Source organism: Kryptolebias marmoratus, linkage group LG24 (assembly GCF_001649575.2).
Source record: "Kryptolebias marmoratus isolate JLee-2015 linkage group LG24, ASM164957v2, whole genome shotgun sequence".
In the NCBI taxonomy this organism is placed as follows: Eukaryota; Metazoa; Chordata; class Actinopteri; order Cyprinodontiformes; family Rivulidae; genus Kryptolebias; species Kryptolebias marmoratus.
The window spans coordinates 6,013,421-6,080,523 of record NC_051453.1 but is presented as its reverse complement, the minus strand read 5'-3'; the positions used below and the strand labels follow the sequence as shown (position 1 = coordinate 6,080,523).

At 41.4% G+C, this 67,103-nt stretch overlaps 7 protein-coding genes across 12 annotated transcripts in view; 4 read left to right on the top strand and 3 right to left on the bottom strand.

The window, feature by feature from the left end:
- rab3ab (RAB3A, member RAS oncogene family, b) overlaps window positions 1-9,546 on the top strand; it is a 22,291-nt gene extending 12,745 nt beyond the window's left edge. The window contains exons 1-5 of one of the 3 annotated variants that reach the window (XM_037974244.1): window positions 1,056-1,207; window positions 1,777-2,001; window positions 5,361-5,479; window positions 5,885-6,009; window positions 6,415-9,546. In XM_037974244.1, the coding sequence (XP_037830172.1) occupies window positions 1,777-2,001; window positions 5,361-5,479; window positions 5,885-6,009; window positions 6,415-6,605 (660 nt within the window). In that variant the 5' untranslated portion in view covers window positions 1,056-1,207 and the 3' untranslated portion in view covers window positions 6,606-9,546. Of the gene's footprint in view, window positions 1-1,055; window positions 1,208-1,331; window positions 1,463-1,776; window positions 2,002-5,360; window positions 5,480-5,884; window positions 6,010-6,414 lie in introns of those variants that run through there. The other 2 variants (XM_017413536.3, XM_017413537.3) reach the window with 2 other exon arrangements.
- A 1,816-nt stretch (window positions 9,547-11,362) lies between these two features.
- Window positions 11,363-13,333, bottom strand: jund (JunD proto-oncogene, AP-1 transcription factor subunit). The gene has a single exon (XM_017413318.3). The coding sequence runs from the start codon at window positions 13,146-13,148 to the stop codon at window positions 12,333-12,335; it is 816 nt and encodes a 271-aa protein (XP_017268807.1). The 5' UTR covers window positions 13,149-13,333; the 3' UTR covers window positions 11,363-12,332.
- A 10,990-nt stretch (window positions 13,334-24,323) lies between these two features.
- Window positions 24,324-26,527, bottom strand: lsm4 (LSM4 homolog, U6 small nuclear RNA and mRNA degradation associated). The gene is made up of 5 exons (XM_017413344.3): window positions 26,421-26,527; window positions 25,951-25,992; window positions 25,724-25,822; window positions 25,066-25,246; window positions 24,324-24,964 (listed from the first exon to the last, which is right to left on the bottom strand). Exons 1-5 carry the CDS (start codon window positions 26,421-26,423, stop codon window positions 24,855-24,857), a joined length of 435 nt encoding a protein of 144 aa, XP_017268833.1. The 5' UTR covers window positions 26,424-26,527; the 3' UTR covers window positions 24,324-24,854.
- Window positions 26,528-28,688: 2,161 nt separating this feature from the next.
- Window positions 28,689-35,169, top strand: pgpep1 (pyroglutamyl-peptidase I). The gene is made up of 5 exons (XM_017413295.3): window positions 28,689-28,861; window positions 30,458-30,510; window positions 31,938-32,054; window positions 32,183-32,415; window positions 33,714-35,169. The coding sequence occupies exons 1-5, from the start codon at window positions 28,828-28,830 to the stop codon at window positions 33,907-33,909; spliced, it is 633 nt and encodes a 210-aa protein (XP_017268784.1). The 5' UTR covers window positions 28,689-28,827; the 3' UTR covers window positions 33,910-35,169.
- Window positions 35,170-37,310: 2,141 nt separating this feature from the next.
- Window positions 37,311-48,765, top strand: upf1 (UPF1 RNA helicase and ATPase). 2 transcript variants are annotated; one of them, XM_017413487.3, is made up of 24 exons: window positions 37,311-37,685; window positions 38,038-38,180; window positions 38,801-38,890; window positions 39,043-39,210; window positions 39,364-39,544; window positions 39,694-39,855; window positions 40,170-40,254; window positions 40,495-40,593; window positions 40,706-40,814; window positions 41,013-41,172; window positions 41,467-41,585; window positions 41,701-41,865; window positions 42,040-42,154; window positions 42,941-43,084; window positions 43,302-43,515; window positions 43,637-43,754; window positions 43,933-44,089; window positions 44,310-44,452; window positions 44,542-44,716; window positions 44,839-44,920; window positions 45,023-45,187; window positions 45,483-45,703; window positions 45,906-46,028; window positions 46,116-48,765. In XM_017413487.3, the coding sequence occupies exons 1-23, from the start codon at window positions 37,515-37,517 to the stop codon at window positions 46,023-46,025; spliced, it is 3,306 nt and encodes a 1,101-aa protein (XP_017268976.1). In that variant the 5' UTR covers window positions 37,311-37,514; the 3' UTR covers window positions 46,026-46,028; window positions 46,116-48,765. The 2 variants fall into 2 exon arrangements, with proteins under 2 accessions (XP_017268976.1, XP_017268975.1); XM_017413486.3 differs by having other exon boundaries at window positions 40,170-40,257.
- A 66-nt stretch (window positions 48,766-48,831) lies between these two features.
- Window positions 48,832-53,020, bottom strand: ddx49 (DEAD (Asp-Glu-Ala-Asp) box polypeptide 49). Its single transcript, XM_017413488.3, has 13 exons — window positions 52,697-53,020; window positions 52,031-52,154; window positions 51,708-51,793; window positions 51,405-51,526; window positions 51,102-51,289; window positions 50,841-50,981; window positions 50,612-50,687; window positions 50,354-50,430; window positions 50,130-50,227; window positions 49,544-49,618; window positions 49,341-49,429; window positions 49,159-49,230; window positions 48,832-49,033 (listed from the first exon to the last, which is right to left on the bottom strand). Exons 1-13 carry the CDS (start codon window positions 52,809-52,811, stop codon window positions 48,857-48,859), a joined length of 1,440 nt encoding a protein of 479 aa, XP_017268977.1. The 5' UTR covers window positions 52,812-53,020; the 3' UTR covers window positions 48,832-48,856.
- A 5,288-nt stretch (window positions 53,021-58,308) lies between these two features.
- The window catches only part of LOC108234352 (homer scaffold protein 3), a 42,815-nt gene continuing 34,020 nt past the window's right edge, over window positions 58,309-67,103 (top strand). The window contains exons 1-2 of one of the 3 annotated variants that reach the window (XM_037974108.1): window positions 58,309-58,726; window positions 61,807-61,852. In XM_037974108.1, coding sequence (XP_037830036.1) covers window positions 61,830-61,852 — 23 coding nt within the window. In that variant the 5' untranslated portion in view covers window positions 58,309-58,726; window positions 61,807-61,829. The remainder of the gene's footprint in view (window positions 58,727-61,806; window positions 61,853-67,103) is intronic. The other 2 variants (XM_017413490.3, XM_017413489.3) reach the window with 2 other exon arrangements.

The following is a 67,103-nucleotide window of genomic DNA, read 5'->3' as shown; positions in this document are numbered from 1 at the left end:
GAAGAGTACTGGGAGCTGTGGGTATTTATGGGGACCAGAACAGGTGAAACAGATGACTGTGATTACTTGGGCATGGTAATATGGGCGTGGCTTGAACTGTGGATGAGTGGAAAATTACTTGGCTGTGGCATGACTGGAAGCAAGAGGCGTGGCAGGAACAGATGGAGCTGTGACAGTTTTTATAAAAAAACAGCTACATTTTTTTGAGTTCAGGGATTAAATCAATCTAAAAATGTGGTACTCCTTAGGCACTTTTACAAATATCATTCAAGCGGGCTTTCTGGCCACTTTTAGTACGCTGAGCGCCTTTGAGCCGCTAAGCGAGGTAGTCACAGAGCTGTAACAGTCAACATGTGAGTAGGTAAGCCCGCTCTGCAGCTCAGTGATGTGTGTAGTGATGACATATGGTCTGTGCCACGGGATTTAAAAGCCTAAACAGCAATAAACAGATCTTTACAAGAAGACGTTTGACGATGATGACGAGGAGCAACTTTAGATTTTGTTTAACCACAAGAGTTAATTTGTCATGTGTTGAAAATGATATAAGAAAGAGAAATTTTGTAATTTATTTGTAAGTGGTGTCCATGGGGCAAGCCCTGACTTACAGTATTTGTCAGACTTTTATTGTGACCAGTTTATGATTTCACACATTCATGCCTCAGTTTGAGCCAGATGAGAAGCTTCTCTGCAGGTACAATGAAAAGAAATGATAAAAAATAAATCAGCTCTGAAACTCTGGATAAACTAAAACAGTCCAAACATAACTCATGGAAGTCAGAACATCAAGAAAACAAAACAAAACCCAGAGATCATGCTCTGTATTTAAAACAGATACACTAGATTGAGTTTCCATCTGAGGAAACTGTTGTTTGCAAGTGTGTCGGACAGATCTAAAGTTACAGCCGTCGTGGGTGGTTGTCGGTGGTGCCACTGTGGGTGTGGCTATCAGGTTGCATCTTTAATGAACTGCAACTTAAGCTGTCAGCATAAGATTCCCATCAGGAAGGATGCATCTTCAGTTTTTAGGAGACTCAGCTCCAAACATGTGTCTGCATTTAAGTGTTTGTCTGGTAAATGTTGGCACCACCTTGTTGCTTCTCATCCATGTTGTATTCATATACTGTTCATGCGTCGCTAAAATGAGTTCCTGAGGGCTGCAAAAGCACAAGTTTCAGCTTGTGAATAACCTGCTCCAAACAAACTTACAGTAAGTGATGCTGAATTATTCTTCAGACATTATTCTTCAGACGTTGTGACTGATTGCCTCTAGAATTTTACCGGGGAGTAAAAACTCACATTTGTTTTCAGATTTTCTGCTGACTCTGCAACGTGCTGCTTTGATTAATATCAAGGAGGCAAATGAAACAACTTTTCAGACCAACTAGTTCATCACTGTCGACTGTTATGCTGAGTCGAACAGAAGCTGCAGGAATCTCATAGTTTCTCTGAACCCTCATTAATGGTGGGAACTTTTCTGTGCGACAGCTCTACAGTCTATACTCTATGTGAAAAACAAATCAATAACACTGTTTTTGTTGTTTTTGCTCAAAAAAATGATTAATCAGTCATCAGTCCTGATCATAAATCACTACAGCTCTAGTCTGCATCCACAGTGTATTTTACTATTTTTTGTGTTAATAATTGCTTTCCTGCACATGACTTGTCTTTCTATATTGTCAATATGAGCGAGATCTTTCAAAGACAAAAAGGTTGCACAAGCTGTGATCACCAAAAGGATTTAATACAAAGACTTTTTCTTTTCTCCGTTTCCACCAGATGGCCTCGGCAACAGCAACCTACGGGCAGAAGGAGGCTTCTGACCAGAACTTTGACTATATGTTCAAGATCCTGATCATCGGAAACAGCAGCGTGGGGAAAACCTCCTTCTTGTTCCGCTACGCCGACGACTCTTTCACGCCGGCTTTCGTCAGCACGGTGGGGATCGACTTCAAGGTGAAGACCATCTACAGGAACGACAAGAGGATCAAGCTTCAGATCTGGGTAAGACGAGCGCGAACAAGAGGAGAAATGTGCAATTTTAGGAGTTTTGGTCTAAGCTCTCTTTTCTCTGATTCCACGTCGTTTAATCTTAACAAACGTGTGTAACATCATGAAGGATTTCTTGCAGGTATGAACCACATACAGGAAACCTGTTGTATCCCGTCTGTCATTGTCAGGTTTCGTGCTCTGCCCTCCAGTGTGTTTGTTCACAAAAGCTGGATTAGAGTACAAGTCAAGACAGGTGTCTGGTTATGGTTAGCTGTGTATTCTCGTGTATTTTAATGGGTTTTAATAATGCAGCAAACAAAATTTCAGGAGACATTTCCCGTCAGAGTCATCTGCTGCTCTGTGAAACGTCGCCCCGTGCTGCAGTTCTGTTATGCAAACTGTCCTCAGATTGCACTGAGCGCGCACAACGTCGCCTCCTCTGCAGCGTTTTCATTCGCACCAACCTTGGACGGGTAAAAAAAAAAGAATAAGAACAGAAGTGATGAGAGGACATAGCAAGCCGTGGCGATGTGTCCTCAGGAGTGAGCAGAATGATGTTTCCTCTGATGCTCTGTTGCATCAGGCGGTGGTTATAGAAGCTCAAGAGAAAACACTGAAAACAATAAAGAGCAGCTTGCAGAAGAAACAGGCTCCCTGGTGTCTGGTGAGATTCGGAAAACTGGTGTTTCGGTATCACATTGTAAAACAAGACATCGTTTCTGCCTTTACAACACACTCTGCAGCAGCCTGGGTGTGTGTATGTGTGTGTGTGTGTGTGTGTGTGTGTGTGTGCAGGACTGCCTCTGTTGTCAGCATTTGCCAGGTCTTGCCTCTGGTAAGAAAAATGTGATTAGCCAATCAGAGCACAGGAAAACGATGACTGGGTGCTTCTCCCTTCCCCCAATTACTACACATCTCCCTCAGTCGCTAACACACACACGCGCGCACACACACTTTCGGTCACCATCCCCCATCTTTCAGCTGAGATTCAAGAAGAAAATGAAAATTATTTGATCTCAAATGCAGTATGCATATTTCTTTTTCAGTGTGCAGCAAATGGAATCTAAGTAAACCTGATTTGTCATCTTAATTTACACACTCATGCATGATATCTCTCTAGAAACAGCAGTGTGTGTTTGTGTGTGTTTACCATTTCTGTGCATGCTGATTTCCTACACTAAAGCCAAATAATTATTGCTTTTTTTAATTAACTTGCTTGGGAATTTTTACACTTCTTTCATACTGTTAGTGTTCATAACACACAGTATGTATTAAGATAAGAAGTAGCTGATTTTTGTTTTTGTCTTGAGTTTGTTTTGATTTGGTTCTGATTTAGATCCTGTTCACACTTGACATATTAATCAGATTACATCCTGACAGCGCTAAATACAGATGTGAATGGAACTGAAAACATATTCACTCTAGATATACTGATAGACTAAGAGTCCCTGTCTTCTCACATTGTTGGGAGTTGCAGTCAGCAGGAACCATCTTACAGAAGTTGCATGTTGTCGTTTTGTGACCAGAGTCTGTGCACTAGCGACGTGGTTCTTTAAGTCCTCCCTAAACCCCTGCAGACAATTGTGGTCTCACATGTGCTTTTTTTTGTGCATGAAATAACCAATTACCGCTTGAACGTATTAGAGAATTTTTTATTTGAACATACATCAGCAAAGTAGGAACTACATAAACCAACAAGAATCAAGACCTGAAAAAAATTATATGAGGTGTATTTTTATTTTTAAATAAGGCAATGTCCTGCTCGTTTATGTGACTTGGGAAGCTGTTCCCGTTCTGCCTGTATTTAAGTTTTGGTTTTCACTCGAACCACCTTCGGAGGTGGTCTGGACCCCTTTTATCCGCATACGTTTGGCAGTCTGAACGCAGCTCACCATCAGCGTACTGTGCTTCGCTGCAGTGGATTTTTTACAGGGTGAAATCTACAGTTTTCCCTTTGACACGGACTCTTATATTGCATCTGTTAGATAATTAAGCTCCCCAATAATACGGCTCAAACGGCTCTGAACCGTAGTTCAGATGTCTGAACTGTTTGTAGTTCTTACAGAAACTTGCATGTTTAACTCCCAGGTGTGAATGCTCTCAGACAGAGCTGACCGCTTGCGATCAAATCACCCAAGAGAATTTTAATGCCAGATCTGAAAGACCTGCTGCAGATGATTTAGAAGAAGTCCGTCACTGAGTATCCTTCACAGCCATTATCACAAATCCATTTCCCCGGGTCAGAACGTCCACAGTTGTTACAGTTTTTGTCTTGCGTTAAAGATTTTCGGTCTCTTTTTGATTTCTTCTTGGCAAAGCTAGCACAAGTCAGATGACATACATCTCAAATCTCCACCAAGCTTTTCTCCCATCTTGCGGGTTACCATGGTGACACGTCTCACATTTGTGACATTGTTTGTCGAGGACATTTGGCTGAAGTGTGTTTGGTTTTACTTCAGATGTTTGGGACTGAACGACTGCCGTTTGTGTCAAAAACTAGCATCACGAAGTTCTGATCAGTTGTGTTGCTTTGTTTCATAAATATTCTCATTTATTTGTATTTTTTTGGGGTTACATCTTTAGTTCACACTGAGACCTTTTCACCAAGTCCCTGCTCCAATTACTCTGCAGCATGACTCAATTTTATTGAGATTTGACACACATAATTCCATTTATTTGCAGTCTGGGTGCAGTAAATTATGCTAAATAGAACTTAAATAAATTTCCAGTTTATTATTATTTATGTAATAAGACTTTATATATTGTCTGATGAAAAACCAACATTTTTTTTACTGTCTGCTTTCCTGAAATGTTCTGCTTTAGGCCTCGTGGTGAGCACAAAGCTGAGTGTTCATTATATAACACCACTCTGTCTACCTACACGGAAAATTTAGGTATGAAACTAATGCTCTTATCCCGCTCAGCCTGCAGCATGAGGGGATGAGTGCAGAAGGGTCTAAACTGCAGTTACAGAACAATAAACCCTACAGTGTATGTAGATCGTAAAGGTCGGATACAGGTCTCTAAAATAGATGTCATGCAGGTTGCTTTTATCTCGAGACTGATCGTGTGTGACTGAGTGCAGACATTCAAAGCAAATTTACCTCCATGCTATAATTTATATACATACTGTGCTGTCTGGATGGTATGATTTCCTGGAGCGTGTAATTGTGTTGACTTAGTTCAGTGTTAAGACTTTAAGTAGGTGAAAACAGCTGCGCTTTCTCCATAAACCCACCGTTAATCACCCATAAGGTTTACATATTAACACATTTTATCTTGTTTAAAATGTTGAACAAGAACAGCGACTGTCTGTGAGTTATATAAACTTCCAACAGAATTGTGTTTTGTTTTGTTTTTTTGTCTTCCAGGACACGGCAGGGCAGGAGCGTTACCGCACCATCACCACAGCTTACTACCGAGGAGCCATGGGCTTCATCCTCATGTATGACATCACGAACGAGGACTCCTTCAACGCCGTCCAGGACTGGTAGGTTCTTGTCTGACGGACAGTTTGTAAGCTGACACCCACCTGCGAGAGGGAGTGATGGATAAAATGGGATCGAGAAAGTCAGTTTAGTCTGGAAATAGACACAGAGATATAGATAAAGTAGCTGACAGAAAATCAAGGCGGATGGTGCAGGTCAGGTTTCAGGATGTTTTTAAGAGTCTTAAATATCTGCTTCCTTTTTCAGAATCAGATGCTGCAGGATAATGGCTGAAACACCAAGTTTATTTTCTTTCTTTCACTCTGTTTGCTCCATCTCTTCTCCTAAGCTCTAATTTGCGTGTTCTCCTCGTGTTTGAATGATATCCCCTCGTTGTGGCTTAAAACAGTGATTCCAGCTCTGCAGCCTTTTGAGTTTCCGCTCTCGTTGGATGTGCTTGTTTCCAGGTCGACTCAGATTAAGACGTACTCTTGGGACAACGCCCAGGTGCTGCTCGTAGGAAACAAATGTGACATGGAGGACGAGCGGGTGGTGGGCGCAGACAGGGGCCGGCAGCTCTCCGAACATCTCGGTGAGCTCGAACTCTTAACCTCTGTGTCCAGCTATTAATTTAAGAATTTTACAAGTTGCATTACAGTGTTAATAATTTAGTTAGAAAAAAGAAACCTTCACATCTAAGATAGCTTTCGGATGCAAGTCCTCTGAGGGACATGTAGTTAGTATTTGTTTACATTTTTAACTTCACCTTCTTTTCATTGTTACTAAAGTGCAATTCATGATAAAATGTTTCATTCAAAGGAGCTGCTTCATGAATAGTATGAATTAGAAACGCCTACAAGGTCCTGTTTGGACCCATGTTGCATCTAAAGTCAGGGAAAATTTCCTGGAAGATGTCCTCTGTGGAGCAGTAATAACTTTCCAGCAGAAATGGTTCTTGACCTCTCTGACCCTCTCCCTCGTCCTGTTTCTCCTACAGGTTTTGAGTTCTTTGAGGCCAGCGCGAAGGACAACATCAATGTGAAGCAGACCTTTGAGCGCCTTGTCGACATCATCTGTGAAAAGATGTCCGAGAGCCTGGATGCTGGTGATCCCGCCATTACTGGGGCCAAACAGGGGCCCCAGCTGACAGAGCAGCCCGCCCCTCCTCACCAGGACTGTGCATGTTAAAGCTGACTCTTTTCCTTAACCCTTTCCCTGCTGTCTTTTTTTCCTCCTTCAGCTGGACTCCGGGTCCTTGGATCCTTCCTTCGTCGCCTTTCTCCACTTCTTCTCCTGCTTCTTTTTGCTTCATTGGTTGTTAATCTCAAGAGCCAGGCTGCAAAGTGTCTGAAAGGCTACAAGCTGCAGGTGGTCACACATTTTACAGGCGTTTGCATCTGGTTTATTTGCATAAAGGGGTTATTTTTATCGGCGAAGGTAACCAAATCAGTAAAAACCAGAGCGTTTCAGACTCTTTGCAGCTTGAGTTCTTGATGACGGTTTCCCCGATCCTCAGTGTGGTTTTACAAGAAGGATTTGACGGCGTGCATCCTCAGAGTGCCATTTAAATCCTTCCAAAGTTTACAGTACTTTGTTTCATGTCAGTCAGATGTCTTGAAAAGATGAAAAACATGAATTTGGTGACCAAGAAGGCTGATAATCCTGCTGAGATATACATATATTAGTCAATTATGTCATTTCTTTGAGTTATTTCCCCCTGTTTAAACTTGAAATCTTCAGGAGTTAACATTTTAATTGCTCAGCAGAGCATTTTTAGTCTGCCTTTCTGTTTTATTTATTTTTTAAATTTCTTCAGCAAACGTTTATTTTGTATTCTTTGGTTGATTTCTTTTCTAAAACAGTGAGGGAGTAAAGAAAATAAAACAAGCTATAGCAAGGAGACAAAGAGCAAAAAAAAAAAATTAATGAAGAGTCATTTTATTTAATTATATTTATTTCAAATGTACATATAGATGTTGTGCAATATATACATATATGTAATATCTACAGGTATGCACATCTGGAAATACATTTTAAGAAGTATGATATTCTGTGAGGAAAGTATTAAATTTAAAAAAGTTCTGTGTTGTAGAGTTTGTTTGGATGTGTGCAAGCAGCTCCTCCTCAGAGAGGAACTATATTTCCCCATCTGTTACTCCTTTTAGTGTTGCAATTTTGAAAATTTGACTTTGGGTTTAGAAAAATCCCAAGAAGGGGTCTGAACTGTGTTCTCAGTTTTATGTTTATCATCTGAATCAGTGCTGTGGGGTTGACAGAGGTCGTAAAACGCCTCTTATTTCAGAATAAGGTGTTTGTTCTGGACCGTAACCGTTGGTTTGAGCCAGAAATGATCTCAAAATAAAAACGGCATAAGGATCTTTTTCGATGCGGTTTCTGAAAAGTCAAACGCTTACTTTCTCGTTGACAGCGCGGTCTAAACGTGTCATGGTTCTTGCTATCAATTTTCTAACTTAAAGTGAAAATATGAAGGAATTAAACAACATTGAGATATTTCAGGGTCTCTAAATCACATGGATTAGGGTTGGAGAATGGAAATAATGTTATTTTGTTGCAGGTTTAGGGTATCCTGTCTTTATCCCACACACTAAAAGCTGCTGGGTTAAAAAACATTCTTAGGTTAAATTACCTCTTCATGTTCTGCAGAGGCCATCGATTCAAATCAGGTGCATTGGAGTAAAACATGCAGGATGGTGGCCCTCCAGGACCAGGCTTGGACACCCCTGGTCTACGGGGTAATTAATCATCGACTGGTGGAGCTTTACATCTTGCAGGATTGACGTTCAGGTTCGTTGGTGTTGAGATTTTAAGAGCTCAACCACAAACAGAAAGACTCAGAAAACATTGGGACGTACTTTTAAGCATCATGGGAGTGTTGGTCCTTTGTGTGTACCAGTCACACAAGATGTTAGGTTTTTGTTTTGCATTCACAGCATCTGGCCTGCGTTTAATGGGTTCAGGCTGCTGGGTTTTAGTTTTGTTCCCCCTCTCATCGTTACCTGCAGGAAACCAGGAGGCTGGGAGTCATGCGGTCATTTCTAAATGTTGGAGGAAATGTGTTAGACAATGTGTCTCTTTGCTTGCACCTCCTCGGTGTTGCAGGGCAGCTTTGTGGACTCCTGCGGGCTCGGCGTGTCGTCAGGTTGTCTGTTTTTCTGTGAAAGGTTTGCTCAGATAAATCAGAAGCAGAAAGCAGCCGCGTGTTCGCCTCTTTATACAGCCAACAAGGTGGCACTCGGAAAGTGCTTACACACCTGTTTTATTACGTTCTTTTTAAAGGTTTTTTCTTATTTTGACCAAAGACGACTCTAAAAGTGGCGTCCTGTTTCAGCCTTGCGAAGCCAGAACGAAAGTTTTGATCAGTTTTCTGTCTTCGGAGTTGTAATAAAACAAATTACAGGTGGAGAAATGTAAATTCTGCTCATTTAAACATGAACGTCATTGTCTCAGGCTCAGCAGTGGCAACACATGAAATGCATTTGTTGAGGATGATGAACTGAAAGCAGTATCAGAATTAAAAATTAGTAAAAGATAATCACGGACTTAGTAAAGTTTTTGTTTTTATTTTAAATTTGAAGCAGGCAAATATTTGGACTGAAAGCCCACAAGAGGTTTTAGTGATTTTAATGCTGCGTATGTTTTCCTTTTTACCAGTTGTGACTGTTTTTGTTTTGATAAAACCCAAAACGTAGAAACTGTTCTCCTCTCTGACACGTCTTCCTCTCCTGACCTGTAAATACCTTTCAGTCACACGTGTGGATTGTGTTGTATCGACTCAGGCTTGCATCAGAAATCCAGAAAAAAAAAACGACCTGAGAAGAACCCTAAAAGAGCCATGTTGTACTGTACCTGCGTTGGTTTCTAAGGCCTGCTTGTGAATGAATGTGTCACTCGGTTATGAAGCGATTCCCGCTGCAGTATAATCCATAAAAACAGGCGCCATCGAGACTGTAGATCTTCTACGAGCACGCAGAAAACACCTGACTTCTTTTTGCTCCTGTGTCACTGCCTCCTCAGATCCTTTCAGTTTGGGCCATTAATGTGAGAGAATATGCTGTGGATGTTTTTATCTGTACTTTGTGGTAAAACAATAAAAACATGCTGAAAAAAACTCGACTGTTGTTTTGGCGTGCTCGTTCTGAAACAGCTAGAACCAAAACAGATTTAGGATTCATTGATTTCAGGTCAGAAAATCTAATAGTGTCAGTATTTCAGGACCTCGCCGTCAAAAAGGCGAAGGCCGGGAGTTAGCAAAATATCCCATGAGCCCATGGACAGTAATCCCAGGTTGTCCATCTTTATTCAAGATGGCTGCCATAACTGACCTTTAAAACACAAAACAAGTGTGATTTATTTTAATTAATTTTACAGATATTGAGCTAAAATCTGGCGTGGCGGAAGCTGAAACTGAGATGATCTCAGCTTAAAATATTGGGATTGGACTCCATTTTGGAGAGAAATACGCAAAGAAGGAAAAATATTAATCCATATCAGGAAACTTAGGGTGTGTTAATCTACAAAAATCAGCAAATAAATATTTGCATAGAGTGCTGCTGGTGGCTTAAAAATAAAAAAGGCACAACAAGGAAGTGGCTCAAGAAGGAAACTCTTAATGTAAACAAGTGGATTGATTTGATATTTAATATTTCTGTAATGAAAAGGATCATTTTTAGATCGAAGTCACAGAAGGATCTGGTCAGAGTGGTTGAATTGTGTCCGAAATGTAAGGCCTGATTGTTTTCCCTTCTCTGAATTAATCGCCCTTCACTGCTTGTTGTTGTTTTGTTTGTAATCTGAAAACCCATAAAGCATAAATAGAAAAAAAAAAAACTAATCTTCAGCACTCCTTCCAGCCAGACAGAGCTTCCCAAACAGGAATCGGACCACCCTCCTACATCAGGGGTGTCAAACCCAGTGACACAAGGGGGCCAAAATTAAAAATTTGGTCCTAGCCAAGGGCCAATCACAATCAATATTTATGAAAAGTTACGTAAATTAACCTTGGTTTTAGATGTATTATGTCAAATCATTCATATAGAAATATCAATGACCTTTTCTCAGTTACAGATTATACAGAATTTAGAGCAAACATACTTTAATGAACACAGACAAATAGATCAAACTTCAAAAAGCTCATCATTAGCAGTCATTTCTTACGCCTCACTCAGATTTTAAATTATTTTTTTTAACATTAAAGCAGATTTTTTAAAAATCCATCAACAAAAACCTGATCATACAGAAATTAAATCTATATATCGTTGGCTTCTAAGTCACTGTCAAGAGAAAACTTCACTAATTAGGCTCAGTTTTTTTAAGCAAAATAAGAATCAGAGACAGACTAAACGTTGTCTTGGGGGCCGGATGAAATGTTACAGAGGGCCGGATCTGGCCCGCAGGCCTTGAGTTTGACACGTGTCCTAGATGATTTGAGCATTTAAATCTTGTCGTTAAAGTGGCTCTATATCATAATAAAATGTCTGCTGAATCCCATATACACTAACTTTTATCTGTTATTAAATAAATCTATAAAAACACTTTTTCCTGTAGGTAAATTCAAGTAACACAAATGTTTCCTTTTATAGGTTTTTACAAGTCTAAACATGTAGACGTGATTTGGAAAGCTACTCCCTTCGTGGTAGGAAGAGAAATGCTTTTATTTACAGTTTAAATGTCTCAAATGAGAAGATTTAAATTAAATCAGAAGTTGTCCATCCTGTTATTCAGCTGTTTAACCAGCAGAGGGAGCCAGACACCAGAGAGGAGGAATCATGTGGAAATATCACAAACATGGACTTTTTCAGTGAGTTATAGTGAAGATCTGAAATGTTTAACAGAACTGAACAGCGTCTTTTAAACTCCATTTTGCTCCAAAACCTGCCCTGCAACCTGATCAGTACGCACACGGTGGCAAAAACAAGAGGGAAACCTTTTCGTTTTTAATTGCCGAGCAGCATTTAATTCAGAACACAGAGGCTTGAAGCCAGATTACTGTCAGGCTACAGGTGATAGCAACAGTCTGTGCAACAGAAACGTTCACATTTAAAACAAGAGCACGCCGAAATAGACACACGGTCCAGTTAAACCGAAAAAAAGGAGCGAAAGAAAAGACAAAATACACAAAGCTCGAAGATAATAAAACACTGAATATCTGGCACCCTTTGACCCCCGAGCTGTGGGCAACATTCGAGTTTGTCAAAAACATGCAAATACAGAAACACAGATTAAATAGGTTACACGTGGATATTATCTCACACATATCAAATGTGAGCGTAGATGCGTCATTTCTTTACAGCCACCTTCTTTGTGTGTTACAAATGTGCATAATCTTGTAGGAATTTTGTCTGTTTGGTCCAGCTTTAAGACTGCACACACAGCCAGTAAACATTATTAACATTATTTATTTTTTACAGGAGAAAAATCTGGAAATGTGTCATCAAGTGTACTTCTCTCCCACCCAGCAAAACAAAAAAAACAAAAAAAACACACATACGAGGTAGAACAGGGTTAGAAATATCAAATATACCCAAGGCAACTGTTCTGTTTATCTAATATATCAGTTGCTGATTGTGTTTCTGAAAAGCCTTTTGGGTGACAGAGATTTGCTCTTGGTGTGATCCACTTCTTTTGGGGGGGGGGGGAATCAACAGTAATAATAGCAATAATTCATCACTGCCAGAGTCCCAATACTAAAGACTGTTAAATAATGTTCTACCACGTATGCATTCGTGTCAACAATCCTAGTGGCGTTTTCTAAAAAAAACGAAAGGCTGATTAGTAATGTAGAGTCCGGCCGACGTGGCTTATGCGTCCTGCAGAAGGACACATCTACATTTAGATGAACCAACATGAAGGAAGTCTGTGGAGCTTATATGCTGGTCAGTAGCCCGGCTTGGAGGTCTAGTGCACTTGGACTTCGTGTGGCAGCAGCTGGCAGCCGCTGTTGACGTGGGTGAGGACTTTCTGCTTCAGCTGCGCCACCTGCTCCCTCAGCACGCTGGCCGTCGACGCCAGGTCGGTGTTCTGGTTCTTCAGCGTTTTGACCTTGTCCTCCAGCCTGGAGATGCGCTCCAGCTTGCGCCTCCGGCACTTGGAGGCTGCGATCCTGTTCCTGAGCCTCTTCCGCTCGGCCTTGATGCGCTCCTGCGTGTCCATGTCGACGGGCGACAGCGGCGGGCTTTCCCCGAAACTCTGAACGTCGGGGACCGTCTGAGGCTCCTCCTTCAGCGGCTCCGGCTGCTGCAGCGGGGCCGCCCCCAGGTGGTGCGACGGGGGCGGAGGAGGCGGGAAAGGGACCGTGTCCGTGGAGTAGTTGACCGTGGTCCCCAGAGGGCCACTTCCGTAACTGTTCAGGTTGGTGTACACCGGTAAGTCCGGCTGCACGGTCACCGGAGCCACGTTCGCGCCGAGGTCCAGGCTGCTGCTCGTCTGGCCGGTCCCGCTCAGCTGGTTCTGCTTGTGCAGGTCCTCCAGCGCCTTCACGAAGCCCTCGGCGAACTCCTGCTCGTCCGTCACCGTCTTCGGGTAGAGAAACTGGGAGCTGGTCGGCGTCGTGGTGACCATCCCGTTGGACTGGATGATTAGCCTCTCCAGCTCCGGGGAGGCCAGCTTGAGCAGCCCCAGGTCCGGGGAGTTCAGGATGCTCTCGGCGTCGCGGAGGTGCGGCTTCAGCTCCGCGTCGTCCGCCAGGGTCAAGTTAATATCCTTCTTCATCATTATTTCCGCGCGTAGGGACGATTAAGGCAGCCGGCTCGACGCTAACTCAGAGCGGCGTCCTGCCCATAACCTCAGGGAAACAGCCCGCGGTGCGAAATATCTGCCGCTGCGGAGCCCAGGTGACGGCCTCCCACTGCTCAACCGAAACCGAGTGTTCGCTCGTGCGTACCGCCTCGAGCTTTTTTAGACTGGTACGTTCCATTGGGTCACGTCATAGCACGCGCATTGGGCAGAGACGACGTTCTCCTGGACGTAATTTGAATAAGGAGAGCGAGCAGAGAGGGGATAGCGAACGGGAGGTCTCACTCTGCGCGCTATTTCGGCACCGGCAGAAGAAGTTGATTTTTACTGCGGTTCTTTTTATTTTATTTTTTTGTGGTTAGTTCTTTAAGATAATCGACATTTTCTACATTTGGAGGAAATAATATTGCATGTCAGTCATGTGATAAACACTGACACTGTTGCAGATTTTACTTCCTTTTTTGAGGAGTGTGTGATTTTCATTAAATCCTTTGCACTGTGAGCAGAGTAACTGGTTCAAATCTAGCTAAAGTGACCTTTAAAGAAACATTTCTAATTGTTTTATTTATCTTAATATCCAACTGAATAATTACCATATTTACCTAAGCTAGTCATAGGCACATATTTCTTGTTGCCAGTAATATTTTCCTTTTGTCAGTCAAAACACACTGAAACCTAGCCAGACCCAGCAGTTTATATTATACTCTCAAAGATAAAACAAAGCAGAATTTCTTTTGTTGTATTTCTTCTCTGTTGTGGTTTTGAGGAAAGAGATCTAATTGTGTTCCTAGCTATAATTATATAGAACTGTTTTATTGTTTATTTCAGATTCCTACCATCAAAACAGTCATTGTGAGGCATATGAAAGAAAATATGAGTAAACATATGATAGAAAAGAAGCTAAACTAAGGTCACTGAATTTTATGTCAGCCAGAGATGAATGAAAACTCAAAGGCATGGTCGAAACTCTCACTCCTGACTTGATGTTTTATTGGAAATGCTGGTTCATCCTTTTGAGAGGAAGCTTTCTCAACACTTTAACCACAGGCTAACGAGTGGTCTTTAGGGGTTTACCCGAAACACAAACATACAAATAACAAATGCAGCATCTTTCCCCCCTGAGCCCAGTCATGTGATTTGAACTCAAGCTCCTCAGTTTACTTTAAACTATTATTGTTGTCCCAGACTAGAGCGCAATCAAGGTCAAGAAGGAGGTTTTACTTTCTGCAGGGTCGTTTTTTTCTTGTTTATTTTTCAAATAGACGATCTTTGGTCCGTTTTGTTGCCATGGAGAGGAGGACTAAAGGACAAACACTGAGCCACAATGAGGTTTGACTGTTTCAGAGTCTGAGACATGTTTTCATGATCTTTAACAACAAGCAACTAAACACACACACTGACTGATTCAGTTCACAACAAAAAGTAACACTGTTAAACAATCAGTCCACTTTATTGTCCGTAACATTTTAGGAGACTTTTCTTTGACATCTGGCTCATAAAAACAACTAATAACCAGTTTAAAAATGTAATAAATAAACTTAAAACATTGTCGTAAAAACAGTAAAACACTCTAAGGTCCATGGTTCATTAAAACAAAAAAAAAACAAACATCACAGCGAGCATTAGTTGTCATTCTTTGTGAGACTACGTTTAAATAAGACCTTATTTAGGACTGCAGAGGGATTAAATTAATTTTTGGACCCGTTTGAGGGTACAATCAGTCAGGCTGGGTCATAAACCCGGATTGACTTTTATCCGGGTTGATGTCCAATTATTTAACCAGCCTGTTTGACCACCTGGCTGGAGGATTCCCAAACCACGAGACCTTGCTGGAGGAAACAACACCTTCAACAAGTGACCCGTGCACCAACTGCAGGGCGTGTTTCCTGGCATTAAAGCTCTTCAGCTGACGTAGGAGACGGAGGCGCTGTCTGGCTTTTTTGTAAACACAGTCATCATCGGGCTGAAAGGTCATCTCGCTGTCAATAATTCTTCCAAGGTATTTGAAGGCAGTTGTCTGCGCCTGCCTTTTCATGATAGAAAGCAGGTCTGGTGTTAGCTGCGCCCAGTCTACCTCCCAGGCAAAGCTCCCTGCTTTTACTGACATTAAGATCCAGAAAACTGTCGTCAAACCAAGCTGGAAGTAGAACAGACCAGCAACCAGAGCCATCTTGATTATATTAATGAGTGAGCAGTCTACCGTATGTTGTTATGCCGCAACTCGTTTGTGTGTAAGGGGAATAGAAGTGGCTCTAACACACAATCCTGTGGAACTCCAGAGTTCAGAGCCCTGCGGTTCAGTTTGGACGTGTTAGTATAGTCTTCATTTTCTGATTTAGCTTAAAATTGACACCCCAAAGGATTTGCCTGATCACAGTTTTCCGTAGCTGAAGCTTAAAGATTGCATTTCTTTATGATTATTTACAGAACAGAGCGTCGCCCCCGAAGCCGAACAGCTGAGGAAATGCAGCACGGCTGTGTGTTCAGAGTCAACGCTGGCCCAGATAAGACGGCTCACTTCTCCTTTAAGGCGTCAAGCAAGACGCTGCGTTTCTGGACATCAGAATTTGGAGAAGTTGAATCTGAAACTGTTTGGGTGTCAGCATTTCTTCTGGTCAGTCGACGGGTTTTGGTTTTGGGTTAGATCTGGTCTCAGACCCAGCAGCTGCAATTCCACTCACGAGTTTCTGTTTCCCGTTTCAGATTTTAACGAATTCACCTTCCAGTTTTGAATGAATATTTTAATAGTACTAACCCTAAATATAAAAGTCTAAAAACCTATAAAGACTTTTCTCCACTTGATGGACGATGACTGGGGGGAACATTTTGGGAGAGTGATTCCAGTTATTAGACAAGTGTGTTTAACTTTTACTGAATAAAGAACACACCCTTAAACATACCTTGGCTGTGCACACATATAATTTAAATTACAGTAAACATGCTCACTGATCGCTGAACATTCCTGAAATAATAGGCGTTCCTTTAATTTGTGTGTTTGCCTCCCTTGTCATGTGATTTTTGTTCTTGTAGAAAACTCGGGTTTGCACTGAACAAATCCTCTCATATTCCTGATGATCTGTAGTCAAACAAATGTGCTTTCGTTGCTTCTCCAGCGTGTGGAGGGTAACACAGAGGAGGTTTGTGCGTCACAGGTAGGCCCCGTCCATCGCTGCGCAGCTCTGTGCGGGCGGATCACATGGTACACCCTGTGATGTCACATCTCTTAACGCTGGCGGAAATGGAGGTGGAAATGTGTCTCTGGATGGGGTGGGGCAACCAACAGAAGAGAGATATTTTTGTCTGAAAGCTGTATATCGGTGAGGAAGGAGTGGGGGAGCTGAGCTGGAAAAGATGTATGAATATCCTCACTTTGTTCTTTAATTTATTACAAATGATACAGGATATAAGCGACATACATCTAGAATATAATCTGTACACGGATTATATCATTTTCCCACAACAATTTGTCTATCCAGGTCTCTGTATTTGAAAGAAAATTTAGTTATATTTGCCAACATAAAGCCTTCATAAGAAAACAAAGAACTATATTTCTCTACGGGAGCTTTTTAAAGCTAATAAAATAGATTTAGGTTGGAACAGTGTTTTAGAACTACAATAAAAAGTAGATAAATTTCCTCAGATTGCACTAATGTTGGTTGTGTAAGCCAACAATGTAGGGCACAAGGGAAAAACCTTTTAAATAAATGGCATTCTGCTCCTACATAACCATTCACAACTAAACTAAAGGCAAATTTTACACAAAAATTAGCTGTAAAGTCCATTTTTATATCTAGCTATGAGTAAAGGTTTTAAGCCAGGCATCACTTCTTATTATATTGCTTTTCTGTGATTTCTAAAAGTATTTCTGACGGTTTTTCAAGATTTCTGAAGGCTTCTCTGAGCTTTTCTCCTGGTTTTGGCTGCGTTTTTACCCTCTACTTGTACAATATGTGACAATGATGGGGCTGCTGTCGTCAAAAAGCCATTAGGGTACGGACAAGTTCAAGGGAATAGAAAAGTGTCGGATCTAAACACTATTTACAGCAGAAGAACTTTATCTGAAAGCCACATCTTTAAGAAATGGGAGAACAAATCTGAGAGATCCAGTATGTCGTAGCTTAAAGCTACTGTAGCTCTTTAAAAATCACCTTATTGGTGCTGAAATTCTCTTTTTATTTGTCAAACTGGGCTGTTTTTGGTGTTTTCATAGATGCAATAAAAGATGGAGCAAATTCTACTTTTGGAAGAAAAAAGTCCAATGATCTTGTGTAGACAACGCTAGTTCATCCTATCCATCCATCCATCCATCCATCCATCCATCCATCCATCCATCCATCATCCATCCATCCATCCATCCATCCATCCGTCCATCCATCCATCCATCATCCGTCCGTCCGTCCGTCCATCCATCCATCCATCCATCCATCCAACAAAACAATAATGAAAAAATATTTCTTTAAAAAAAATCGTCAGCTTCAAAGACTGAACAGATAATAAGTAAAAACTCCCATTATCCAAAAAGAAACTAAAAGACATTCAGAAAACCAGAAAAATATTTCTCAAAACCACTTTCAAATATCAAAATAATGTCTGGCAGCAGTGATCTGTACCACTCCTCAGTTTATTTAGAATAAACAAATGTTAAAGCTGATGGACATAAAGCTGAGTGTTTTAATTTAATTCAATTATTTTTATTGGAATGATTTGCGACTCTCAAAGCAATGAGCATATTGGGATGATATGAGGTTTAGTTTAGACACTTTAGCATGAAGTCTTTGGACACTGGGGACCCATCCTCGAGTCTTACTGTTTACTCTAGGGCTACAAGTCACAAAAATCAAACTACAATGGCTGGTTTAAATTACTCTCCAAAAGAAAGTGGAGACAATATGTGGGCAGCAGGTCAGCAAGTCAAAAACAAAACTAATAATAAAAAAAACAGGTTGGACCATTAAAAATACCAGTGGAATTCTGAAAAGCCCAGTTTAATGAAGGTTAATACACTTTTTAATTCACACTAGAGCCAAGAGTGAGTCAAATTTCTGCTGAGTTCTTTATACGTGAGTCATCTTGAATTTTTTTGGAGCCAGAAATCCTGTAATATTTGTCATCCTGGTGTCTGAATTTGGTCTGCATGTTCAGGCATATTGTAATGAGCTGTCAGGAATGCTTGGCATCAAGTGGAAATGATTCAACATCCACCGTGCCTAAAGGAAGTTATTGTTTTCTAATGAATTGAGCAACATGTGACGGGTGTGCTGTTTGTGTAAAAGCCTAATTAAAAACTAATAAAAATGCCCATCTGTCATTTCTTTTTAGGGAGTTTCAGGAGCTTTGGAAGCAAATGGAGCCGAATAGAAACACAAACAAACATTGTAGTTTGCAGATGGCCGTTTATAAAGCGCAGACTTGATCTTATTCAACAGTGTTTTAACACTTGCATAGAAAGTTTGTGACTTTTGTGGGTATGTGCTCTGAAAATAAACCTGAAACCTTATCTTAGATCTGATTTCCTTTGCAGCCCTCACCTTTGGCACACAATCATTCTAGGTTTATAGAAGTATGTGGTTCTGTCAACAGGTGTTGTTACCATGTGTCTTTCTTGGTTGCGTGTTTGTGCAACTAAAGCTCCCGTTTATTACTGCCAACGTCTGACGGTGAAGACAGGGCGGTCGTGTTTTTTCCCGTGTCTGTGTGTGCATGTGCACCATTAGTAAAATATCTCATGAACCACTAAACAGACTTTAATGAAGTCAGAAAGTAATCGCACGTTCAACCGATTAGCTTCTGGCCCAGCCGACTGACCTTAGAGAACACAAAAATGGCTTCAGCTCAGTCGATTTTAAATACATTGAGCTAATATTTGTTGTGGTAGTAGCTGAGAGTCATTTTTAACAGATAATCCAACAGATCGTGTGAGATCACACAGGTCATCGCACGACACTGCGCCTAATTGCATTGTCAGGGTTTGATGAAAACAGTCCAAACTCTGTCGTTTCTTATCTTAAAACGCTGCCAAGCATTCCTTCAGGGAATGCCTGTAATGTTTATTTAGTTTATAAATAACTTCAGAAAACATTTGAAGCATCTGCGTGCTTCACCAGAACGCCAGGATGGTTGTTTGACACGCTCGCCGCACTTTTTGACCTTTAAGTGATTGTTTTTTACCTCCCATGCTGGGCGACGGTTTTAAATGATGTGCTTAGAAAATTAATAGCTTTTAGTTCTAATAGAGCAGGGATTTTCAGATATATCACAACAATTAAAAACATAATGAAACAGGGCTCTATAAGAGGTCTTTTTGCTAATTGTTGTCTCCTTAAAGTGCACAGCTATTTACCTTTTTGGAGTTCAGTTATAGTAAACTAATGGCCACATATGGATTTATTTGTTTATCTTTTGTTAGTTTAATATTATAAACTGATGAGTAAAAGGGACTTAATTGTCCTAGATAAGACAGGTCTGTGTGTCCCACTAAGCTGCTCCATCGGGCCTGATGACGTAGTTTCAAAGTGTGGGTGAAGTTCCACAGTGCCGGAGGATGTAGGAACCCCACGCCTGACAAAAAGGTGTGTGTAATGTTGGTTATCTCCAAAACACACCTGTGAACATTCACACACACACACACACACACAGAACATTTCTCACTCTTAACCACAAAACCTCAAGGGCCCCACATCTCTTCACTGTTAAACATTAGCTGTTGTAAACAAAAACTTGGTAAATTTTCCAGGTTACTGTAATCTTTGAGTTGTTTTTCATTATTTTTGAGGCATAAAAGAAAATTACAACACATTTGTAGCTCTTGAATCAAGTTCTTACAAAGATTTGTGGAAGGAAGTTACTTGCACAGAGAAGTTTATTTGTCCTCACTGTAATTTTTACTAAGATTTAGTGTTTATCTCCATCTTTATCTCTGATAATCTAAAACTACACGTGAGCAGAGCTGCTGCAGTAATTGTAAAGTCTCTAAAATCAGCTACTTTTTAATCTCACTATTTGAGGAGAAAACCAGAATCAGTTTCGCTTTCTTGAGATCCGTGATTCTGAAGCGAATGAGGTCATTTTTGAATATCTGATGAATCTCAAAGGGAGGTTTCCATACATTTTCCAGCTCAGATTTGAAACTGAGAAATGTAAATCTTATTTCATGGAAAGTTTTGCTACAGTCTCATCATCGCTCAGGTCTTGTTTTGTATGATAAATGTTACCACAAAGACTACAAAGAATGCTTTTTATCTGACAGCCACATGTTTAGTTGTAGTGTATTTAGAGCTAACAGATGTTTTGGATTGTCGGTAAATAAAGTTTTTGAAGAGAATGTGGGCGAATAAATGGTTAAACCCCCACATCCGAACCAAACCTGTGCTGCTGCTGCAGTGCTGCGGTGGATCAGTGGTTTGTAGAACAAATCTTTGGGGCGTGATCCCTGGGTTTTATCGTTCCTGTGAGATTCTATCAAGTCCCACCGGCAGATTATCTTAATCACTCATAGGTTGGCAGACAACATGGACGGATCAAACTGTTTAATAAGTAATGTGGGTTAGCAAAGAAGTTAACGAGATTTGTTGCTGTTTTATGAGTGATTTATGTGGTTTTAGATATTAGTCCGACACGTACGACTTTTATCAAAACCAGAACCATCATTACTCTCCTTCATCACTGTTAATGTTTGTATTTAATGCTGGTTTTATTTAGCTTTTTATTAAACTTGCTGCATGGCTGCACTTTCTTTTACTTTTCCTTATTCCTAATATGGCTGATTATGAATCACGTAAGCATCCTCATGTTCTTTACCCACATTTCACCTGGACTGTTCAGTCGACCCACACAGGGTACCGCAGCTTGAATTGGAGGCTTGTACTTCCGTATTTATTTATTTCACGGTCATCTGATGAATCATAGCAACACTTTGCTTTAAATAAGCCGAACACGAGATTTAAGACAAATTTTAATTTGATATCCAGCTGTTAAAAGAACAAACCTTCACTCTTAGCAAACTGGAAGTGATTCATTTTTTGTGAGTTAACGTTAAAAAAAAGGGTGTATAATTGCCGCCAAGTATTTGTAAATTTGTATGTATATCAAGTGGAGCTTGTTCATGAAGGAAGTTTTCACATTATTCAAACTACATGGCTGAAGTGGACAAAAATAACATAACAGTAAAATATTGTCCGTGCTTATGTGATCGAGCTATAACCTGCTTGTCTGCTTATTATAATTAGAGTAAAGCTTTAATGTTAGCTTTTTGTTTTCAGTTTTCGTCACTAACCTAGAGGCTAAAAATGGTAAAAATGCTGTGTGAAATAACGAGGCCCAGCTCTCAGCCATATTTAGCTCCTGCTTGCAGCTTCAGTTTACTTATTAAATGATACTGAGTAAAAAAAACAAAACGTTTGGCGAACACCTCACCTGGTGGATCTGTTGAATGTTTTAGCTTTTTAATAGTTTGCTTCCAGCATGTTTATGGTTTCCATATTACTTTCATGAGCTTACTCTCTGAAGGATGAGTAATGTGTGATATCTCCCTTTGGTGACAAGATCGCAGGTAAAGAGTCACACAAAAAAAAGAGCAGGATTACTCACACTTCCACAAACTATACCAGCTTAGCTTGGAGGAACAAAGCATGCCTTGGCGTGGACAGTATTTCTGAGAAACAAACGGAGGGAGATGTGCACAGCATGGGGAGAGACATTTCCGGGCAGGCAGGAATTAAATGAGCTTCCATAAATATGTTTGGCAGCTTGGTATACTTTGTGCCCACCAGTAAAAATAGACCTTTTTCCCAAGGGAGTGATGACGTCTGCAGCCTGCCTGCATCACCAGCCACCAAGTCAGCTTCATCCTCGTGCTAGAAGAGCAGAGACGGGGAGTGGTGGGGGGGGAGCATCAGTGATCGCCATGGTAACATGTGCAGAGTGACGCAGGTAAAAGCAATACAAAGAAGGAGAGGTAGCGATTGGCTGCCAAGTGCAGTGGAGTTTGTATGTGGAAGAGATGTGTGGGTGGTAAGGAGGAGGAGGAAAACTCAACAGCCCAGCACTAAGATTAGCTCTCACACTGCAACACACACACACACACACAGCCCAAGCTTGTTAGCATGGTTAGAAATTCAGCCAAGAAATCAGATGATATATGATTTGCCATGCTTCTCTAACACTGACTTCAGAGGCAGTGGAAAATGGGGTTATTTTCCTCCCTCTTGAATGCTATCTTGGATATGTATGCATGGAAAAGATGTGTTTTCCTCTCATTCCGAGAGGAAAATATTCACCACATAAACTCAAAGTGACCGCACATTAAATTTAGGTGGAAGAGAAATGGACTTTTGTGGCAGTCCTTCTTTTTTGGACACTGCAAAGGTTGTTCTTCTCGTCAGTGGCTGACATAAGGACACACAAAACACAACATACGAGGCGGCGTACAAATCTGTTGTATTTTCATGTTATATTTTGTACCATTCTATCCGTATAAAAGGTCACAACCAGCTTTAAATGACCCCTCATTGTTTGTTAAAGCGTGTTAAAGGTGTGGAAATGATGAAGGGTTTGGAAAGTAATTCCTGGTTGTTCTTGGGATCTTAGATGCTGACCTGAGTGTGTGTGTGTGTGTGTGTGTGTGTGTGTGTGTGTGTGTGTGTGTGTGTGTGTGTGGCGTTTGTTTCATAAACCAAAGGTTAGTTCTACATCCTTTTATGCACAGATTTTAAAAAATGTCATGAATGTCATTGTTCATGGCCAAATTTCTTTTTGTGCCCCTGTAGTCCTTGGACTTTATTCCAAGTGCTTTGCAGACATTATGAACACACTTGTGCATTTTGTTGTTTCTAAATGTTTGCTGTGAAATAGATTTATTGTAGATCTGACCTTAGATTATTGTAACTACAAACCAGTGTTCATCAGGGCTGTAAACAGTTTTATGTTAATAAATATTGCCACATAGTGGCCGCAGCTGGTAATGGTTTTGTGTGTTTTTCTTTTCATTTAAAATTGAACTGAACACGTTTTATGTTGTTTTGAATTACTATTTGTACACAGGTTGTATACTTTCTTTTATTTACCTTATAGCCACTATGTTTTGGATTATATTGAGAATTTTGTAACTTTATATATGCATTTTACAGCACTGTGCAAAAATATTAAACCACACCCTATTTTCTTCATACTTTGCTTTAAAATGGGCAGCTTTTTAAATGAACTTCAGGTGGTCTTGATCAGTGGTTCTTCAGATTTTCTGAAGGTCTTTATTTGGACTTTCCAGCATTAGACTATAAACATATGTGACCCTTGTTGGCAAAAAGAGTCACAAAGAGGAATTTTTCAGTATTGAGTTGTTATTTTCAAATTCTCCATCTCAAAAGCTTCACATTAAGTCATAGTTTGTTGAAACTTGGAGATTAGTTTTGTTTACAAGCCTGTTTGAAAACTTGATTTTTGTTGGTCTGGAGTGATGTCACTGGAAAGTCCAGCTCTATATTTGAAAGAAGGGAATCCCCAGGATTCTCAAAGATGCCAAACATTTTATGAAGGGAAATTTTCAAAGAAAATTATGATTATAAGACAATAATTATTTCTGAAGACATACCTGTTAGAAAACTTTGATTTAAAGTTAGTTTATTTGCTACTTTAGCTACTGGGATCTCTAGATGGTTCCTTTATGGACTCATTTTTACTCAAGTATTAATATTTTCACTTTTCTTCCCGTTGCAGCCTGACTCACGTATTTTCAGGCACAAGGTTAATAAATGAGTCAATTAGACAAGTGGAGGAATTTTGTTTTTGCTTTTATTTACAGAGAAATCTGAGTTTGTTTTTTGAAGACCAGAAAAACTTACAATAACTGATCCCATATGGAGATATAAATTAGTTGAGGAACAGATAATAAGTGCATTTACATTTTCTGCTTATTCAATTTCAAAAGCTTAGAATTTTTAATTTATAGTGGCTTAAATGTCTATTTTATTATTTGCTAATATAATTTAGCGTTTTGTAATGTAAAATGATTTCAAATGATTGGTTTAAAGGCTTTTTTTGTTTAAAAACACACCAGAAGACAGTACCAACAGAGATAAAGATTTATATCTTCTCTGACTTTAATATAATCTCTATTAAGAGACATTTAAATAACATTTGTTGTTCACAGAAAATCACAACTGTTTTAACAAAAAGTGTTTTATTCTCAAGTTCTTGTGTAAATAAATTACAATATTGTCATTTCTTACAAAAATAAAATGAAACACAATCAACCCAAAGATGTTGGACTCTTCTAATTCAAATCTTCCTTTTTCTGGAAAACTTAAATCATCATCATGTGTCACTTTACAAATGTTTTAACAAAACATGTTCAGGAAGTGAATCCTCTCAGCTGTGTTCACCATTTTACCTGCTGTAAATATAACGAGCAAACCAATGAAAAAAAAACTAACATACATGAATTAAGAAGCTAAACATATCTATCCATGCAACAGAGTTTAGACTTAACCTTTTCCACACCATGAAAACTACGCTTGAAGAGTTTTGATTGACACACAGGTGTAAAATAACAGTAAAAAAAAAATCTTAACTTTATGATACTAAAAAAAAAAGCACAGCTTCTCAAACATCTTCATCATCATGATAATTCTGCAACAACCAGTTCTTCTAAACACCACAGCAGAAAGAAACACTGGAGTTTGTTACTGTTTGTTAGTGCTGGTTCTTCATGCCCTGTGGTTTGCCTGGTTTCTTATCTGGCTGCTGCTGCTGCTGATCCCGACCAGGACCAGACATCCCTCTGCCACGGCCGCCGAACACACCTGCAGAAAGGACGCAAGGGGAGAACACGCTCACCTGCGTTACCTCTGAGGAATCATTTCTGGATTAATAAAAAGTTTCTTTAAAAAGTGTTTCCTTTCACCTCGGCCGGGTCCTCCTCTTCCTTTGCCCTGCTGTTTATTCTGCTGGCCGCCACCGCGTCCGCGGCCCTTCGACACCACCTCATCCTTCACCATGTCGATGATCTCATCGGGGATCCGCAAATACTTGATGGTGCTTCCTCGGATATAACACTCGGGCATCCTCCAGAATTTATCTCCATCCTGTGAGAATGGAACGAGAACACCAAAATGAGCAAGATTCTGTTTTTTTAAAGTTTCATTACAAATTTCTTTTGCACTTTCAAATAAGTTTACTTTAGTTTTAGCAGAGTAGTCCCCGTTCATTGATGACAGGTAATAGACGATATAGACAGACATTCAGTCACTTCAACTAGAAATCCAGCAACCTGGCCATGATTATTCCTCAAATTGTCAAACATTTTTAAAGTATTTCATTTATCACTGCTGTTGACTAGCAGTTGTATGAATTCTGTATCAGGTGCAGGACAGAACTGACAGTTCTTCAGCATAGATATGCAGACCAAAGCGTTTGCAGATGTGGTATAGAGTGATAAATGAATGCATACTGAGTTCACATCTTTACATTTGAACTGTTCACACTGAAACCACTTCAATGCGCAGTGTGAACAGGTCAGCACCGCCTCTGGCGTCCACAGAGGAGCGAGAGCTGAGCTTTACCCTGGACGTGCAGATGACTTCTCTCAGGTTGATGTTCATCCAGTTATCACAGCTGACCAGATGGCCGTTGTAGGTCTCACCATTCTTCAGCTCCACCAGCTGAAAAGCAAACGCAAAGCTTAATCACTCATAATGATTTACACTTTACAGACTAAATAGTGTTGTGAGTATTTATTAAGATGTTCCTGCAGAGGCTGAATGCTTGCAGAGGGTCAGGGTTTCCTCACCATGGGGTGATTCTGGGCAGTCTTCAACAGAGACAGAGGAAGCTGAAAAATGCCAGAGAAATCAGGTAACATTTAACTTGCTTAGGCCTTGTTTTCATACAAGCTTATATAGCATATATATAGCATGTTACCTGAGTGTTTTATTTTGGTAAAATTGCATAATGCGCCAGGCATGAAATGACTCCAATGAACTATTACAACAAACTATCACAGTCTATGATTAAACTGGGTAATATAAAGCTTTTATAAAACGATAAACAGGTATTTCTAAAGTTGTTTGTTACATGTGTAGACTTCAGAAAGTAGCACGGATATTATATTTAGCTTCGGTGGCTAACATTAGTTAGCTACCTCCTCGGTTAGCCTCTGTTTTAAAAGCTATTCTTGCTCTTTTTGTCTGCTGAAATAAAGGTATGCTGACTAAAATAAGAAAACAATGAACTACTGGAATCTAGGGGTTATAAACTCACCATTGTGATTCAATAAATTTTCTTTTCTTGCGCTCAAAAGCACGATTTTCCCCACCGACAGTTCTTCTTCTTCTGATGATTAAGGCGCTGTTTTAATATGCTGCCCCCTGCTGGCGAAACCGTGCGTCGCCAAAATCCGCCTACTCTCTCTTGCTCCTTTTTTGTGTATTCTTCAAAAATCCTTATTTTAATTTTATGGCACATGTATACAAAATTCTTATCACAAATACAAAAGACACAAGTTATCACATAACACACAAACATGTTAGAAAATACATTAAAGTAATAAGTTAATATGTGAAGCAATGCAAACAACTAATAGATATTTCAAAAGGTCCAAAGTAAAGGTGATTTGCATTAGAGGTAAATTGTTTTTTATCCTCCTGAGATATGATGTTTTTTAAACAGTGTCACTGGTATCATCATCATTTTTTGTTCGAACAGCCTTTGCTCTTGTCTTCTTTGTGCGTGTTATTAATAGCACACATCACCAGGCAGAACAAAAGTCTCTTTGAGTGCAGGAAACCTTCAGTAAACAGTCCATTAAAACAGATTTTTTTCTTTTATTTCAACATTAAAACCATCTCATCCCCTCCCCCTCATTTAGGATGCTGAAGTGTTTCATCGTTATCACAGTTACTCGTAGGACATCTGCCTTCTCTTCACCCAGACATATTTTGATTTGAAATACGTTTTAATAGTTTTTTGTGCTTTTGCACGATTATAGTCCTACATATATGTTAAAGTGCTCCTGAATCCTTACATTTAGAGAAATACAGAAATGTCAGCAGTTTTGAGGTGTTAGTAATGGATATAAGTACTAACTAAAGGATTTGTGGCACTTTTATTTTCATTAACTATCAACATTATATTACCTTGACTAAGCCCGCAATTTTAAATAAATTTTGTGATATAACTGATAATCATGATGCTCATAATTAAACCAACAACAAAAGCTAATGTATATATAAAGATGGGTCCTCATACGGCAGCAAGACATGCAAATAATGGACTTAAGCTCTGACAAGCTTGGTAACACCAATCTGTTCACTTTTATCCTGGATTATTGAATCCTTCTTTTATAAAATATCACTGGTCTTTAATATCTTAAAAAAACAAAACACTCAGCCCCCCCTTTGTGTTCCACATGAGTGTTTCCACTTTCACTTCAAGTCTGGTCCTGTGCCAGAGACCTGAAAGCTTGAGGGTTCTGTTCAGTATCTCAGCTGCTCCAAGGACTGCACTCTTCTGGACAGAGATCTCTGAGGTTGTTCCTGGGATCTGTTGGAGACACTTTTCCAGTTTGGGGGTCACAGAACCAAGTGCTCCGATGACCGCTGGCACAACTGAGGCCTTGACTCTCCAAAACTTCTCCATTTCCTCTTTCAGCCCTTAGTATTTCTCCAGCTTCTTGTGCTCCTTCTTCCTGATGTTACAGTCACATCTATCACCACTGCTCTCTTCTGTATCTTATCTATCACCACAATGCCCGGTTGGTTAGCTATTACCTGTTTGTCAGTCTGGATCTGGAAGTCCCACAGTATCTTAGCCCTGCCATTCTCCACCACCTTAGCTGGAGTCTCCCACTTTGACTGTGGGACTTCCAGTTTATACTCAGTACAGATGTTCCTGTACACTATTCCAGCCACTTAGTTATGGTGTTCCATGTATGCTTTGCCTGCCTGCATCTTACATCCTGCTATTATGTGCTGGACTGTCTCAGGGGCATCTTTACACAGCCTGCATCTGGGGTCCTGCCTGGTATGATAGACCCCGGCTTCTATTGCTCTTGTCCTGCCATAATTAATGCCTCTGTGCTGCCTTTCAGTCCAGCCCTTTCTAGCCGCTGATAGGATTTGTTGATAACATTCATAGGCAAGGGCAAAAAACTCACATGATAATTGAAATACAGTTGATGGAACAGAGTACAACATCTGATAATTTAGGTCTGTGAAAACGATTAGTGCACACCTGTTTTCACTGTTGTAAGAAAAAAAGTAGTAAAAAAATAATAATTTAATTAAATTATCCTATTTTTATGTAAATTTATGAAAGCCTGAAAAGAGATCAATAGAGTAAAATAAGGATAATCGACCCGTTACTTGATAGATAAGTAAATAAATATATTTTTAACATTTTTATTTTATTTTATTTGTCTGTTTTTGATTCGTTGTGTTTGCTTTTTTCCTTGTCACGCTTGAGCTTCCGTACTTCTCAGCGCGTCGTCTGGGTACGTCATGACGTAACGTCTGACGCGGCACGCAAGCGGAATGAAGGAGAACGGCAGGTTTCTTTTGATTGTGGCAGAAGGAGTCGTCAGCTGTGGGGGGCTTTGACTCTCTGTCCGATTCTGGTTCAGCTCGAAACCCGAGAAACAGCGACGGATTCTACTTGATAAAACCGGGAGATGGACAACAGCAACCGAACTGTGATCGTGACAGGTTCGTGTCCCATCGACTGCTGTTGTTGTCGTGTTTGATGGTAGCTTAAAAAGCGAGAAAAGTCGGGAAAAAAGTTGAGAAGATGACAGCTGCTCTGCCCTTAATGGCGTCAGGTTGTTCTGGGCTGCAGTTGTGTACAGAAAGAAGCGCTTTGTTGGACATTTTTACTGTACTCTTTTATTATTTTATTGCGTTATTACATGCTTCTTGGAAGTCAGTGACATTTTCCCTTTAGTCGATGGCCACATGGATTGTTTCTTTTTTTATTTAAAGAAATATATTAATATATTTTGTTCTGTAATGTCAGTATCCTGTTTATTATTAATGCATTATAAAATTTTGGGTCCAAAAATCCGTTTGGTTTTGACATATAACCTAAGTTACCTCATAGTTAGCTTAAACATGATCTTATTTTGGTTACCAGGATTAGCAAAGCTGTCGTTAATGATTGTTTATTCAGTGTGTCATAACTTAAATGTGGTTAAAATGTCTGTAATGTCCACAAAAGGCAGACAAAACAACAGTAAATGAAGGAGAAAGCTGGTGTCTGTAAAGCTGAATGTTGTTCAAATCATAAACCAGTTTAATTGAGAAACTTTGAATCATAACTTTTAGTTTTTGTAGTGATTTGTTTTGCAGTTTTCATTTTTCTCTAAAACTTTCAAACCCCGTCTCATCATCAGGCGTCTTTATGAATTCATTGTGTCGAAAAGATTCACAATAAATGACCAGAAAGGAGAATTATTCATATATAGATGACATCTTATACATAGAGGTGGTGTTTTTAACATCTTAAATCTGACTTTTGTTTCGGTAACATGCTTCATGTCACCTTTCATGAAGCAAGAAAACCCTAAAAGATAACTACAGTGATTTATTTATATTAATATATTATATATTCAAGATTGTATTTCCAAAAAGTGCGGCTTCACATTTTGCGTCATCGATGTAATGCATTTTAAAAGCACAAACGACTGTCTTGGGCTGTTAATTTTCCGCAGGGCCAGCAGACTGAGATTTTTCCGTTCTCAGACACAAAAGAGTGCAGAAACTCGCAGCCACGTCTGATAGTAAATGTGTAGATTGCCTGGGAACAGCGCCTTCACAATAGCAGGCCGGCTGGCAGCTGCTGGCCCCTCGCTCTGCTCCTTTTCAGCAGCCTGTCAGACAGACTGATCCTTTCTCCACCCAACCCCCAGGGACCCGCTGACCCCGGGACGGGTGGTGGAGGGGGACCAGCAGCAATAGATCCCTGTATAAACAAGCCGGGCCCAATACCCATTAGCTCCTGAGATATTTTCCTTCAGGTTTTATTAAGTGATGCATGTGGGGATTATCAGTAAATATGATCTGGATTCTGGAAAACAGCATTTATTTTTTTAATATTTTAAAAGAAAAACTAAGTTATTTTTCATTATAAATGATGTTTTGCAAGCCCCAGAATGTTAAAAAATATATCATTCCTTATAAAAATGGAAGACATCTTTAATTGCTTCTTGAAAACGTAATGTTCAGCAAAGTGGCGGCATTAGCTCACAATGACCTTGAAATGATTACATCCATTAGCAGCTAAAATAAACATTTCATCTCTTGCAGGTTTCGAGCCGTTTGGAGAACACACTGTCAATGCCAGCTGGGTAGCAGTCCAGGTAGTTTCTTCACACATCTCATAATTATTAATTACTTTAAACGCTTTTAGGATTTGTTTGTGTTTGTGGAGGAAAAACCACACGAAAACAAGTGTGTGCTTTAATGTTTAAGTGTCTGTTTTCACTCACAATGTTCACGTTTAAAGCCGGTCGTTGGCGGCGATTGAACTTGTGACGCCCGAGCAGCCGCTGGCCGGCGTCACGCTGCACCGAGGCTGTCCGAGGCTTCATGTGGGGGATGATGGTGGTTGTCAGGGTGTCTAGACGGACTTGATAAGGATATTAGAGGCAAACAAAAGGCCACATTGAGGCAGGGTCACAGATGTGGTCAGACTTGCCTCCTTTCAATAAGGGGTGGGGGTCAGGGTCCAGGGCTCCTGGTCCTGCGGGGGACTGGGGGAGGTGATGGTTCACTGGGTGTGAATTTGACACAGATTTGTCTTACTTATGATATTTATGATTGCATCTTTTATTTTGGTCTTTACTCATGCCACCTTTGTTTGTGAATAATTCATATCTTCCAGCTGAATAGTTGGAGATAGGTGGAGAAGATGGGAAGAGCAAAGCAGTCAGGATGTGTTTAATTATTATTATCATTATTGTTATTATTATTATTATCATTATCATCATCATCATCATTATTATTATTATTGTTGTTGTTGTTGTTGTTATTATTATTATTATTATTATTATTATTATTATTATTATTATTATTATTATTATTATTATTATTAATGAACGAAAAAATTTTAAATAATTTGCTACAGATGGAAAAAACTACAGAAATCACAGTTTCTGTACAAATGTTGAGTGTTTGAGTCCGAATGAAGCTAAGTTATTAAAGCTAAAAGAAGCAGAACACTAGCTAAAAGCTAAAGCAGAACTCTAACTAAAAGCTAAAAAGAGCAGAGCAATAGCTAAATCTAAAGGCAGCAGACCACTAGCTAAAAGCTAAAAGGAGCAGAACACTAGCTAAAAGTAAAAAAAAACTAGCTATTAGCTAAAAGCAGGGACTGTTTGTGAAAAGCTAAAGTAGCAAAAGGGAAGCTAAATGTAGCTAAAAGCTATCCAGAATCTTAAAGCAGGAAAATGTTAGCTAAAAACCTAAAGACATGAAGACTAAAACAGAGGCTTTACTCTGGAGAGGATTTCTGACGAAACTGAAGAGATCCTGATGGATTTCTATGGGGAAAATATTTGTAATTAAAGTTAAATCTTTTATAAAAGGTACAAAAATCAAAAGTCACAGCCCCCATCTTCTGAATGAGCTAACATTTTGATTTCTGAATGGCTAAAATAATACAAAGTGTGCAGCAAAAGATAAACAGGAGAACAACCGGATATGTGTACGTTTTTCTACTTAACGATTATTTACTGCAGGTTCCTGTGAAACCCTTCGAGCCTCATTTTAAACTTTGTTCTGTCAGGAACTGAAGAAACTTGGTCTGGGCAGTAATGTGGACCTCCATGTGTATGAAGTTCCTGTGGAGTACCAGAAAGTTCAGAGTTTGGTTCCATCGTTGTGGAAACAGTATCATCCACGGGTAAGAGAAGAAAAAACAAACTTATTCTCTCATAATAATCAGTCACACATCTTCTGTAATGTGGTTTAAATCCTAATGGCTCTGATTCATGGCTTCATTTCTCCTTCCTCGTCTCCTTCCCCGCTCAGTTGGTAGTTCATGTCGGAGTCTCGGGCATGGCCACCACGGTGACGCTGGAGAAGTGCGGCAGGAATCACGGCTACAAGGGCCTGGACAACAGCAGCTTCTGTCCCGATTCACAGTGTTGCATTGTGGGAGGCCCCGACTGCATCAACTCAGTTATTGACATGGAGTCGGTCTGCAAGAGAGTGACCGCCTCCGGGCTGGGAGTAGCTGTGTCCGTCTCTAAAGACGCAGGAAGGTGATTTGGTTTTTCTTTCTGCTTGTCATTTTCTTTTCCGTACACGGTCCCTGCGTGGATTACAGCAGCTTTTTACTTTCTGGGGCACGTGTAGTTGAGTACATTTTCACTTCTGTAACCCTGACTTGCTTTTACCCACTTTGTATATTTAATACAAGCGTCGTCGGTGATTATAAACTCTTATTAACGATACAGGATTTGAATCCTTTGTGCCTTTTTTCGTTAGCAGCTGGGAGAACAAACTAAAATACAAGATCTACAACAAAGAGCTATTAATAGACCTGCTGTTACACAAACGCTTCAAACACCTCTGCCCATTGCTGCTTTGAATGTAAATACTGAGATTTCTTCAGATGCAATTTACTTCAGATTTGAAGTAAATTGTTTCCTACAGCTGCATTTATATTTATAAAGCCCCAGAAAAGGAACTCTGCTCCTGTTGTGTATTCTAGCTGTGCTTTTTCCTTCACTTTCACAGCCTTCACGTAATCTTTTAAAGTGGTCGATGTTCGTATTTTTTAAAGACTTTCTGAGGATTTTTTCTTTGGACTTGGGCTGCTTCGTCCATTCCCTGATCACTTAAACACAATTTAAGACACTTAACTCTGATTTAGGAGTCATGCGGGCATAAAAAGGACCCTAAATTCAAAGGATTGTTCAGTATCGTGTCGGTTCATGGAAGGTAACTTCCCAGTTGGTCCTGGTCTCAGTCCTGGTCCAGGGTCCGTCCTGGGCTCAGTCCTGGTCCTGGATTAGTCCTGGTCCTGTGTTGGTCCTGGTCTCAGTCCTGCTCCTGGTCCTGGTCCACCATCCTGCATGTTTCAGTTGTTTATCTGCTCTGACTCACCTGGTTTGAATAACTGAGCGATTAACAGATCTAAACCTGCAGGATGGTGTTCCTCCAGGACCAGGATTAGACACCTCTGCTTTACTAGCAGAGCTCTTTGTTCTTATTTCTTTAGTTAAAGAATGAAAAATACAAAAAAAAAAATCCACAGTTTGACAGATAAAAGTCCAGCAAGGACATCCCCAAAGAGCTATTAGCTGGATATGTTTCATACAGTAGATGATGCATCTCTCAGATCTTAAATTCATTATTCTCAGATGCTGTTCATCTGCTGTAGATAGATTGGAGTGTCTCGTTTTTGGTGTCCTCCACTTGTCCACGTTCCTCATTCTTAAGCCCAAACTCTGACAGCCCTTCAGAAATCAAAACCACTTCAGAAGATTACAAGAAGGTTTAGCTCCTTGTGGAGGAATAATCGTCTTCACTCACGCCCTCCTCTCTTCCCTCGCAGGTACCTCTGTGATTTCACCTACTACACGTCTCTGTACCTGAGCCACGGCCGCTCTGCCTTCGTTCACGTGCCTCCTCTAGGAAAGCCTTACAGCGGGGAAGACCTGGGCCGCGCGTTACAGGCCATCATCCGGGAGATGCTGGAGCTTCTGGACCAAGCTGAAGAGAAAATCCACTGCCAGCAGCACATCCACTAAGTGACCTCCGACCAGCCTCTCCTGCCCCTTCGCCACACAAGACAAATTGCACTTGACCACAAGTAGCCAAATGTCTTCTTCTTTTTATCTGTCGTCTTTATTTGGACATAATGAACCTTCAGAGATTAGTCTGTTTCCAGCGTCCGCTTTCCATTAACGTCTGTCCCTTAGTTTGCTCGAACCTGATTCAGTCGTGTTTTTACGCCTCCCAGTAAGGTAAGGAAAAACGGAAATAGATGACATCTTATGGGACGTTTGTAATCAAAGCTTTTATCCCGTGGAGCATTCTGACTTCAGAGCTGAAGATGTGATTAAAAACGGATCACCAAGGGAACACAAGTGCTTCTTTCATGTGTTCATATGCAGTCACAGGTGGAGATGCAAAGAGTAATGTCTATAATGTGACATTAATTAGGATCTTTAAGCCCAAATGTGACTTCTATTAAAGCACCTTATAGGGTTAGGGTTATTATGATGGTTGTAGAAGGCACATTTGGGGAAACTGTAGCATCAGAGAGCTTCTTCCTCAGACTTTGCTCCATCAAAAGGTTTCCGTCACCAGGTGTCTACGCCTAAAGGTCTATACATAATGTACATGATGCAATATGTTTTTAGTAGGAATGTTAGCAGTAAACTCTATGCTAATTTAGTTTTTTTTTTTTCCTTTTCCAACTCTCCTGACCCTGCCTGTCTTGAATCATTTCTCGAGTCCCTTTTCTTTATAAGAAGATGTAAATTTGCCTTCTTTTACTAAGGTTTTTTTTTTCTTTTTTAAATCAGGGAACGGGTTGGTTCCAGCTCATACTTCCCCAGTTGGACGGCCCAGTTCTGACAGAAATTAAACAAATCTATTCCGCTGAGATCTGACCTTGAGCCGTGCAATGTAACTTTACAGATCTCCTTCGCAGAAAGAAAAAGATCATTTCATTACAGCTGCACAACTGTTGAGAGAATCTGGGGCTTTAAGCTTAAACTTTTTCTGGTTGCTTTAAAGAGGAGGGGTTTTTTTCCTTTAAAAGGAAAATTATATAAAAACAAATATGTTGCACAATCTAAACTGTCAGTTATGTGTTTCTTTTAGTGTCGGGTGATGAAACTGCATTCGAGGATGGTCAAGATGTTTTTCATTTTTACATTTATTAATGTGTGAAAATCCTTAAAGTTTAACTTTGTGTCACAGGGAGATTTAATCCTGAACTGTGGGCAAAAAAAAAAAACGCAACTGAAGACCAAATTCTGACCCTTTTGTTTCCCGTAGTTGTGCAGCTCCTGATTAAAGCGTCCTGGTGTCCTCTTCGCTAAATCGGGTTTATCGTCGCTCCTCGTTTTATGTGAGAAATTGATTTAATGAAGCTGGACTCCAGGTTCTGTCAGAACTGGGCCTCTTAATTTTATTTCTGTTGCACTTTTAGTTTTGTGTAAGTTGGTTTTACCTAATCTGAAACTTGGACAGCATTTGTCAAGCAATGTGAACGGTTGCGTTTTCATATTATTATTGTTATTTTTTAATTTCCAGTCACTTTATCTTGAATTATGTAGCTTTCCGTACAAACGCACACACAGATGCACACAAAACCATTTTGACTTTTTTTTTTTTTCTCCCAACAACTTATTATGATGTGTACCTTGATGACTTTTATTCTTTTCTTCCTGAGTTTTGCTTTGTTTGACTTGTTTCACAAACAGCAGGAAGCCCCATCGGTGTATTTATGGTGGCGACACTCCCATTTATAAATGTGCTGTTTTATAGCTTTTTTTTTTTAATGACTTTTGTCAAGTTTTACTGTGTAGACCAGAGTCTCCTTTTACTGTTGAGCTGAGAGGACGACCTAAAGCACCCAGCACCACTTCAGTTTGATTGGAGTTAACAGGTTTTAGCACTGAATCGACTAAATACTGTGTCAGCACCCTGTGAAGGCCCAACAGAATCATTTAATTAAATGTTTAACTGTTATAACGAGGCTAACCTTGTGTCAGTCGTTAAACAATCTGGTACCGCTGAGTTTGAGTAAATTATTTTTAACCGCGTTCGTTGTTTTTATTACAATTTTGTACAGTGTTTTTACCACCGAATGGGTCCTCGAACCTCTCGTTTAAACTGACCCAAGTCACGCCGTCTCCTTCGTAATTCAGCGTCTCTCTTCTTCGTTTGGTTTGAAAGTTTTTAGAGTTGTTAAACCCACCGGGGCACACTTTAGTGTGGCAGTCCGTGGTTGTGGCTTTGTGAGCGCCAAAAGGGTCGTGGAGAAGCTGTCCGCAGGATTTCTGCCTCCAGTTTACCTACGAGCTGACCCCTGACCCCTGACCCCTGACCCTCTCCTGTGCCTTGCTGTTGCTCATGTGTGTCATGAAAAGGCCTTATTAATTCCCACTGGGTCCATTCGAAGATGTATTATCGATGCTGTCCGTTCAGATGTGTGGCTACCTCACAAATACTTTTCTATCTTGGCGTGTGCTCTGTTGTACACCTGCGTCATGACTCTGTGATTTATTGTGGGTTTCTGTGTCGAGGGAGTGTCTTTCTGTGTCATTAACAAAAGCACTGTAACAGTCGGTAATCTCGCTCTGTAAAAGAAAGGCTTTGAAATAAAGAAAACTAAATGATTACATGAAATGAATGTTTGTTATTGCAGTTATCTGTAGTTGTACGCAGCACCTTTAAACTTGGACAATAACTTCATGTTTTACTTTCACCAGATATAACAAAAACACGAGTTTTCAGGACAGATTTAGAGCAGCTTCATTGATTGTTCAGGCACGCTAAAACTACTTAATGCTTTTATTATTATTGTTTGCTTTTTTATTTAAGACAATTATCACGTTTTACAATGTGTAACCTTAAAGACAGGGTCTGGGCCTTATTGTGGACTGTTTTTGAGGTAAATGCAGCGCTCTAATAATACTGCTGATGGCCTCTTTTTTTAAATCAAAAGTGTTACAAAAAAAAAAACAAACAGATGAAAAATAATTATGCAATGATTGTTGAGGCTGTTTATATTGTCATTATAATCTTATTAATTGATTTACAGTACCAGGTTTTGTATACTATGACTAATAATTGTCAGGGTTGCAAGTACAGTTATTTTGTGGGTCACAAGTAAAAAGTTTGGTATTTTAACTTTTGTATATAAATTCTTGGATTAGACTGGATCTAATTTATTTCAGTGTGAGAACTGGATACATGTCAAAGATTAGAAACTCATAATATTTAGCATCCTAAATACCAAATATTTCCTGATAAAATGATATTATTGCTGATGAGAGAGGGGGAAAGCCTTACTCAGATTTGATACTCGCTAAAAATAAAAATAAAACAAACGGAGTGAGCACTCTCCATTTTTTCCCTATCTGTGCCGTCCACCGACGTCACACGTCGCGCGGCGCAGGGAAGTCCGTCACCGTCGCTGACTGCTTCTCTTGCTTGGACCCGCAGTAGCTTTCGAGGTTCTGATCGGTTCCATTTTTTTTTTTTTGTTTGGGTTCAAATTCAGTCTCTCGGCGACGCTCTTTAAAACGTACATCGACAGATAACGGCGGCGTGGGCTTTAATTGTTTTCATACAGCTGTTGAAACCGCCGATTAAAGCGAAAGTTAAGGGACGGAAAATGAGTGTGGAGGCGTACGGGCCGAGCTCCCAAACCCTCACCTTCCTGGACACCGAGGAAGCCGAGCTGCTCGGAGCGGACACCCAGGGCTCCGAGTACGACTTCACCGACTTCACGCTTCCCAGTCAGACCCAAACTCAAGGCCAGACCCAGAGCCAGCTGGACAGCCAGGTTTGACGCTTTTAATTCCTCACAAATGCGCGGTAATGACGTTAGCCCTCGTTAGCTTCCAGCTAGCTCGCTCTCATTACATTTTAGCCTCACTTAGCATCGCGTTAGCTCGGTTGGATCGCCAGCTGAGCTTCTGGAGGCAGGCTGATCTTCTTCAGCGCGTTTCTTTTTGAACTTTTAAGAGTCGGACCAGACCCACGGGCTGGCAGAGGCGCATATATTTGTAAACACTGGCATTATTTCAGCCTGTTGTCAAGCTAGCTTTTCCGCACTGTGCGCCTCAGCCGTTAGCATCGCCGTTAGCATCGTCAGTGTGTTTGGTTAAATAAAACAGGTTGTCGCTGCGCTCCAGGTTAATGGTCCGGATGAAGGTCTTCACAACGGAGGAGTGGACGACTCTGTGGCCAAAACCAGCCAGCTGCTGGGCGAGCTGAACTTTGAGGAGGACGAGGAGGACACTTACTACACCAAAGATCTTCCTATACACGCATGCAGGTGCTGCCTGTGGCTCCAAGAGCCACCACATGTGCATCTCATTTACAGCGTTTTGCTCAATGCATTGAGTTTCCCCCTGTCATTACATCAGATTTCCCTTTACAGTGCTTTTTAATATTACAATTTTTTTATTGTGCACAATATACAGTGTATAAATGCTGGAAAACCCGTAAACTACCCTGTGTGTCAGTCACAACAGTTTATTATCGTAGTTCCAAATATAGTATACTACTCAAACTTTATGATCAGTTCATGCCAAGAGCTGTAAAAACAAGTCTGTCACAAAAATCACATCAATCTACTGTTTCATTTGCTATCAAAACAGCTTGGATGGATGGTTTTTCTGGACTCCTATGCTTTAAGGCGTACTTTTTGCTGTACTGATCTTTACTTAAATCGCGGGAAGGATTTTTTTAAGCAGATCTAAACGTGCAAAACCCACACTACTATGGAAAAATACCAGTTTTGAAACTGTAATGAGTCCAGCTTGCATGGAGAGATGAAAAATTCCACGTTTACACTATATTCCTTCAAATATTCCTGCTTCTCTCATACTTTATATCGTGTGCTATGACCAGTACATGTTCTTGCATTGTCTCATATGCGTTTTGATTTTGCAGCTATTGTGGTATCCATGACCCAGCGTGTGTGGTGTACTGTAACACCAGCAAGAAGTGGTTCTGTAATGGCCGTGGCAACACATCTGGCAGGTTTGTAATCATCTTAGCCTCTGCGTTTTTTGTTTTTTTTTAAAACCAAGTGTGACAGCGCGAGTTGCAAACTATTGTGACTATGAAATGAAAAGCTTTCTGAAGATTTGGTCTCTTTATGAGTTGTTTCATTGTAAGTGTCTGACTTCCAGCCACATCGTGAACCACATGGTGAGGGCCAAGTGCAAAGAGGTGACCCTGCATAAAGACGGACCGCTGGGTGAAACTGTGCTGGAGTGTTACAACTGTGGGTGTCGCAACGTCTTCCTCCTGGGCTTTATCCCGGCCAAAGCCGATTCTGTGGTGGTGCTTCTTTGCAGGTAAGTTGGGAAAGCAGATGTCTTTGTTCACTGACTGATTGTTGTAGAACAGTGCCCTAATTTGAAAAGACGAGGGTGCTGCGATGTTTACGCAAATCATGCAGTTATTACGTTGTCTTTACTGTTTGTCTGAACATCTTCTGCCCCACGTAGGCAGCCTTGTGCCAGCCAGAGCAGCCTGAAGGACATCAACTGGGACAGCTCACAGTGGCAGCCGCTGATCCAGGATCGCTGCTTTTTGTCCTGGCTGGTGAAGATCCCATCAGAGCAGGAGCAACTCCGAGCCCGTCAGATCACTGCCCAGCAGATCAATAAGCTGGAGGAACTCTGGAAGGTATGCAGGCAGTATTTAAAACACCAGCTACCCATCTCAGGTCAAAGGGTGTCTGCAGTGACAGCTGTCGACTCTGTTTTAAAGGCGTCTGTCAGTGAGGGAAGTGACAGCATTTCTTGAGTAGCTGATCTGGTTGTTTGTTCCAACAGGACAATCCCAGCGCTACCTTGGAAGACCTGGAGAAACCCGGTGTGGACGAGGAGCCCCAGCATGTGCTGCTGCGCTACGAGGATGCTTACCAGTACCAAAACATCTTCGGCCCTTTGGTCAAACTGGAGGCTGACTATGACAAAAAGCTTAAGGAGTCACAGGTACAAATGCCTTAAATCTATGACAGAGATTCAACTAACTCTGAGAGACGCGTTTCCCATGTGTGTAATTAGTCGGCTTCATGAGAGCAGACATTTTAAAAGCACAGAAACCTCGATTAGGGTAAATTAATAAATTAATTTATAACCATTATCACAACTAGACTGAATTAAAACACTTTCCCCACTGTATATTATTTAAAAACATTCTGGCTTCCATTAATGCAGCTGTTGTGTGATATTACACCTGTACCTTTTGTATTTGTTGTGGCAAATTTTATTTTATTTATTTATTTTTTTGTTGTGTTCTTTTCCAGACTCAAGACAACATAACAGTCAGGTGGGATCTTGGACTGAACAAAAAGCGGATTGCCTATTTCACTCTGCCCAAGACGGATTCAGGTGGTAATTTTCTAAGCTTTTTTTCCTCCCAGTGGTTCTGTGGTGCAGGTGTAGCTCCTCCCCTTCTCCCTTCAGCCATCAGAATTGCATGCAGCCTCCCTCATCCCTGCGTCGTTTGGTGGAATGACTGCGTGGTTTTGTTTTAGACCCCTTGTTGTTTATAGCGGGGTATATTGTAGGTGATCATTTTATTTCCAGCTTCAGCGTAAACATGTTCTAACTCGTTTTTGTCACTTTCAGATATGCGACTGATGCAAGGTGATGAGATCTGCCTGCGCTACAAGGGAGACTTGGCTCCTCTGTGGAAGGGCATTGGTCATGTCATCAAAGTACCAGACAGTATCCTTTAGGTTTTCTGTTGCATACGAGTTATCCACACCACCTCTACAATTTATTTGTTAGGAACAATTTTAGGATAAGCCTGGGTTTCTTTAACCGTGTGTGTTTAAAGACTATGGGGATGAAATTGCCATTGAGCTGCGGAGCAGCGTTGGAGCTCCTGTGGAAATCCCACACAACTTCCAGGTGGACTTTGTTTGGAAATCCACTTCTTTTGACAGGTGGGCTAAAATCATAATGCTCCAATTTCTGTTAAAAGTGATTATTTTTACAGTTCCTGATAAGTTACATTTAATGATGTAATACGTTTTTTAATGCCCATTAAGTAAATTAAAATGGTAACATGTTATTTCGGTTAGAGCATCATTTTTCCCAAGGGTGCAACTAAGGGACGGACACTCACATTTGTATCGCTACAGGATGCAGAGCGCCCTGAAAACCTTTGCTGTTGATGAGACCTCCGTGTCTGGCTATATTTACCACAAGCTCCTGGGCCACGAGGTCGAAGATGTCACCATCAAGTGCCAGCTGCCGAAGCGCTTCACTGCCCCGGGTCTGCCTGACCTTAATCACTCCCAGGTCAGGCATCAAAACAGAACAAACTGATTATTGTTATCATAGACATTTCCATTGAGGTCGGTGGTGTCCAGTCTTGGTCCTGGAGGGCCACCGTTCTGCATGTTTCAGGTGTTTCTCGGCTGTGACTCACCTGATAGGAATGATGGAGTGATAAACAGGCTTCTGCAGAACCTGAAGACCTGCTGAAGAGCAGAGAAACAACCACGACTGGGACCGTACACCACTGATTCAGGGGGATAACTTTGATCAGATGTGATAAACACCATTTTTCTTCTTCTTCCTGTGTGTCTTCAGGTGTACGCAGTAAAAACTGTGCTGCAGAGGCCTCTCAGTCTGATCCAGGGTCCTCCTGGCACTGGGAAAACCGTCACCTCGGCTACAATTGTTTATCACCTGTCCCGACAGGGCAACGGGTGAGACAAAGAGTACATTTATATTGTTTAAAATGCTGTTTTTCCACCCATTATTTCTTTTTTTTTTTATGGAACGCACTCTTAGCTGTTTTTATTCTGCCTGTGTGTCCCGTAGGCCGGTTCTGGTGTGTGCTCCCAGTAACATCGCTGTGGACCAGCTGACCGAGAAGATTGACAAGACCGGCTTGAAGGTAGTCAGGCTGTGCGCTAAGAGCCGCGAGGCCATTGAGTCCCCGGTGTCTTTTCTGGCTCTGCACAACCAGATCAGCAACATAGACAGGTCAGTGGCCCTTTTTTTAAGCAACAAAATGGTCACACATTTACAAATCAAAGTATGTCAGGATGCAAGTGAGCAATAAATATGTGATGTTATAACGTGGTGTCTGCTGTGATCAAGTCAGAGTTCCTTAATGTGGCTCTGATAGATTTTAACATTTGTCTTTGGTCTCTGTAGTATGCCGGAGCTTCAGAAACTACAGCAGCTGAAGGATGAGACTGGCGAGCTGTCGTCTGCTGATGAGAAACGCTACAGGGCCTTGAAGCGCACTGCAGAGAGGGAGCTGCTGATGGTAATGTAACTAGCACCAAGGACGTGCTGATAATCTTCCTTTCATCCTCAAAAGCACAGAGAAGACAACATTTTGTTGTTACTGCTGGTCCAAATCTGTATGTTTTGTCATTGTAGGCAAATAATCATGTAGTTATTGCTGCAAGTTTAGCCTCGTTTACATTTGCAGCAAAGTGCTTCCATAAGTTGTTACTTAGCCACAACCCTAAGAAGTTGTATTTAGTGGAAAAAGAGAAAAAAAATGCTCTAAATCGTTTGAATCTACCTTTTTTCTTTTTTTTGGCTGCTCCCCTGCTGGTATGAAGATTAGGTCATATTGTTTTTCATCTTGTGTGAATATAGAAGAAAAGTGTCTGCAGAATTTGTTTGCTTCTGTTACGCTAATGACTCCCGCTCTTACTGATGCTGTAGACATGTCAGAAGCAAATCACAAACAAAACGTTCATGGCCTCATCTGTCTGCTGACAGAAAACCAGTTGTGTCTTTACCTGAGAGCCACTAGTTTCTGTAACATCCCACAAGAGCAGGTTTTAATACGAGTAGTGATGCTGCAGACATTTTCCTGTGGGTACAAAGTGGAGCACTCCTCTGCAGCTCCTGCAGGCTGAGTTGATAAAACACACCGGACAGGAAGGAAAAACTGTTGGCCGCCTTGTGTTTTGAGGATAAAAAGATGAATCGGGTATTAAACCTCTTACTGTCTGCTTTAAAAGTCCCGTACAAAATAATTTGGTGTCTCATTAGAGTTTAAAATGCCCCCTCTCTCTCTCTCTCTCTCTGTGTTCAGAACGCTGATGTGATTTGCTGCACCTGTGTTGGAGCTGGAGATCCCCGTCTGGCCAAGATGCAGTTTCGCTCCATCCTGATTGATGAGAGCACCCAGGCCACAGAACCCGAGTGTATGGTGCCTGTGGTTCTGGGAGCGAAACAGGTACCAAAACACACCCGCAGTCCAAGTAAATACTAACAGCTGGTTTAATGCAAAACAGCTCTAATGTGTCAGAAAAGGTAAATATGTGAATTAGGTCATTAATATCTGTGGTTTCAGTTACTAATTAGAGTATCAAGTGTCAGTTATAGTTCATAAACTTTGACATATTTTGTTAAACTCAGTCGTCACATTTGTGTGATTAATTGTTATCTTTTAGCTTATTCTCGTGGGTGACCACTGCCAGCTCGGTCCCGTGGTGATGTGCAAGAAGGCAGCCAAGGCGGGTCTGTCTCAGTCTCTGTTCGAGCGGCTGGTGGTTCTGGGAATCCGGCCGATCCGCCTGCAGGTCCAGTACCGCATGCACCCAGCTCTCAGTGCCTTCCCCTCCAACATCTTCTACGAGGGTTCCCTGCAGAACGGCGTCACTGCAGGTCTGACCAAAAAACAAAAGATCTGCTTTTATTCTCAGGCAGACAGATTTTTATATTTTTCTTGTCACGTTTACATCAACAGGTTAAAGATTAAAAACCAAGCTTTTCTTGTTTCTTCCAGCTGATCGCATCAAGAAAGGCTTCGACTTCCAGTGGCCTCAGCCTGATAAGCCCATGTTCTTCTACGTGACTCAGGGTCAGGAGGAAATCGCCAGTTCTGGAACGTCCTACCTTAACAGGTAAAAGCAGCACATTTTATTGAGTTTCTTTGCTCCGATTGAAGCCACGTGTCAAGAAGTGCCATCCTATAATTTTAACATCAAAACTGCTGTCAAGTTTATGAATGAAGTCTTTGTCAAAGATGATGAACGGGGAATCTCTAAACTCCGGAGTTTAGCTAATGCCGTTGTGTTTCAGGACTGAGGCAGCCAACGTAGAGAAAATCACCACCAGGTTGCTGAAAGCGGGAGCGAAACCTGATCAGATCGGCATCATCACGCCCTACGAGGGTCAGCGCTCCTACCTGGTGCAGTACATGCAGTTCAGTGGCTCGCTCCACACCAAGCTCTATCAGGTAACGGCGCTCCTGATCTTCTGATCCTGCTCAGCTCTTCATTTTATCTCCTACAACCAAAACATTGCCTGAGTGTAAAAAAAACAAAAGTCTTCGTAGTTTTTTAGTTTATGCATCATCGTCATCGCATTCTCATTGTTTGCTTTGTGATGCTGAAGAAAATGTATTCTTCTGCTCATCCTGTTCAATCTCCCCTTTTTTTGTTCCCCTGTATTCATAGCAAGTGGAAATCGCCAGCGTGGACGCCTTCCAGGGCCGAGAGAAGGACTTCATCATCCTGTCTTGCGTCCGTGCCAATGAGCACCAAGGCATCGGCTTCCTGAATGACCCTCGCCGTCTCAACGTGGCGCTGACCCGAGCCAAGTAAAGCAAAACAAAGCAGAAAATAATTAGCTTAAGATCTTTTTAACTGAATGTCTTTCTGACCTGAGCTCTCCTTTCCGCCTGAGAAGGTACGGCGTGATCATCGTGGGGAACCCCAAGGCCCTCTCCAAGCAGCCGCTGTGGAACAACCTGCTGAACTACTACAAGGAGCAGAAGGTCCTGGTGGAGGGACCCCTCAACAACCTGCGGGAGAGCCTCATGCAGTTCAGCAAGCCCCGTAAACTGGTCAACACCATCAATCCCGTCAGTACCGACACGTGCAAAACCATCACAAGCTGGAACGGACATTTAGGCCAAATAATTATTCAATAAAGTAGTTTACTTTACTTTACTCAGGGATTAAAATGGCGTCTGGTGTTTTTCAGGGCGGGCGTTTCATGAGTACTGCCATGTACGATGCCCGCGAGGCTCTCATCCCTGGCTCGGCCTACGACCGCAGCAGTGCTGGTATTTATTCCGAATTTCCCAAAGTGATGATCAGCGTATGTGTTTTTTCACAGCGGCTGTGTTTACTTTTCGCTGAGTCTTCTTTCCAAACCTCTCTTTCAGCCGGACGTCCATCCAACATGTACTTTCAAACGCACGACCAGATCGGGATGATTGGAGCGGGCCCCGGCCACATGGCGGCCATGAATATTCCCATACCCTTCAACCTGGTGATGCCCCCGGTGCCTCCACCCAGCTACTTGGGTCAGACCAACGGCCCCGCTGCAGGTACGGTCACGTTGGGCATCAGAGTGATGTTAGAGAAACGGGAGGAGGTAGGAATCCAGTGCCAGCAGGTTTGTTTCTGCAAACATCTGCACAACCCGTTATAATAGACCGATAAAATCTGACTTGCCTAAAGCAGCAGTCTAAACTGTTTCCTTGTGCCTGCTAATTAATCAATGCTGCACACGGCCTTAAAGAACAATCCACTAAATGCTTTTTAGTTAAATGTGTTTAAAATGGTCCAGACCAGCTTTGCCGGCATACAGCCGTGACTCTTTCTCTCTCCTCGAACAACAAGGTCGTGGTGCGATGAAGGGGAAACCCGGGCGTGGCGGGAGACAGAGGGTCCGTGGTTCAGCGAACCAAGGCGCCAGTCAGGGTAACGGACCAAACAGCCAGGCGAGCCAGGACGGGGCCTCCCAGTCCTTCTCCCAGGGGCCACTGACTCAGGGTTACATCTCCATGAGCCAGCCCTCCCAGATGAGCCAGCCTGGCCTCTCCCAGCCAGAGCTGTCCCAGGTAAGCCTCACACAGAGGGCGGCTAACTCAGTTTCTTTATTGCTGTAATAATTGGGAACTTTTTTAATCAGCACCTGGTGTTGAGTTTGATGTGGACAGAAACTGTAAATTGTAATTAATGTATAATATAAATGAAGCCCATACAGCAGTGGAGTGAAGAGGGGCTGAAGGAATCGTCTGTGTCTGTAATCGTGTTCTCCAGGACAGCTATCTTGGCGATGAGTTCAAGTCCCAAATCGACGTGGCTTTGTCCCAGGACTCGACTTACCAGGGTGAACGTGCGTACCAACATGGCGGGGTGACCGGACTGTCACAGTACTAAAGTGTAAGTCCGTCAAACGCGTCTTTAAAATGTGACTTTTAAAGCACTGAGTGAAGTTAAAGTGTTTTAAACGTGCTTTGTGTCTCCCAGGTTGCCTGAAGAAGGGAGCTAGGCTTGAGCTGAGCTTAGTTCATCAGCTTTTTAATCTGGGAAATAATAAAAACATAAAATGGATACCTGTTTTCCTCTGCTACATCCGAAGCACCACCAAGTGAAAGCGACGGGATAGCGAAACCAAACCAATGACCAGCGAGAGAAATAAGAGGGTAGAAGAAGAAGAAGAGAGCACTAACAGATGGGCAGGGAGATGGAAAGAGGCCGCGTGGACAAGCGAGAGGCAGGAAACGATGCCCGGGCATAGTGAAGGAGGGAAAGTCGAGAATGTGGCGGCGTCTGGTCGGGCTGCTGAGGGAAACAGAGGAGAGATCAACAGTCTCTCACGAGAATCCAAAAGAGGTTCAGCCCCCAACAAAATAACCCCACCCAACACGTCCACGCCCACAGCTTCTGGGAAGGCTCCAGTAACGTTCTGACACCTGTCTTCACGAAAGGATCCAAGCTTCCCAGTGGAATTTGAAGAACTCGTTCTCCAAATCTGGACAGAAGTGGTAGCAGAAAGATTTTAAACAGGCAGCACACACACACAAACACAAATCCCCCATGCTGGAAGTTGGTTGTTCATCAACTTGTATTTCCCAGACTCTTTTAAAATTAGGTTTATCACGGGAGGATGTTCTACTGGGCCCAAACGCCTCGGCAGCCTCTGAAGGAAGTAGCAGTCGACACAGCCTCTCAGAGAGGAAATAAAAACTCTGGTTTCTATGCTCGAGTCTGATGTTGAAATACCTTCCATTTGCCTTGAGAACCGCTGGCTCCTTCACAAGGTCTTTAATGGGGTGGTTTCAACCGCACGTCAGCGGTGGACTGACGCGTGGATTTCAGACGGTTTTTCCTAGCATAAAACGCGAATCCCACCGATGTCGTGGTCGTGATGGGACAGTTTTTTCTTCTCTGGATACCTTTCTTACCACAGAGCACAAAATTGCAAAAAAAAAGTCAGTGAAACGATCAAACATGACCAGCATTGAATATTCAGCTCGGTGTCATTTGATGTTTCAGCTACGGCTTTTTCTTCTTGTAATCTCATGAAAGCAGGGGTTGTTGACGTTTGCTGTGCTTCATGACCAGATGACCCTTATTTTTGTTTTTCTTTATTTTTTTTTCCTCTTTAAAGAAACACTCTGTGTACGCTTAGATTGGCAAACGCTCGAATGCTTTGCGTTGAGTGATTCCTCAGGGGGATTGTGGACAGTCCACACCCATCAAACAGGTCCCTGCTTGAGGTGGACGAAGGTAAATAAAGGTGGAGGGGGGCAAAAAGTCACGGTAGGCGAGGCTTACGAGACGCCGTGGCAGTCAATCCACACAGAAGTAGAAAAGGAAGGTGGCTGAGGAAGAGAGGAAGGAAAGAAGTTGAGTTTAGACGTGAAACTGTGGCCTTGGAGCTGTACACGTGTAAGGAGACTATTTTTACTGACGAAAAACAGGCAGGAAAAGTGTAATATTATTAGTATCACACAGACAAATAAGACCACCACAGCCCCGAAGGACCTTTGGTTCCTGCGTGGATTAAAACACCCGGGAAACGCCATCGGCGCTGATCAGACAGTGGCGAGGAGCTGAACGAGAATCGAGTCGGTGCCTAAAAACAAAACGTTCAACCTTCAGAGAAGACGGCTGCAGCGCAGGTCGTGAATGTAGTTAAAGCAAACTACCAGCATATATAACAATCTTTTTAGGCAGCGGAGGGCTGAGGAAACCCACAGAAAAGGACGTTCTTTTACTTATTTATTGAACTAAATTAGGCCAGGTGACGATGAGATCATTCAGGAGTCGGGTTGTTCGGGACAAAAAGCCACCTTCCTTCTCTGTGGAGTAAAAACAGGCTGGTAGATTTTATTTTACCTTCAGTGGATGTTTGATTTCTGCAAAGCTGTTTTGCCTGCTTTGTGTTATTATTTTTTTGTAGAGTTCCTCTTGAGGTTTCTAATGTTATCCTTTCCTCTAGAACTGTGTGAATCCGAACTCTGAGTAGATGTAGATGTTTTTTTTGGCTATGCTAAATGATTTGCTGCTTGTGTGTCATGTTCAGTTGGGTGTTACTTGGCCTTTTTTTGTGTAGGTTTACTAAAACTCATCATTTGTAGCAACACGCTGACAACAGGAACAAGGTCTTCCTGTCTTCGTTAGGACTTTGGCGTTTTCCTCGGGATTGTGGTTTTGTAACTCTTCACTCCTCGACGCTTTTCTGAACATGGTAAGAATGTAGTCTCACCACCGCTTCTCGTTTCTGCAGACATGTGACAATCACGTCCCCAAAGTAGTTGTGCAGAAATATTTAAAACCGTTCAGCTTGTCGGCGTATTCCGAGTCTGATTTGAGCTATAAATTATTTTAACATATCACTCTGCTCTGCTTAAGTCCTGATATGTTTATAGCTTTACAAATAAAAAAAAATGCTGCCCTAATATTTTGTTTTTCTCCATCATCTGAGCCGCGATCGATCGTGCAGTGATCATTTAGTTGTTACACATTGATTCTGTTGTAGAGAAGAGATTAAACTGATGGACTAACTAGGGCCTCAATATGATGTAAATACATATTTGAAGCGTTAAGTCTCATTTCCATTTTCACAAGATGATGGTTCCCCTGTCAAACCCAATAAAAGTGATTAATTTGAGCTGCCTGTGGCGTCCGATTTTGTTCATTTTATCAACATTAAAAAGATAAAAACCAGAAACCAAGCTTTCATTCTGTACACCGGGCAGGTTTCACAAAGTCGCCGCCTCGTCTTTTTTATTCTGAACGTGTTTTTTCTTCATCGGTTTCTTTTTGAGATGTCTGTGTTTCTGTCCCTGAATGCTCTCCTGGATTTTCTGCTTAAACTTCTTCTTCTGGCTCCTGATCTTCTCCAGTTCAGCTTTCCTCTTGGCCTCCAGGTCCGGATCCTGAAAAAAAACAGCTTTATTCCTCTTTGCACGGTTTCTAAATTGAGTTGTTGAGCACTCCGACTCTGGTGCTGCTTTCTATTAACATTAAAATCCATAAATTTATCAGTGAGAAGAACACTCGCCTTCCCCTCCAGGATCAGCTGCTTCCTCTTGTTAATCTCCTTTTTCTCATCAAAGTCAGTTGATTCAAGTCTCTGCAACACAAAAGACACACAGGGAAATAACTATTTTTGGTCATCAACTGCCAAGATAAAAGGTTTTTGTTTTTTAGCTGGAATGACTGAAGAGAAAGAGACATTCGTACGATTTCACACTCCCGCCGGGTCACGTTGACCTGCGTGAGGATCTTCAAGACTTCTTTCTCCTCCACAGGATACTCCTTCAGCTTGGTCTCTGCAGGAACAACAGGCCTGTTTGTTTAACTAAAGGCAGCCTTTTATAAACCTTTTCAGTGTTTATAAAAGGCTAAATGTATTTACTGTCGCCGTCCCTCCTGACTCAACTTACTCGTCTGCTCTTCGATGGCGTGAACCAGGTGGATGTCGTACTGCGTCACCAGCGTGATCGACACCCCGTTCCTCCCTGCGGGGAACAGAAAACGTTCTCAAACACCTGAACGCTCACTGGAGTCTGACTGTCACTAACGCTAGTATCCCAACTGGGAGAAAATTGCAGGAAAATGGGTGAATTTTTCCATCGAGGTGTCACTGACTTCTGAACGTTTCCAACTAAGTGAGCAGTGAGCTGCGCAGACGCGTTTCGTGCAACCAGTTTTTGAAAATCACGGACTACATTCTCGCTCTTGCACATCGTTTTGTTGCTCACATCACTCCCTCCTCAGTCCGCTTTGTAACCATGATTTAAGATGCGCAGACTCAGACCCGTTTCTCAATAATAATAAAATGTTTTGTCCGATGAGCTGGTGTCAAAATCCAGCTCTCAAGCTCTTCAGACGGGCCGGAGACGCCTGCGGCCACAATGTGATTTCCTTCGAGTCCGAAATGCATGAGACATTCTCCCTCACGAAGGCCGTTCGCCAGCAGACGCAGCGGCGAGACGCCACCTTTAAGAAGCTGCTGAAGGTTGGCGGTACCTGCTCTTGCCGTCCGTCCAACTCTGTGGATGTAAATCTTTGGAAGCCCCGGGGTGTTGTGATTAATGACCACCTGGACAGTTGGAATATCCAAACCTCTACGAGATGTTAGAAGAAAGAGAAAATGATTAAGAGAAACATCACAGACCCTTCTACAGTCCACCTGCAGGAACTACTTAAAAACAAAATGGCCCAAAACGGGACAGTTCCTCAGGGTTTCTTACCTGGCAGCTACATCCGTCGCAATCAGGATTTTATAGACGCTGGCCTTAAACTTGGAGAGGTTTGCAAATCGCTGTTTCTGGATGGAGAGCAAAAAAGAAGTCACTTAACCTGTTATGATTTCAGCATTCCTCCCTTTTTTTTAGGGAATAAGATTTTCATTGTTTCTGTATCTATAATCCTAATTCAGCAGCAAAGCAGATCCGGGAGCAGATTTTCTATAAAAATGTTTAAACTTCACTTGTTCGAGTAAATCTCACCTGTTTCATCATGGAGTGAAGGGAGATTGTTGGAAAGTTAAATTGCTGCATCATCATGGTGAGAATCTGACAGTTCCTTTAAGAAAATAAAAGCCCTTATTTACATAAAAAGCTTTGAAAAGTACAATTCAACCACATAATCGAAATCCAGACTCTAAAACCTGAAAACAAACATTTCAATCGAGATTGTTTTCTGAACTGAAGGCGTGTTGGGAGTCTGAATTCGTACTTGCACGTGTTGGTAAAGATGATGATGGACCAGTCGTCATGCTCATCAGCAAACGTCTGGACCAGGTGGACCAGGTAAGCGTCTTTCACCTTCTCTGGAGTGAGGATGTATCTCTGGTCCAGCTCCTCCACTGTTCGTGTTCTGCCAGAATTCACAAGTTTGTTAAAACTGTTCCACTTAAATGCTGTATTCTTTGTAGGAAAAGCACCTAAACTGCTGGTCGGGCTGTGACAATAAGCAGAAATAACCCAGGATGCTCACTCTGATGTGCTCTCCCAGAAGAAAGGCTTGTTCATGGCGATGTTCCTCAGCTCCTGCAGGGTGTCTGTGAGCGTGGCGCTGAACAGCAGCGTCTGCCGTTTGGCTGGTAAGACGCTCATGATCACCTCCAGGTCTTTGGTGAAGTCGGTACAACCCTGCTCCAACAGCCTGTCCGCTTCATCTAAAATCTGACACGAAAACAGGAAACTGTAACCCAGAGGGCTGACAAAGACTCGTTAAAGGCTACAGCGCGTCTGAGTTCAGTCAGCAGGCGGTTCCGTTGGGTCGAGGCGTTCTTCTCACCAAGAACTTGATCCTGGACATGCTGAAGGTGTTGGAGCTGCGGATGTGATCAGCCAGTCGGCCCGGCGTTGCTACGACGACATGAGGCTGGTTGGAGAGCTCCAGGGCCTGGCTCACCATGTCTGCACCACAACCATAATCAGAAGGATGGTCAAATCCAAAACAGTACCATGAAAGTACTAAAACAAGTATCGATTTTCTTCTTTTCTCTGTTGCCTCAATATGAGACCCAGATACAAACACAGATGTTGCCCTGAGCGGCCATTTTGCTCTAACGTTACTGCGTTTGATGCGTAATCTTACCCATTCCACCGACGACGATGCAGTCTTTTAGACCCAGAGGCTTCCCCAGAACCCTGAACTGCTCAGCAATCTGATAGGCCAGCTCTCTGCGACACATCACAGGTTGACATTTTACAGCTTTATCATAAATTTAACATAATATTAATCACTTAGGTGGGAAAAACAGCCATTTTAGGGGGGAGTCTGTTTGTTTTAGTGAATTATCTGCGCGTTTTTAAATTGCAAGTCTGTCAATCCAGCGGTTATGACTCATGTTTTATAGATATTTTTAATAAACAAAACCCCAGCGGCATGTTTTATCCCGTGTGTCTGTGTCCACGGACCTGGTAGGAGTCAGGACCAGGCAGAAGATGCCGTACGGCTCCTCTGACAGTTTCTGCAGGACAGGAAGCACAAACGCCGCCGTCTTCCCACTTCCAGTCTTAGCACAGCCCATACAGTCCCGACCTGTGAGAAGAAATACACCTTGGATCATCAGCGCTGGGATCTCACTTACAAAAATAAAAGCATCTATAAGCATCATAGCTGAAGAAAACTGTTTGGACATCCTTAAAGCTCAACATCATCATTTAGTTACAACTCTCTGTTGCTTCAGTAACTTTTTTTTAAACAAACAACTGTGCACAAAACAGCCATTGATTTAGTTATTTACATTACAAGAAAGAAAAGATAATAATAGGATCAGTCTCACAAGTTTGTTTTTTTACAAGATAAAAAACAAACAAAATACTTCTAAATCACTCAATGCACTTCTATGAATACTTCTGAATTATGGTAATGATCACAATGTAAAAGAGTGTTGTTAAAAGTCTCAACAAGGTAATTATTTAGAAAAGCAACTATCTTGTTGACCCAAAGAGAGATTTGAAACAAGCCATGTTTAGATCATTTTCTTTGTTTACCCAGAGTTTTAATTGAAACTAATCAAACTTATCATTACTGTTAAGTTATTTGCAGACTTGTTATTGCGTGTGAACACTTTGTTTTACCTTCGAGAATGGCTGGGACACAGTTTTCCTGGACTGGAGTGGGTTTGTTGATTCCCAGTTGTTTACATTGTTGAACCAACCAGTCCGACAAACCCAGCGACGACAGGTCACCCATTTCTTATTAATCTCTTCACAAACTCGAGCCTTAATAAATACCCCGTACAACTGCTGCGTTTAATATACTCAAACACTCACAAATCCTCGTGTTACATCCACGGTCGCCATGTTTTTTTTTTTTGTTTTACGCTGCAACGTGACGTAAAACAGCTGCAGACGGACTCTCTGCTGCCCCCTGCTGGTCAGATGGAGGTAGCACCATTAGCTCTGAAAACATGAACAGGATAAACAGGTAAATTTTAAAGCGATGTTCTGACAAAAAGTTACTAACAATAAGTGCATTACAAACTCTAACATAAGTCACAAAACACAGAGGTTGATTGAGGTTTAATGAAGAAAAGGGCAGAAGTCTTCTTCCAGGCTAGGCTAACAGCTAGCTAAACTAGGGCCCATTTTATATCGTTTTTTCAAGCCTAGAAAACAACTCTTTCTCAAAAATACAACACAGGCGTGATAGAACGCCACATTGGCTAATATTAAACCACTATACTTTTGCATGACACCGTTTGTTCACTCAACACAACCGGGAGTTGAGCAAACTTTTGAACTGACCAGACGTGCCGATCAGGCGGACTGATACCTTCAGCAGCCTCGGAGTCATGAGGCCGACTTCCGCGCAGTAACACGGACGTTGCTCGTTTGAGAACAAACAATGTCATGCAAAATTATTATTATTATTATTATTATTATTATTATTATTATTATTATTATTATTATTATTATTATTATTATTATTATTAACAAAATTAACTCTGTAACTGTAAGACCAGCAGGGGGCGGTATTACTCTTTTTATTTGTATTATAATATAAACCCTTTTCCCCCATCTTGAGCAATTTTTTTTATTTTACAACCGTATAACTAACTTAAGAGTCTAATATTCAGTTTTATTTACATGTTGTTAAAACTGAAACACTTTCAGGCCCTCGTTTACCCTCATATTAGGTGGCATAAATAATTATAAATACAAAAGTATTCAGTAATATTCAGTATTCTGGTACAAAATATCCTGTGACTTTCAGTAGGAACCATTTATCACTTTGTCTGCATGTTACTGTAGAATAACAGCAGCTGTGAAATCAGATAATATTAATTATTTTAATGGCTGGAAGCTCTTAACCCTCTTAGAGACTCGTGAGCTGATAAAATCAGCTCCTTAAATCAGAGAGCAGTTTGTTTGAAAGCCTCACAGCTGCTCCCAACATCTGGCTGCTGTTAATTCACCAGATGTATTATTCATTTCATTCATAAATGGATTTATTTGGAATATCTTGCCTTGAAATGTTTATATTTCCTTCTGTTTCCTTAAAAAAATGAATAGAAAATATGTTTGTAAAGCCGTTTTAGCGCTGAACCAAAGCATAAACAGTCAGCCTTATGATAGAGATGATCTTTTATGAAGTTTTAGGTATCAGTGATGAAGTGTCACAGAGCTTTAGATCAATAACATCTGAGGCAGAGCAGAGATTGTGTGAGGTAGTTTATTTTATGGTCTGTCTGTGTGATGAATGACCATCAACCTGCCAGAAAACATTGTTTTATCTGTTTTATCTTTAAAATGTTTACATCACACAGAAAATGTCAGTAACATTTGTCATTTTTACATTAGAAGGTGAGCGAGACGTGATTTTCTGCCTTTTGGTTCAACCTCTTTGACTCACATCGACTGAATTGCTCCAAAAAGCCTGCAGGGTTTTCTGATTTATAACAAAACTTCATGAGGCTTTGTTTTTGTGCAACAGAAGCTTTTTTATTTTTTATTTTTACTTCTGCAAAAGTGACCAAACTTAGAATAGAGGCGTCAGCTGAACAAAACGGGGGGATAAAAGTTTGTTTTTTTAAATCACTCTTGAAATAACTTGTAGGAACAGAAAGCCAAACAGTTTAATTAAGGTTAAAATATAAAGAAAAAAGCTTCTTTTAGTTTACACTAAGAAGACTTAAATAAAAAATAAACATTCAGGAAAACTAAAAGATAAAACAACAGCTGAAACACTGTATCCTGTGCACATATTGTTGCACTTTACTTATATTATAGAACGTTATTTATGAAGTTTTAAAAGATAAAAATCCTTTTAGAAAATGATTTTGTGCCTGTATTGTATAGTGTAATGATTGGGTTTGAATCTGACTTGAATGAACGTGTTATTCTTGCAGCTCAGTGCCTCGAGACAACTTTTGGTCTGATTTTGGTGCAATTTAAATAAATGAATAAATGAATTTTTGTGAGGAGTGACATAAACACTGACACATTCTTCTAAACAATACAGAAGAAATTACATAAGATTGCACAAACTGATCCATATGAGAGCCTCACAAAGAAAACTCTTTCAGAATTAGTTTCTTTTCAGATCATATTGCTGTGGTTTTGATGAGCGGCGCTCTGTTTTTATCAGTTTTGTGGTTTTTTTAACCAGAACAAACAACACGAAGCAGAAAAACTCGAGTGAAGAAAGAAACCGATGTCCATTCGTGTCTCCCTGATGAATGATTGAGCTTCTGTCTGTTCTTCTCTCCACAAAACATTCATCTGATCGTCTTTATTCTCTGCAGATGCATTGTCAGGACCAGATGTAGATAATTAAACATTGGTTTCTTCCTCCTCTGTTTCTTTTTTTCTGTCACACAATAAAATCACTCAGAGAAATGTCACTGCGTGGCGCACCTCTGCTGAAACACTGTTATTACCTACCTGCAGCTCAAAACACAATTCAAATCCAAAAGTTTCACAAAAACATGCAAACTTTTCAATATGTGCAGCAGATAGATGAGGAAAAGGAAGAGTGGTAACATTTCTTCAACATATTAAACTCTTATTAAATCAGGGGCACCAGGTCAGAGTGACCAAACAACAGATTAATTATACTTTATAGGATCTCAATTATTTAATTACTTAATCTATTCACCCTGATTATTATCAGATCTCAGCAGCTGAAGCTGAATTCATGAATCACAGGGAACTCTTTATCATAATGTTTACACTGAATAAGGAGGAAACTTGTAATTTTATTACAAAAAAATAAGAAAATAGAATCAATAATAAACAATTACAGCAACACAACAAAAATAAGACTAACACTAAGAGTTTAGGGATTATTCTTCGTTAAGTAATTACTTTTAAAAGTGGATTTTTCAAGAAACGCAGCAACAAGTAATAATTTGACAGTCTAAGATGAAATAATGATTATTAGTTTGTCTAAACCAAAACAATTCTTTGAACAGAATGTTTGGATTAATTAATAATCTCCTTGAAAGTCATGTTTATGGTTCAGAAGTTTAAAATTAAACTTCCAGCAGTGTTTGGTAACTGATGGTATACCATAAGTGTTAAAAATGATGTATAAAATGTATGCTTAAAGTGAAGATTAAACTTTTTTTAGGATATTTACATCTCAACTGAGTTTCACAGTGGAACCTTTCCTAAGGGCTCAAATGCATTTTTATATTTGTCTCAACTGCTGTTTTGTGCACAGATTAATCTCTTCATCGTCTGATATTAGAGCTGATTTTTAATGTAGTATTTGTGTTTTGGAGCTGACGATGTGAGCAAACAGTACGCGGTTAAAGAAGCGGAACGAGCCGAGCTTCGAAAACAAAACAAGCCAGAGAGACAGCTGGAACATCAGGAGGGAACAAAATCATTAGTTGGGTTCATTCTGAGAAAGAAAAGCCCTGGAGTGAGTTCAGTGACATAAAAAGGACGCTAATGAAAGAAATCAATTTGAGATTCACTCAATGTTAAAGAAGAAAACCTTCCCGGCACCCGGCCTGGGGAAAAAGACTTTTCATTAAGTGAGTATATCATTACCTACATCTGATGTAAAAAGAAACTATCACAGAAGCTTCACCACCAGGTCCGAGTCATTTAGAAACTGCAGAGCGCAGAGGGAAATAGAAAGGCCAGGCTGATTTGTGATGAGAAAAAAAGATGAACGTATTATTGAAAAGATGAAGCAAAGAACAGCCTGAACCAACATGAAGAGACGGATCCATCCACAGCATCATCTGTGAGGAACACGAAGCAGCGTGACGATGTGTTGATGCACAGATGATGTTTTTAAAAAAAAACAACAAAGAACAGCTGAATGAATCCTAAAGAGTCTGCTGAGGTTTATCCAAACACAGCAAAACAAATGGATAAAACAGGCTGCGGTAAAGAAGTGGAATATTCTGCAGGGACACCGTCACACACCTGATCTCAGCTCAGTTGTGCTGCTTTTTAGAGACAAAACTAACAGCAGGAAAAACTTCACACACAAGCTGTAACAAATAAAGGCAGCCCAGCAAAGCATCAGTCAGAATAAAATGGGTAAATCTGAGTTTTAATGAGGATAATTATAGGGACAGAAAAGCGTCTCCCTGTGAAAATCTGCAGGGATAGGTTTCAAATAAGTTCAAACATTAGTTGCACAAAACAGCTTTGTTAAGAGTGGTTTTATTGTTTATTTGTTCCAGTGTTAATGCCTTGTTTGTCTCAGTGAACACAGGCTGCATGAAGAAGGCCATTAAAGTGACTCAGCTGCTGGCTGAATAAATGCTGAGAGGACTCAGAGTTGTGGACACCAGGCTGCTGGAGCTGATTATTTCCTGACTGTTAACGCCAAAGGCCTGGAGTTTCAGCTCCGTCTTCACCTGGAGTTTCCAGCTGGGCTGTAAACCGCCTCTCGGAGAAGCTGAGAAGTGTCTCTGTTGATCAGCACTGAGGCCGGTTTGAGTGTGAGACAGAGATCCAATGTTCCTGCTGCCCAGAGGAGCAGTCCGCTGCATCGCTGTAACAGGCCACTGAGCAGCACGATTAGTGCTCCCACAGCCCTTCCACTACATTTGAGGCTCCAGTCGCCCGTGCTCGGTTCGTATTCATGCCACTAAATGTTACTTTAAATCAGTGTTAACTCCAAACTGAAATCTGAAGGAACACAGAGAGGACACGTTCTGCTGAAATGGTTTCATGAAAGAAATTATTCAACTGTAACCAGAGAGATAAAGAAACTGAACATGTTTAATTTCTTTTAATAAGTAGCATCCCTGTGAAGGCTTTAAATCTCTGAGACACAAGTTGAAACTGCTTTAACGTTATGTTTGGTTGCTTTTGTGTGTTACTGATCATCAGAGTTGTTAAAAAAAGAGAGAGTTTGTTTTCAAAACTCAATGGGAGATGAGATAATCTGAGAAATCAAGACTTGATCTGATCCATTAGACAGATGAGCACAAATAAACAATCGGTTCGACCTCCTGGGAGCCCTAAAAAGTTGTTAGCTGTTTGCTGAAGCTTTAATATAAAAACTAATAATAATTTATCATTTTTATTTTAAATGCTGGAAGCTGATATTACCCTGAACCTCATAAATCCCCCCATTGAAGGCTGCTGTCACAGATCTCATGACAGTTTCTGATTTTCCACAGTGGGCATCAGGAGGGTCTGATCAGTAGTGCGCATCGTGTCCATCAGGTGGCGCTGGAGAGGCCTCGCCGTCCCTCTCCGAGGTCGTTGAGTGGGATCCCAGTGTGATTTGGCTCGCAGGCAGGAGGGGAGCACAAGTTGTGGAGGAGCTTTGAGGCAGGAGGCAGCCTGCTGCTCGGCTTTCATCGACATTCCTCCGTCCGGAGCCAAACGTGTCGCGGTGCGTAATTACGCACAGGAGACGGCGGAGCCGCGGCGCGGACACAAAGGACGGCGGGCGGGCTGGACTACAACAACTGACTTCAGCGTGGAGAGAAGTGCTGCTGGAGGGGAAGCGAAGGGGGGAATCTGGAGTCGGAAGTGATTTGTCCTTTTTTTTTCTTCAGCAATGTAACGTGAGACACGGATTTCAGGGAGAAAACCAGCATTTTGGAGAAGGAAGATAACGGAGCAGGAAGAGTTTGTGAGTGGAATTAGTCCTGAACAATCCGGAGCAGATCCTCGGAGCATGGGGTAAGTTAAAGATCTGAGCTGATTCCTTCATGTTCCTCTGCTGACTGGAAGAGTTTTTTTACTCAGATCAGAAAATACAACAAAGGTTTTTAAAGTGAACTTAACCGCGTTTCTTCTGGGGTTTTATTTATAGCGGCTTGGTGGAGCACATGTGAGCCTGCTGTTTTCTTTGTTTGTGTCCTGATAGACATCCCAGATCACAGAGGGCTCCTTTATGCACAGCCTGACCTAGTTTCCTCAAAATGTCTCATGTGCCTAATGACAGCTGTGACCCGCAACAAGGTCGAAGTCAGATCTAATCAGAGCTGAATTAATTCTGATTTAATTTACTGTAATTGAATTTGATCTCGGCAGATTGTCAGATGCACAAACCTGTGATGTTTATCCTGATGAAATGCCCAATCAGAGGCCAGATTAATGAACTGCTGTGAATTTGTACATCAGCAGTCTGGACCAGGGGATCCTCGTTAGGTATCGGCTCCCTGTGGACAAGCTGTGTTCAGTCTCATTAACTCTGTGTGTGTTTGTGTGTTACAAATTACACATGGAATCCTCCAGCTTTGGTAAAACTCACCTGAACTCTCCTCATGGTCCCGCCTCTGGGACAGTTTGACTGAACAGTGATCAGACTTTGTTATCTTTAATGAGATTTAGCAGATTCTTGCTGTTTTACTCGCACCTTTTAAAGAAATAAACACTTATAATAAGTTTAACATGTTTTAGTTTAGTCATCCTTAGGCAACATGCAAAGCGGCAAATGCATCTTGAAATATTTGAAGATAGGACCAAATCTAATTTGTCACAGCACGTCTTATCTGCGCATGTATCCAGCTCTGAATCAGAAACAGCAGGGGTCAAAGGTCAATCGAAGACAACAGCATACACCAAGAAGCAGCCCTTTATTTCCTACAGTTACCTCCAGGCAGTTACTGAAGCCGGAGTCAAAAGGTTTAATTTAGCCTTTGTGGACGTGTATTGAAGCTGGATGTCATACGGGACTCCAGAGGCTGAAGCCAGAAGAGGAAGAGGATCCCCACAGGATGGTCCTGCCCCCTCCATGTCAACGAATGAGGCTTTGCTCTTATTAAAAAAACAAACCCAAACACCTTTTATTCTTTTTCAGGTGTTGACTTTTGTTGATTCGTGTAGCTCTTACCTCACTGCTGTATGTTCAGATATTCATTTTTCTAATACATTTAGCTGTAATAAATCATTTCCTGCATAAAAGACAGGTCATGTAACACCACGGCTATGTGTAGAGTAGTAGGTGGGCCCCTTCTCCCCAGTGGTCCCAAAAACACAGCATGGCAGCTCCTATTAAACCAGTTCCTGTTGGCTCTGATTTCCAGCAACAAGAGAAGACTGGAAATGTTAGTCTAGAGTTCTAATACATGTTGATGGTCAGGAAGGAGAGGAGAAATATGGATGCAGTTAGAGAGGACATGGAGAACAGAGGATGAAGAGGACAGAGTTAGATGGAGGAGGATGACTCGCTGTGGCGACCCCTGAAAAGGGAACAGCTGAAAGAAGAAGAAGAAGAAGAAGAAGGTTTTGACCAGGATCATCTTGACTGATGCGTCATTAAAGTTTTCTCCAGGACTGCAGGGACCCAACGCTCTCCTGGGATGCTGTTCACTGCGGGGTGTTTTTGTGGCAAACCAGGAGGTCTTTAGCATAAAATCTCTGTTTTCTTTTTACAAATGGACTTTGCTGTTGAACAAAGATGGGCCACCATGTTTGTTGATAGTTTTGAATCTTTACCGACTTATCTGTCAACACAAATATAAACCACGAGCACTGGAACCAAACCACCACAGCACTATTGATTCAGAGACACCACAAAAAGAGAACTGTTGCTCCAACAACTCAAAGACCACCCCGGGTCGTCAGCATCAGTGTTCACAACATGGCTGATCACCACGTAGCTGAGCTTCGATGGCTTGAATATCTTTGGCACCAGCCGTGGTGAAAAGAAATAAACAAGAACACTCATTTTCACTGCTTTTCTTGACACATCCAAGGTGAACGTGTCTCCAGTTGACCTCTGACCTTTCTAGTCCCGGTCTTGTTGGCACACGCCAGTTCTCGAGTTACGTTCTCTGACCCTCTGGCTTCTGATACTTGGTTCTTTGTCATGTTCTTCCTAATGTTCTGTCATCGGGGCAGAGAAAGCAACGAAAGGATTCTGGGAAATGTCAACAATCTGCACCATCGAATAATAAAAAGAACAGATCTGTGTGGCTCCAACAGAAAAACCCAACACCTGACTGGACTCCTTCAGTACAAACATGTAGGAAACTCGGTGAGAAACATCCGGTTTGATGGACCGACTGTGATGTATCCACTTTTCCACTTTCATCAGGATCAGTCGCCTGGATCTCTTTCGAAAAGCTTCATCTAATCTCCGAGCTGAGACTCAGACAGGAACTGACTTGACTTCTGTCTGAGGCCGCCTGCTCTTCATCTACTCATCTAACCAAAGAGAAAGAGCTTAGAGTTGCTTCACATTCCCAAACAAAACGAGTGGTGGCCGCTCACGGTTCTTTGGGATGTCAAACTACTCATTTAGACTGACTTAGTTTTAGTTTTAGTCGGCTCTAACCGAGTCAAGCCCAATGTTACGAGTTAAAGAAGAGCACCTGAACGCATCGGTGCAGGTGAGTTTAACTAGCTGAAAAAACTTCCATTTTTCTGCAATGTTTGAAAAATCACCTGAACCTCAGCGCCATGATTAATTGCAGCTATTAAGTCTGTTATGTGGAAGTTCTGCTCGAAGAAGCTCCATTTTAAAGAGAAGCTATCATTTTTGTGTTTATTGAATTTAGCTGTTCTGTTTTTTTTTATTCTGAAGACATCAAAGCAAAGTTATGGTTGCTTTCTGACTCGAGGGTTTTTTAGATTCTTAAGCACATCTGACCTAAATACAACTCACGCCGCTTCAAATATGTTTTGTTAAAGTACTTTCTGTGGGAAACTTTTAGATTTGTACTCAGCAGAGGAGAAAGAACTTGACTGTGTTTGCTTTTTTAAAATTTTTTCCTTTCTAACCTGGACCTTCTTTTTTTCTGGTTGTGCTGCAGAGGAGTTGTCTGCGAGCTGTAAAATGTATCCGCTACACCGTCAGAGGTACAAACACGCCATCGTCTCTGTGTTGTGGCTCTGCATGACTGTAGTTTCCTCTGAAACGCTACTCAGCTTCCAATCGCTGCAACTGATCCTCAAATCTCAAATTATTCACAATTTATTAGCGATAAATTTAATATTGTCAAAGCAGAAGTAGCTTTGTATTATTGTAGGAATGTAGATTTTACTGTAAAGATGTAATGGGGCAGCTGTTACTGGAAACGTCAGCCCTCCAAAGTGAAATAGAGAAACAACTTCTGAGCATTTCCTGTTTGATGGTCAAAGGTACACCATCAGGTATTGATATATTGGGAATAATCGGCCCATTCCCGCTTCTGAACAGAACCCAGCATCATTTCACGCCTGTGATGTTTAATCCCTCCCTGTGTGTGTGTTTCACGCCGCGGAGGCTTCGTGCTTGTCGTGATGTGCAGATGTCAGTGTGACTCCCGCTGCCGTCGCCTCGTGTCGTTCTGTAGCTCGGCTGCTCCACCGTGTTGTTGGATTGTTTCAAATGTTCATCAGAGCGTCCTGATCTGCAGCCTCCCAGCTGGTTTTGCATGTTTAAACTACCTAAAGCTGTCGAATATATGTGTTGTGGTGTGTTAATATATACAGTGTTTCCTTCTGATGTGCTGAATCTGTAACGGGGTTACACTACAGATGATGTAAAACACATTTATTTCAATAATTCAGTGCTTGGAAGCAAACATTAATATTATTAACTGAGCTATGGCTGAAAGTTCCTTCATGGTTTTGCCTGGTTGCTCTTTAGATGACTAAACAAGAAAACAGTCAGAATATACAATAAATTCACTAAATACTCAGACACTGACTCTGATCTCTGAGAAAAACTGCAGTTCACATCGGCTGTAAAAAATCAGCCAGTAAATATTTATCACAAAGTTTAGTAATCCTTTATGTGATATTTTAAGCAAAAAAGCAAATAAGACATAAATCTGTGCTACATTTCTTTGACGCATATGAACGTAAGGTGATTGTTTTAAAGTTTTGTTTTGCTTTCGGATTGTTTTACTGAGAAACTGATCAGCTGAGGAACTAATCTGAAAAATCCCAACAAGCAACAGTTCAGATTCTGCATTTAAAACTCGTAGAAACTGTTTTAAAGAAAGTTAGCTCGATGAGCAACGAAGCACTTAATCACCACACAAATATAAAATTACAGCTTTTATTTGTGCGTATCTTCAACATACATTTAGCATTTTATTATCACTTACTTCCAAGTCTGTGTTTGTTTGTCTGTTAGCAAAATATCCCATGAACCACTGGAGGGATTTTAATGAAACTCTCAGAAAGCAATCATCGGACAAACATCTACAGCTGTCCTCGATTCAAGATGGCCACCTTAGCCACTGCAGCAATGGCTATAACTTGGTTATTTCTACAGCTACTGAGCTAAACTCAGGTGTGGTAGTAGCTGAGAGTCATCACCATAACATGCTTTAATTGATACCAGATCACGCAGGATTTTAGTTTAAAACTTTGGCACACAAGGCAGCAGGCGATATGCGTTTATTCAAGGAATTCTAGTTTCATTAAGCGAGTTTAAAGTTTTGTTATCCAGCTTCATGTGTGTCTTTCAGTATTTTGTTTCATTGTTTCCAGGTTTTATAAGAATCTAAGAGCTAAAATATTGCAAATTAGTGAAACTGTGTATTTTTTTCTCTTCTCCAGGAGGGTTAGCGTTTGGTTTTTATAACCCTCTTGGATCATAAAGTCCACTGCGATGATGTAATAAGTTGTTCAGCTGATCTCAGCACAGAAGAGCTGGAGGAACACAAGATAAACCAGAAGCAAATTTGTTTCTTTTATTCATAAGATCATCAGATAGGATGGGTACTTTATTGATCCTTGTTGTGTTGCAGCAGCAGTAACATTTGACATTAGACATATAATAATAAAGAAACAAACATACTGACATATAAAACGAGCTGTAACGATAGATGCTCTATCATGTCTCTACATACAGTGCAGTATGCTAATATTTATAAGATGAATGGATGAATAAATAAGCAAATGGAGATTCTGGGTTGTTATTGTTTCCTGAAGAGCCTAATGGATGCTGGCAGGAATGAGTTCTGTCCTAATCAAGCTTGGGATCAAAATTAGCAGTGTTTAAAGCTGTAGTTTCACACAAAGTAACCACACTCAGTATTGTGTTACATGCACAGTTTCTTTAAACGAAAGCAGCAGCTCTGTGTTTGGGAGCTTTTTAATTGCTGTTTAGGAGACATGAATAACTAGTCATCCTGGGTCACTCTCTGCTTCTTCTTCTCGTTTTTTCCCTTATTTTAGAGCTATAAAAGAGTGTAACAACATCTCTGACCTTTCTCCTGAACACAGCAAACAGTCGGTCTTTGTGTCACCTTCACAATCCACAGCAGCAGCAAGTTATCGGTCAGCTGACCTTCAGATAAGTGCACCCAGCCTCACACGGGCTTTTCCTGCACATTCAGATCAAAAAGCAATAAAAGTACTTTGTAGGTTTTTCTTTGCCTTCGGCTCAAAGAATCAGAAACAACCCAGCTGCGTTCTTTACTCTTTACATGACGTGAAAGCAGCAAACATGGCTCGTGTCGGGTCATCATGCGTGTCACAGATATAATGACTTGTTGAGCGGCTCCAGAGTGAGCTGGCATTTCCCCTTCTGGACTATTTCGGTCTGTGGTTGTGGCGTTTCATGTTGCCCAACTGAGCCAGAAGGTGGGCCCGCTGCCTCTCAGAGGTCAGAGGAAGCAGATCTTTAAAGGAGAAGTGCCATCGGAGGAACAAAGAGAGGTGAAGAAGAAGAAAAGCAGCACTTAACCGCTTCATTAAGCGTGAAGCTGCTGGAGGGCGTGAAGCACAGATGGTGAAAAATGATGCCCAGCTGACTTTGTTCAAAAAGAATTTTAACTTTTTTTTTGGAAAGATGCAGAAGCAGGACAGGACTGGATTTATGGTTTCTGGGTCAAAATATGTTGCCTGATCTCGATCATTACAGAATTAGACAGACCTATTTCACTGCAGCGCCGTTCTTTCTCTTCTCGACCAAACTTTAAACCTTAATGAAACACACTGAGTTTGATAAGCAAACTGAGACAGAAAAGAGAAACACCGGACACTCTGCAGTCCTTACACTTGTACATTTCCAACGCAAAGCTCACAGCTCAGTCAGACAGTCGGGGTCCACATCTTTATAGCCGACGCTCAGATTTCCCAGCTTCAGGGAGCAGCTCCTGGTCTTTAGCAACACTTTGACGTCTAAGTTTAACATGCAGTAGGTGAAATTTGACTCCCACAAACCAACATCCCACAATACAAGCAGAAGCACAACCAGTTAGGTAGCGATTTCCGGTCAGTGGACATTTCTCTAACTCGAAGCTCATAAGGGTCTTTCCCTCTAACCTAGAGACATTTCTCCTCATATCTCGCCTCAGTTTTGAGTATCCAGTCCATCTTGGTAGCGTTTTCTTTTCTTTTAGATCCACAGTGGCTGGTTCCGTTCATTGTCACACTTGGCGAACTTTGAAACACAATGGATCGGGCAGGGATCAGTGATAATTGTGCTGTAATCGATGCTAACTGGCTGTCGGGTGAAGTTCGCCACACAAAACGGCAAAAGTGCACTAGTGTGGGTTGTGGGAACTGTGTATAAAACTGTGTTTAACACAGCGCTGACTTTATGTTCACAGATGATGGGCACAGCCCACCGTTTTACTGTGGTGGAGCTTTATGGCTTAAAATGAGCTCTGAACAGAATTAAAGGAGGCTGCAAGGAAAATTTGCGTATTTTCATGCAATTTTGAGTCTCCAACTAGCCTCCAACAGGCTGCAGCCCAGTGAGATAAGGCGTTAAGATGGAGTTTTGTGCTGTTTATCAAAACAAGTCATCGTGGTTTGACCTTAAAGGTGCTCTGGAAAGAGCAAAATGGGAGGAAGACAGCAAATGGAAAAGAAAGAGAGAGAGAGGCATTCAGGACCGGTGGAGGAATGCTGCAGACAGGGGTGGGGTTCTTGGTGCCCTTCAGAGTGGGAGCGAGGAGCTTTGCAAAGCCTCAAACCTTCTGGGCATCTGTGGAGTAGAAAAGAAAAGCCATCAGAAGAACTTTAGAGGTCGCAGAGAGAACTTCCTCAGAAGCTGCTTTAGGGATAGAGATGGAAACAACAAACAGAGTTCCTTATATCAGTTGTATCAGGCAGATAAATGTGCCTTGATAGTAACTTTTCAAATATTTCTCTCAAAAAAGAAAAAAACACCTACAAAAAGTATATTCCAGAATAAAAACCAGCTTCTCCTTCTCTGTCATCTTACAGCAGCTGAATTGGTTCCTGATTTTATGTTGGCTGCAGAATCTTGTTTAGTCTCTGCTTCAGTTGCAGAATCGTCCACACGTTAAAGTTAAAGTACCATTGATTGTCACACACCTGAGTGTGTGAAATTTGTTCTCCGCATTTGACCCATCCCCTGAGGGAGCGGTGAGCAGCAGCGGTGCCGCGCTCGGGAATCATTTGGTGATCTAACCCCCCAATTCCAACCCTTAATGCTGAGTGTCAAGCAGGGTGGCAATGGGTCCCATTTTTGTAGTCTTTGGTATGACCCAGCCGGGATTGAACCCACGACCTCCCAGTTTCAGGGCGGACACTCTACCACTAGGCCACTGAGCTGGTCTAGTGGTAGACCAGCTCTGGTCTCACACGTGCATGAAAGGACAAGTACAAACAAGTCCTGACCACATCCTCTGGACAGTTTTATTCTTTATTCAAGTGTGAAAAGTTATCCCAAAACACTTTTTGCTTTTATTTTCTGATGTATTCTTTGCTCCAGCTGAGCTGTGCAACACAAGTGATTTGTACACCTTCATATGAGGTGTTAAAATGACCCTTTTGATGATTTCCTGAGCTTTTCTCCTCCACCAAACGGTCCTGCAAGCTCTCTTTTTGCCTTTTGAAGTGTGAATTTCACTTTTTAAGTACATCCAATGCAATTTGTGGCTGTGGCTCCAGAAGCTGCGCCCTCACTCAGGGCCGATTTGGAGCTCGCAAAGCCTAAAGGCTTCATTACTGGTTTATTTTCTCAATGAGCGGCTGATTGTGTTTGACCGCAGGGCTCGACAGGAGAGTGCAGCTAATGTTTCACAGATCAGAGATTCAGGTTTGGTGAATGACTATCGAGATTAGGAGGAGAAATGAAGACAGGGGTGAGAGAGGATTAGAAACTGAGGACTGGGGTGGGGGGGGGGGGGGGGGGGAG

Coding starts and splice junctions, on each gene's coding strand:
- jund (XM_017413318.3), bottom strand. CDS start 13,148: ATGATGAAGAAGGATATTAACTTGACCCTGGCGGACGACGCGGAGCTG.
- lsm4 (XM_017413344.3), bottom strand. Junction 25,823..25,950: donor CTGCCCAGAATCACCCCATG/GTGAGGAAACCC, acceptor TTTGCTTTTCAG/CTGGTGGAGCTGAAGAATGG. Junction 25,247..25,723: donor AAGTCATCTGCACGTCCAGG/GTAAAGCTCAGC, acceptor CCATTCTCACAG/GATGGAGATAAATTCTGGAG.
- pgpep1 (XM_017413295.3), top strand. CDS start 28,828: ATGGACAACAGCAACCGAACTGTGATCGTGACAG. Junction 28,862..30,457: donor CCGAACTGTGATCGTGACAG/GTTCGTGTCCCA, acceptor CATCTCTTGCAG/GTTTCGAGCCGTTTGGAGAA. Junction 32,055..32,182: donor GGAAACAGTATCATCCACGG/GTAAGAGAAGAA, acceptor TTCCCCGCTCAG/TTGGTAGTTCATGTCGGAGT.
- upf1 (XM_017413486.3), top strand. CDS start 37,515: ATGAGTGTGGAGGCGTACGGGCCGAGCTCCCAAACCCTCACCTTCCTG. Junction 39,545..39,693: donor AGCTGGAGGAACTCTGGAAG/GTATGCAGGCAG, acceptor TTGTTCCAACAG/GACAATCCCAGCGCTACCTT. Junction 43,085..43,301: donor TGGTTCTGGGAGCGAAACAG/GTACCAAAACAC, acceptor GTTATCTTTTAG/CTTATTCTCGTGGGTGACCA.
- ddx49 (XM_017413488.3), bottom strand. CDS start 52,811: ATGGGTGACCTGTCGTCGCTGGGTTTGTCGGACTGGTTGGTTCAACAA. Junction 51,290..51,404: donor TGTCCAGGATCAAGTTCTTG/GTGAGAAGAACG, acceptor TTTTCGTGTCAG/ATTTTAGATGAAGCGGACAG. Junction 50,982..51,101: donor TTCTGGGAGAGCACATCAGA/GTGAGCATCCTG, acceptor GAATTCTGGCAG/AACACGAACAGTGGAGGAGC.